General features: G+C 37.7%; 2 protein-coding genes and 1 long non-coding RNA gene across 5 annotated transcripts; 1 reads left to right on the top strand and 2 right to left on the bottom strand.

Moving 5' to 3' along the window:
• Positions 1–27,967: 27,967 nt before the first annotated feature.
• On the bottom strand, positions 27,968–47,802 carry LOC121878322 (zinc finger protein 768-like). 2 transcript variants are annotated; one of them, XM_042384445.1, is made up of 5 exons: positions 47,354–47,802; positions 43,220–43,306; positions 36,220–36,549; positions 33,574–33,636; positions 27,968–32,561 (listed from the first exon to the last, which is right to left on the bottom strand). In XM_042384445.1, exons 1-5 carry the CDS (start codon positions 47,744–47,746, stop codon positions 32,175–32,177), a joined length of 1,260 nt encoding a protein of 419 aa, XP_042240379.1. In that variant the 5' UTR covers positions 47,747–47,802; the 3' UTR covers positions 27,968–32,174. The 2 variants fall into 2 exon arrangements, with proteins under 2 accessions (XP_042240379.1, XP_042240380.1); XM_042384446.1 differs by lacking the exon at positions 43,220–43,306.
• Positions 47,803–51,359: 3,557 nt separating this feature from the next.
• On the top strand, positions 51,360–51,730 carry LOC121878313. Its single transcript, XR_006091124.1, has 3 exons — positions 51,360–51,448; positions 51,496–51,638; positions 51,673–51,730. It is a non-coding gene; the product is annotated as an uncharacterized LOC121878313 (long non-coding RNA).
• A 752-nt stretch (positions 51,731–52,482) lies between these two features.
• On the bottom strand, positions 52,483–69,588 carry LOC121878312 (transcription factor GAGA-like). 2 transcript variants are annotated; one of them, XM_042384417.1, is made up of 6 exons: positions 69,341–69,588; positions 62,481–62,601; positions 62,074–62,159; positions 59,855–60,781; positions 59,202–59,285; positions 52,483–57,705 (listed from the first exon to the last, which is right to left on the bottom strand). In XM_042384417.1, exons 2-6 carry the CDS (start codon positions 62,539–62,541, stop codon positions 57,313–57,315), a joined length of 1,551 nt encoding a protein of 516 aa, XP_042240351.1. In that variant the 5' UTR covers positions 62,542–62,601; positions 69,341–69,588; the 3' UTR covers positions 52,483–57,312. The 2 variants fall into 2 exon arrangements, with proteins under 2 accessions (XP_042240351.1, XP_042240352.1); XM_042384418.1 differs by lacking the exon at positions 62,481–62,601.
• Positions 69,589–72,089: the final 2,501 nt, after the last annotated feature.

The following is a 72,089-nucleotide window of genomic DNA, read 5'->3' as shown; positions in this document are numbered from 1 at the left end:
CAGAGAAGCTGCGCAGACTGTTACAGTTCCAGGCTTCTCCGAGACCACCAACGACGACATCCTGGAGGTGATCAGAGATCCTGAAGTGACTGCCGACGAGATGTTGGAAGAAGAACACGTCAGTGAAGAGGAGGAAGAAGGTGCGTCAGTCTCCGAAGAACACAATTTAAGTCATAGTGATATTAAGGGTGCCATGGAGTGTGCAGAGAAGATGAAGTCCTTCCTTTCCCGCGACAATGACGATGACCGCTATGAAGTCTTCCATATCCGGCTGGTGCAGGCTATGGAGCCGTACATCAAGGTGTATCACGACAACATCAACGCCAGCCGTCAGCAAAGCATAACAGATTTCTTCGCCCGCAACCCACCACAGCCAGCCCAAGCCAGTGATAGTGATAGTGAAGTTGACTTTGAGGGATTTGTCAGGGAAGCCCTGACAACTGTAAGTGACAGTGATGGTGATTCACCTGAGGGCCAGTAATCTGCCCTCTGCCTCGGAACCAGCCTCCATCCCCGTATGCCGACCCATCTCTTCTACTACCGTAAGTGTTACACCTAATTTTTAGTTTTCTAACCTTACCTTTATTTTTCCTATGTTAACCTTTATCTTTCCTAACCTAACCTCTTCTATATTACTTGTTTTTTCATACCATCATAAAGTTAAGATAAAATTTTTATTACAACATAGTTGTGTGTCGTCAAAAAGTGGAGTTTGGGGATCGGCCCGGACTCCATTTCAATTAATCCCATATGTTATGTTATTCACTTTACGCGTTCCTCACTTTCCGCGGTACCCTCCGGGTTACATTAACCGCGTAAAGTGAGGGTTAACTGTATGCATTAGCACATATTGCAAGTACAGTATGGCATTACACTATTACTAAACATTTTATATTATAGAATACTGTATATATTTAGCCTCTGATTCAGTTACTAGCAATCTGTTGAATCTGTGATGGATTTGTAATTCCAGTCTGTGATTTTAATACATATATGCAAATTTTTTATTTACTTTGTTTTTATAGTGTAGAAAGTTAGTACAACATATGAATGGTGCTGATAGTTGTAGATTGTGTTGGGAATTAAGACAGTACAGTATTGTAATTGGTTAACCATCTAATGGATCGTTATTCTGAGAATTAAACATATAAACATATTGCCCATGTATGTAATCTTCTGTTGTGTTAAAAATGGGTTTAAGCTGCTTACTAATGAACAATCCCAGAGTATTGATATTTGTTTACTCCATTTAAAGGATTTAGGAATACAAAATGTATTTCTATCACTTTAAATTTAGGGAGGTGATATGAAGAATTTTATAGATTTCCCAGTTGAATAGTGACAAGTGATATTTCAGGCACCAATCAACTGTCTCTCTCTCTCTACACCTTTGTAGCTAAATTTCCTAACATACTATATTTCTAGTTAAAGTCTGCTTCAACTTCTTTTGTAGATATTTTAACAATGGATATCTCTGGTGAGGAAGTGCCACATATAGTATCTGGTCCATTTTGAAATACACCTGTAATTTACAGCCAGCCAGCCATCCTACATAAGGAAGCAAAAGAATAATTGTGTACACTAACATTAGCAGCCAAGACTAGTCTAAACATTTATCTATCTCCCCAGTTGAAACTATGGCTCTAGCACAGATATTGGGAGTAAAGCTTTTCCCTTTTGAACAATATAGGGAAAAATCTAAGTGAGCATCTGATATTGAGAGGTGGTGGTGGTTTGAATAAAATCAATGCCAAGGGGTACATCAGATTCTCAAGTTGAATCAACAGGTCACCCCTTGGTTCAACCTTCAGCTTTGGAAGGTCAACGTTGAGGAAATTGATCTACAAATATGACTTAAGTTCAAAAGCTCAAGAAAAAACAAGTGAAAGGAATGGCTGACACCAGACACTTTCTTGTATAACTCTAAAGACCCACAGTTAGAAATGTTACCACCAGCTATTCTCAGGGTATGAACCATGACTGCAAAGTCTGGGGCTACGCTTGGAGGAACTCCATCACTTTTACCAAGGGGTCCTTCAAACAATATTAGCAGATCTCTACCTCATAGGAATAGAATGAATGAACCTGGATTCTTTCCTACACAGATTCCAGAAAATTTTCTTGCCAGACATTATCCTTGGATGTAGAGGCCTACTACTTTGCTGTTGCTCTATGGTGACTAGAGAGGCCGATTCGGGACCGGCAGGGTCATCCATAGTTGTTGCAGGTGTGGAGCGCTACATCTAGTGCCGGAGGGGCGGCGGCAGTGTCTTTCCGGCATTATCTCCCAGGTGAAGGGGTCGATTTGGCACCTTTTCAGGTTTGTCTTGAGACTATACCTTTTCAGTTGCCTGCCAGCACTACCTTTACTATTTGTTGGGTGACTGTAAAGTACAGTAGACTCTCAACTTATGTGTATTTTTCTTACGTGGTTTCAACTATACGTGGATTACCCCAGCAGCTTAAGAAGCAACATGTTCTTAAGAAAACCTCTGCATCAACATCGTCAGCAGATCAGCCAATGCCCTCAACTTCTCGCAGTGATCTTGAGCTGCCCACATCCTCCCCTGCATTGTTATTGGAGCTTGACTATCCCTCCACTGTGACATGGGAAGGGGATGAATAATCTCAAAACAACACACGTCTGCCTACATAATGTCTGTGTTCAATTTCAATTGTTTATTCCTTGATAGAGGAAGCGGGATCCTAGTGCTGTCACTAGGTACCCCTGTACAATGAGACCAGAATCATCTGGCAAGTGTGACAAGTATATACAGTATAAATATTATAAAGGGGCTTACTAAAGCCTAAGGAAGGAAGGGTATTCCTTTAACACATAATCAATGTTATTTACAAAATATCTGGCCAGTATGGGAAGGATCATCGTGTCTCCGTCAGGGGGTCGTGGAGTGGTGGTCCAGCAGGCGTCACGGAAGCATTGTGTGTGGGGACATCTTAGGAGGTAGTGGATAAGGGTGCTGCTGTCGCGTCTTCTGCATAATGCACAAGAGCGTTGCTCAGGGGATGCGGGGATACCAATCTCCCAAGCAAAGTCATACCCAATGATGATACGGGCAGCAATCACGTCCCCTTTCCGCGACCCTTTCCCATAGACGTACGAGAGGTATGTCTGTGTTCTATTAATGCTGTTATGCACTTGTTACAGTTATTGATATTACATATATATATATATATATATATATATATATATATATATATATATATATATATATCGATTTAAGGGCAATTTAGGCGAGTTTTTCTGACTTTACGAGGTTTTTGGCTTTACGCTGGGTCCCAGGAACGTAACCCCCGCGTAAGTTGCGAGTCTACTGTAGCCTTTTGGCAGTCTACTGTCGTCCATGCGGGTAACATGGCCAGTCCAACATAGTTGTTCATGGATAATGGTAGCCTTGATGCTCCTACAATTGGTGTCAGCGAGAATACTGCCATTTGTTCTCGTCTTCCAGGCGAATTCGGAGGATGGAACGTAGACTACTTAGATGAAAGTTTTAAAGTGCCTTGAGGTGCCTCCTGTATGTAACCCATGTCTCACTGCCATATAGCAGGGTGGGGAGGACTACTGCTTGATATACATGCAACTTTGTAGATAATTTTAACTGCCTACAGCTGAAGACATGGATACATAGTCTGCCAAAGGCTTGAGATGCACATCTGATCGGATGTTGAATCTCTTCATCGATGTCCGTGGTGGTGGACAGGTGGGAGCCGAGATACTGAAAGTGGGTAACATTAGAGAGGGTAGTACCATTAAGCTGGATGGATGGTGGGGGTGTGGCTGAACCAGGGGCAGGTTGAAAGAGAAGGAGTCTAACATACATTCACCTCAGGGCCAAAGTGTGTATACGCATTTGCGTAGGTGTTCAGGATCTCCTGTAGGACGTGTTCAGTGTGCCTGACAAGGGTGAGGTCATCTGCATACTGAAGCTCAGTAATGGAAGCTGCCGACACCTGTGTTCCTGCCTTCAGTCGTGGAGTTGTCTCTCAATGGTGATGAATTTTGGTGGGCAACCAAAACGGCTGAGGGTCCGCCAGAGGACTTCCCTGTTGATCGAGTCAAAGACCTTGGTTAGGTTGATAAAGGCCATGTATATCACGATGCTGTTCTTTGTGTTCTCTGCACTTTTCCTGTATCTGGTGGGCAGCAAAGATCATGTCAGTGATGAAAAGGCATGACACGAGTGATTCAGTGGGACTGTGAGCGTCATGAGGTGCTCGTTGATCTCAACGCATTTCAGTTAGCGTGTGTAGGATGCATTGGCGGAGGGCAAAGTCAACTCCATGAATGTGGTTTCTTTCCGCAGCAGGCTTACCCTTCCAGAAGAAGGTATAGCCAGACCCCCGTCCTGTGAGTCGACCCTTGTCTGGGAGCCGGGATTTACTAATGGCTGCTATGTCCATGTTATACCTTGCCAGTTCTTTTGCCACAAGGGCGGTTCTTCTTTCAGGACGCTCATTTGTGCCAGTATCCACAAGGGTCCTGACATTCCATGCAGTGACCATAAGGGGTTATATAGTTTGTTTTTGTTTTGATCTGTAATTATGATCGTGTTTTTGACCACATAAGAATGACCTTACTAGCCAGGTTGGTTATTTAGGCAGGCTTTGTTTAGCCCCCTCCCCATTTGGGGTGAGCAGAGTGGCTCCTCAAAAAGGCTGCTCAGTCACACAGACAGGACTGGATTGCACTGCTGCCAAGATCCCAGTGCATAAATAACCATCTATGCCATCCATGTGCAGAGTTGTTACTAGAGACTCCCAGCAGTCATCTCTGCCTGTCCCCGTCAAGGATCTAGAAGCCAGGCACATAAGGTTGCACATCACTGGGTCCCCATCCACCATGTGTTTGATCTATTGTACTGGACAGTACTCAGAAATAACCCTCCATATACTACCAAAATGCGTTACTAATACTGTCATGGCTTTTGGAAGGGAACGTCATCCCTTTCAACATATTTCCACATCCTAATGCCATAAGCCACTTTTCCCATTGCAATACCTGCAGGAAAGAAAGAGTTCAAGCCTTAACCTTCAAAGCACCATCTGCCTCTACAAATTTGATCCACCTGTTTGAAAACTGAGGGGGAGATATTGGGATCAGAAACCAATGTTGGGTTAGTACCATCTCCATGACCCAAGTCCAACCTAGAAGTAAATGCCAGGAAAGACCCAGAGGCAGAGTCCCCACCCTTTCCCAGGTAGTACAGTACTAGCTAGACCCAGAGTCGTCAAATCTAAAAGAATCTCACTTTAACCGTCAATTAGGCGATTGTGGGATAATGAGACCCATCACGTTGAACGCAATTGTTCTTTATTCGGTCAAACCTGCAGAGTACAAAATTAATGTACATATGAGTCGATTAAATCACTTGCAAGTTTCACAGGAAAGTGCCAGATACATTGTTAACAGCTACATGGGGTATCCATTAGTGTAGAGCAGGGTGCGAACATAATATAATACTAATGTTCAGCAAACGGACTTACGTGTTACAGGTCTAAGGTAGACTTGTTCCCCGTACGGCTGAGAGTGTATTCTGAACCCCATAACGGAGAGAGGTAGCACCCCCCCCCCTCTCTCTCTTTCTTTTATCCTACTGTGGCAGTAACACTCACCATTGGAAACATTACATTAATCAAGAGTATTTGGTAACTAGTATATGCTTCAGGTCCTGGTAAAGTAAGATGACCATTGTCTTAAACTGGGAATCATTGTCATAAGTACAGTGACTTGGAAAGAGAGACTGCAAATAACAGGCGAAACAATGGACTTGGGCCCAATTTGTATGATAACATGAAGCATCCTGACAAAAGTTGAACATTCTAATGCACAGCTAACATTATGAACCCTTTTGAAGGTATAGTACAGGATTCACATTGAATACCAGTATTGCAGATATAAGAATATGTGCAGAGTATTCAAACTAATCTTGGTTCTTTCTTGTTACTTTCTACAATTGTCTTGCACCCCTTTCCCTACTAGTTGAGGTTTCTGTACTTGTTGATCCACCTCGCACAAAAGTGGAAGAGAAATAGTGAGAAGTAGTAGACACAGATTTTCATATCCCCCAGATTTCATAATATATACTGTACATATATAGTAACTAGCTACAGTACTCAAAAGGTGCATTAAAAGTTTCTAATTTAAATAATATAGAATTTTAATAAAATAATTGTTACCAATTTGTTTTTATAAAATAATGTATTTGATATTTACCATGATAGTGCCTTGTTCTTGGAAGTTAATCGAGTTCCAAGAATCCCAAACATTTTCATTTGAAACGTACAGTAGCCTAATGCTACCAGATTTGCCATACTGACCGCTCACTTATTTTTTACATTAATGGCTCAAATTCACTGTTACCAAGGAAATCATCTCTCTTCAATTTTATTACTGGTATATGATTAATTATCTTGTCCTTTTTACCATGAGCTGAGCTATCAGTACTGTACTGTATACGGTAGGTATTTATTCACTATAATGGGGCTCTTACCTAAGCTTGTAGCTTCATTGTTCTGAAACGATAACAAAAACCAATTTGTATTCAAGAAATTGTTGGGGGATGCTGGCAATAATGAGATTTATATCAAGGAACAGCCCCTAGGCCTAGTGGGACCATATGATGATGCCAGACAGACACAGAGTATGAATGACCTAAAGTAACTTTTCAACTCGAGTGGTAATTTATGGCGGACACCAAAGTTCCAAACCATATATGTTAATACAGTACTGGTACAATATGGCTGTATGTTTACCATGGCCTGGCTTTGTGGTATAGCAGAATGCAGTTTTGGGAGTGCTATATATATTCCATGGATTTGGTTTGAACTGTAGTGAAGAATTGATTCATCTACCGGATAATCTGCCTGGAGCTTGTACCCGTTAAGTCTAAAATTGACATGGAATATCTATATGCCACTCATTCAGTTTAGGACTTCTGAAATTTTTTTTTTTTTTACTTGGAACACAGTTAAATCACCTTTGATTTTATATAAAACTACTAGCTATTAGAATATTTTACTGAATGTTTCAAGTTTATATCCAATGCAAGAAAGTTATTGAATTTGCTCTTATAATTGTATCTCTAAAGTATATACTGTACACTAGCTAATGTAATTTATATATTGTGTGCATTACCATATATTTCTAATTTGTAAAGACTGTGTAGTTTGGGGAAAAAGACATTGATTTTTCTCTCTATCTCCTTAATATCTTTCAGGCAGTAAGGATATTACTTTGTGTTTGAGTTAATGCTAAGTATAATTTGTTATATTGACATATACTGTACTGTAATTCGAGTCTTAAGTAAATGAGATAAGGAATTATGCATATTAAACAGAGTACAGTACAGTACTTGAATGTTTTCTCACCCTTTAGTTTGGTTTTGAAAATTAAGACATGAATTCTTCACCATGTATGAGAACCAAATTAAAGTACAATAAATCCCGCCCAGCATAAGGATTTTTAATTTACAACTCGCCTCTGCAGTTCATTGTATTATAAAAATGTACATAATGCACAGAATCCTGCACCTCCACAGAATTAAATCATAAAATACCTTGGAATAAATTACACTATAAAGTAATTAAAAGTATTTTTTATGAAGAAATTAGAAAGGTATCGAAGCTTTGAATATAATTTGGACTGTTTATTGTTTAAAATATAGACTACAGTGCTTTATAATCAGATACTAGTTTAAAACAACTCTTATAATTTGCTGCCAAGGTTCAGGATTGGTCAAGCAAATCCTCAAGATAAGAAGCTGGGGTTTTACCTGAAGCTTAACCTATTTCCCTGCATCAACCCTGGACCTATAAAAGCTGGGACCCTGACCAACAGTGGCAATGCTGGGGGGGGGGGGAGAGCAAGAGGAGTTGGGGGCCTCCCTTTAAACGTATCCCTCCCCTTCCTCACCCCCTATAAAATAAAAGGTGGCTCTCATATTAAAAGTACTTCATTTAGTTAATTTGCATATAAGGGATGTATAATGAATTGCTTGGTATATTATAGTACAGTATAGTCTGGATTTACATGGTTTTTGTTTACGTGTTGCTTTGCCAGAATGAAAATGCTTAAATTATGCGGAGAGCGGCTGGAGAGGTCCAGACCGCCACGCCATTTTTTACCCACGCGGTTCATTCTTGACCATACGCGGGAAGCGGCGCGGTGAGTGGTGCGCATTAGGCCGCTCTTACGTTATCGCTGACATCATATGACGTATCGGACTGTGATTGGGCCACGCATCCTTACCACCCACGCATTCCCTCCGCCGCTAGCTGTGATTGGTCTAACGTAACATTACGTGCCCTGCCACCAGAGGGTAAAAGTCGCTGACCTAGTCGGGCCAGTCTCATTGTTCTCAGTCCGCATATACAGTTCTCTCTTGTGCCCGCTATTCCCCTCACAATGGCTTCCGCGGGACCCCCACCACCCAAGAAAAACCTTGAATTACCTGGACCAAGCCATGAGTGTGTGAAGGAAATCATCGAGTTGGGGGAGAGAATTAAGCTCATCCTTGACAACGACCCAGACAAGCATTGGTATGAAGTGCCTAATAACCATCTGACGAAAGTTATGGAGCCGTATATCCAGATCTATCTCGACAACATCAATGCTAGTCGTCAACGTAGTATTAAGGACTTCTTCGCCCGCAACCCACCACAACCACAGCCAGCCCAAGTCAGTAATAGTGAGGATATGGACTTTGAGGGGTTTGTCTGGGAGGCCCTGCAAACCTCTGCGAGTAGTGAAAGTGATTCACCGGAGGGCAACTAATCTGCCCTCTGCCTCGGAACCAACCGCCATCCACGTGTGCTGACCCAGCTTTTCTACTAATGTAAGTGTTAAAAAACCTAATATTATTGATATTTCTCTTAATTATTAATTGTGTGTGCATACCATCATAAAATTAAGATGTTATTTTTACTACAAGGTACGTATTGTGTCGGAAAAAGTGGAGTTTGTGGGTCAGCCCAGTCTCTATTTCAATTAATCCCGTATGTTCTGTTATTTCATTTATGCATTTCTTGTTTTACGCGGGCCTCCACGGGTTCAATTGACCGCGTAAATGCAGACTATACTGTATGTCAACTTTTCACAACAAAAACGTCAGAATCTGAACACAGTACTGTTACCTCAACGACTTGTGCTACTGTACATTTACACTAACTGAACAACATGTAAGTTGTGAGGAAGTAGACATCAGTGATTCAAACTTTACATAACCCTTCCTCACAGGATACAGAATATACAAGTACGTACTGTACAGTAAACCCTCAATAACTCGGCATTTCATATAACTCGTCATGGATCAGGTCTCGGAATGTATTAGTATACCGGTAACTTGGGAAATGCCAAAATATATAAAATTATCTGGAAAAATCTTGGAAGACTCTACATAAGAATATGAAAGCAACACTTATTTACTGTTCATATATATTTTAATTAATGTTTCTGAATTAAAAAAAAAAAAAAATTCTACCCACCAGTGGTGGTAAAGTTGAAGACATAAGGACAGCCAATGTTGTTGTGTGTGTGTTTTTACTTGGATGATGAAATTGTATTTAAATTTGGAAGATTTTAATTTTGTGGGGGTTTTACAGTCTAAATGGGTATCCAAATATGAGAGCCTACTGTAAATAGGTGTCCAAATATGAGAGCCTACACATAAAGAAACAAACATTCCTGCGCTTTGAGACCAGCAGACAACCTTTAGCAATTCCTCACTAGATGGCACTGCCGCACCACTGCCATTAGTAAACAAACCACACAGCAGCAAGGTTTTTTTTTTTTTTTTTGCAATATATCAACAATATTAGTCAAATCAATAGTTTTATAGTACCGTACGTATAGAGAATACAGTACTTGTAATTGTTAAGTACTGTAATGAGGTAACAGTTTTTCTAAGGGGCTGATTTCAGTTGACCCTAAGAAAACCTCTGCTATCAGCTGGCATCCTGGAAGATGCATGGTAATTTTCAAGGTACAGTGACCCCTCGGTTAACGAACTCAATCCGTTCCAGAAGGTCGTTCGTTAACCGAAAAGTTCGTTAACCGAAACCATTGTTTCAATGGGTTTATGGGTAATTGGTTCCAGCTCACCGAAAATTTCCTAAATTCAACAAAAATGGTAGAAAAGTTCACTTACTTTGAGGTGTGTATGTAGAAGGCTCCTGGATGATGATGATGATGATGATGATGGGATTTAGAATGGGGGTGGAGGAGAAGGAAGAAGAGAAGGCATTGGGGTGGAAGAGAAGTCACCCCTTGGCGCCATTTCACCCATAAAACTTTAGCTCTCTTGGTGTAATTCAAGATTATTTTCTTTAAATCAACACTGCACTGCATTATATATTGTCAATATGTAAAATATATTTCAAAATGACCAATAATTTGCTTGGAAACACAGAAAATAAGCGTTTAGTTGAAGAGAGTCTCAAGCAAGATGTTACCTCCAGTGAAAACAGAGAGAGACTAACGCCTGTTTGCTGTGTTAAGTGGCTGGATGCCGCACATTGAACTAGTCACTTTACCTTCAATTATGTTCAATAATTGTTAAAATGACTAAAAAATTTAATATTAAACTTTTAAAATTATTGAATAGTATAAACTTCTTGATATTTACTAAAATAGTAAGGAATTTAAGCCCTAGAACCGATTAATGTATTGGCGGACTGATACTAAAGCTGGTTGCCCGGTCAGTGCAAGCGAAAACATGTTGAGGTCGGTTCGTATGAAATTCGTTAACCGAATTTTTGTTCGTTAACCGAATTGAAGATCCTTATGGAAAGCAGTTCGTTAACCGAAATTTCGTTAACCGAGGCGTTCGTTAAACGAGGGGTCACTGTATATTTTTGTCATAAAAAAAGCGTCTTTTAAGCCGAAAAATATGGTACCTTCCTCAACATCTCAATGGTGAAGCTGTTTGCTGAGCATTCCAAGTGTGATATGGACAACATAGAAGTTGAAAATTGACGCAGTTTGTATGAAGACAATCAGCTCAAGAAAATTGGCACCATTAGAGTTTGTAAGTCTGCTATACATTCACCAGATTATATTTTACAAGATTTACAAATTAAGCACCTAACCTGTCCATCCAGTGCAAGTGCAGAGTGCACTTTTCCATGTACAGTACTGTATAAAGAATTCAAAAACATAGTACCTATGAAGCTAAATGATCAATGACGATCTGATTTAGGAGAGACATGGACCCAGTTTGCTGGAAATAAAAAAAAGACCGATTCAGCTGATTTGAAGCCAAACACAAAGCTATTAATATTTGTTACTTTAGTTTAAATTTGAATAATTTTGTTAACATAGTTTAGGAAATACTATACAGTACTGTATTAGAGTGGAAAAGTAAGTTCCAATTTTTGTTCAGTCTCACAGCTTACAACATTAACTGTGAAAAACTGGGAAACACTTTTACGGATCTTTTTTCATTAATGATGTCTCATTGGTTTCCTTTCCCATTTCCACAATCAAACTTTGCCTTCCAATCCTACCTTCCTACCACATCTTTGCCTCCCCACTTTCAGAATACTGGAGTCGCTACTGCTGACTAAGACAAAGTTCTCAGCCTCTGCTTTACCTATTCACACTTTGCTGACCTAATCATAAGTCAGGCTTGCAGTACCATTCTGGCAAGAGTGGGTTATATGGAGATGTAACTCACTACAGTATCACCAGCAATACTGTACAAAGAAGGGTTCGGGGCGGTTCAGTCAAACCCTCCCTTTTCGCAAGAGATTCATCTGACTAAATCGTGTCAGGTCAAATGTTAACTTGTACCAAGACCAACTCATACATTCCTGGTTAGTGGTACTGTATAAAACTTAAACTGGATTAGAGACATATGTGAGAAGCTGGTAATTCACCTCTACATTAACACCCACTTCTGGTCAGTGTCATAAGAACATAAGCATATAAGGAGTCTGCAATAGGCCGGTTGGCCTGTGCATGGCAGCTCCTGTCGAGAGTTACTACCACTCTCTATCATCCATGAATCTATCTAGCCTCCTTTTGAAACTTTCCAGAGTTCCCGCACTTACTACAAAATTGCTGAGCTTGTTCCACTCGTCCACCACCCTATTTGTGAACCAGTTTCTTCCTATCTCTCTCCTAAACCTAAACTTATCCAACTTGAATCCGTTGCTCTGAGTCCTATCCTGCTCGGATATTATAAGAACTTTATCTATATCCCCTTTATTGATTCCTTTCACCCACTTAAATACTTCTATCATATCTCCCCGCACTCTTCATCTTTCTAGAGAATGCAAGTTAAGTTTCTTTAACCTGTCCTGATATGGAAGGTTTCTAAGTCCCGGAATCATTTTTGTCATTCTTCGCTGCACCGACTCTAGTGAATTTATATCCATTCTATAATAAGGGCACCAGAACTGAACCGCATAATCGAGGTGCGGCCTGACTAGCGCAAGATATAATTGCAATAAGACCTCTGCACTCTTGTTACTTACACTTCTAGATATAAAACCCAATACTCTGTTTGCCTTATTTCGAACATTAACGCACTGTTTTCTAGGCCGTAGGTCCGGGCTTACAAGTACCCCTAGGTCTCTTTCACAGTCAGTAGTTATGACCTCGCATGACAAGGGTTACCACCACTGACCAGATTATGGGGGGAGAGGGGATGGAAATTTGGGTAGGTGATTACATGTGCTGGCTTTGATGCAGATTCATGCACAGAATCTTGGACAAGTTTACCATCAAACAACCCAGATGTATTCTGATATACTGTATATAAAGTTGCATTTATTTAAGGGTTACTGTGCAAGATTTTTATTTTCCATATTTATCTAGCCCATCCACATTTTTCCTAGATTCAACTTTTAGGGCAAGATAGTATTTCTTAACCCGCTTGTGTACGGGTCCCCCTTGGAGCTTAATAAAATCGTTTGGTGTTAAGCAAACAAAATATTAAATGTCTTGCACCATCAACACAAGGGTACATAACTACAAGTTTGCCAAGTTATCGTGCAGAAGGAACATAAGAAACACTTCTTCACACAGTGGGTGGTAAACGTACAGAACAATCTTCCAGCTCAAGCTGTGCAATCACAAAAAATTCTAGGCTTCAAAATAGCCCTGACAGAATTATTAAGAACAATGGAGGGATCCCATACACAGGACACAGGCCTCCTTCCCATTAGTTGAAGGTCAAATTTTGGTTGACGTGGGTTGGAAGTTTTTTTTTTTTTATTTAAGTTGAGATTTTTAGGGCTGGTTATTCAGTAAAGTGTAATTTCTAAAAGATGCATCAGCAATAACAGAAATATGACATTTGTATAAAGTTTTGATACTTAAGTGTTCCTCACAGCAGTCAGTTACTGACCTGACAGGCACCCGAGTGACTTTGATCGTCACTCAATGACCCGGGGAGGGGAGGGAAGGCCCTCACTTTGCAACTGAAGTGCAGTAAGCCGGTACCTTTAATAATTCTTCTTGCGTGAGAATTACAATGTCATTGGTAAGGTGATTGATGGCCGAGCCTGGCTGGCCAAGACTGTCGTGATGTGGAGATGACGGAAGAACCTGGTACACCTAAGTGCGAGGTCATTATGAGATTACAGTGTATATCCGTAAATATCATTTACGGATACCACCACGTAAACTATTGACCGTAATAAGTGTGGTTTAAAATATACAATGGGTTCATGTATACCAAGCATGCCACTCGCAAAGTTAAGTTGTGGTGAAAAACCCAGTGGTTGCTGTCGGGGTAATACGGTGAATAACTTTCATTACTTTATGTTAATAAAGGTATTTAATAAGATTTATTTTAATATACCTATAATGCCATGCTATTGTATAAAGTACTGTACAGTATTGTGTTATCAATCGAAGAAAAAAAGTTGGACTAGCCATTGTGCCATGGCACATACTGTAGGCCCCCCACAGGCAATCATGATGGGTGCCCCTTTCCTCCCCTTAAAGAATCTTCAAAAGAAATTCAGATACTATCCTGATTTTGAAATTCTAACTAGTACTCTGAACCAACGACACCTGCACAAGGGATAGGATGGGGATGTTAGTGCAACAGTCTCTTTCTCTTTAACTAAAGGTATCATGATGGATGACAATTAACATACCAGGAAACGATCAGATGAGTGAATGCTCCTTAAAAAGATATAAACATGGTGACAAATGTATAGGTCATTGATGACTATCAGTACAAGTGGGGTAGAATGGGCCCTAACTATCATTGCTAGTGGGACGGAATGGTCAGAATCGTACGAAACCGCCAAATACATCTGATAAAAAATCTAATTTTCATACCAAAGTTTTAAAAACGCAGAGCCATACAATTGTCTCCCATTAAAATACCGTATACAAAACATTATTTTCTTAATTTTTTCCACAATACCACACGCTTGTCTCTTACGACAGTGTTGTGGAAATTTCCCCTACAACTACAACTGCCGTTTGTCGCTGACTAGCCGACCCCTTTTCGAATTCCTCGGCCAACGCCTCGTGGTCTAAGGTCGGCTACTAGCGCCGCCTAACATAGCAGAGGTCAACTATCAAGCCACGCCTACCACCACTATATAAGACCTAACCTCGCCATGACCTGCCCTTCTTCTACCTACAGCCACGCAGCAAGCAACACCTCCTCTGCACACGCTCCCGAACCAGCTCTCTCTACTCCACACTTGTAACCACACTGCCACTTCCCAGCACCAAACAATACAATATGTATACAGAGAGTGCATTGTGAGTTTCCTTTCTCCAACCCATACTGAGTGTGAACCAACATCACGAAACCCCACAACAGTACCCCGACACTAGTGACACGCTCCTCGACAAGAGAGCGGAGTTTGTTGTAGAACTGTTGTACAAAAACAGGAGAATCAAACTGGAAGAATTTGAGTTCATTATAGACGGATATGATTTATTTACAAACCTTTCCCAATAAACTTACAAGAGGGGTGTGGTTATCTATGCATAGCAAGACCTTAGAGCAGGCCAGGTGAGGGGAGAGGAAGTTTTCAAAGAAACAAAGTGGTGTAAAATTTAACTGAAGGAAAGAGACTTCCTCATTGTTGGATGTACCTACAGATCCCCAAACTGTAGTGTATTAAACCAGAGAAACTTAGAACATTAATTGACAATGTAACGGTGAAGAACCCTAGCCACCTTGTCATGGGGACGTTAATTATAGCAAAATCGACTGAAGAAATGAATCCATGCCAAACGACCTACTAATCCAACCACTGTTTTCGTAGCAACTCGGAGTCAATTTTCTATTCCAACAAGTTCAAGATCTGACTCACTACAGAGGGGAGCAAACACCCAAACCTATGGACCTCATCATAACTAACGAGGAGGGTATTGTGGCCAATCTGGAACACCTAGCCCCAGTTGGCACCAGTCACCACATCACGTTGTCCTTCAGATTTAACTGTTACTTGGTTCATGACAAAAGCAGGTCCAAGTTAAAATATTACAAAGGAAATTACGATTGTTTAAGGGAGGAGATGAGTATACACTGGCCTGACTTACTCAGGAATAAGAACGCAGATGCTACAATGAATATCATAGCCAGTAAAGTAAACCATCCAATAGATAAATATATACTGTAGACCAAATCCAGTGCCTCCAGGAATACAAGGAGACTGCTACACATGAACCATGCAGCGGTCGGCAAAGTTAAGAAAACTAGGGATTTTGAGATGTGGGTTAGGACAGGAGGATGTATGCCAGGTCCAGGAACCAAGCAAATCCAGAGTGTAGAAGGGCTGAAAAAGAGTTCCAGAGGCAGATTGCTGGTGAGGTCTAGTCAAACTCAAAGATTTTTTACCGCAACACAAAGTCTAAATAATAAATGCTAGTAGGCATAGCAGACCTGAGGTTGAAGATGATAGGTAGTTAAGCAGACTGACCAGGATAAGCCGGAGGCGTTGAACAAATTTTTTTCACCGGTGTTCACATGGGGGGACGAGTGTTAAGAGAACTGTGTAACGAGCTTGCGGAGCCTGGAGAAGCAAAAGGTCCCCGACGACTGGAAGATGGTTATGCGAGTCCTATATTCAAGAAGGGCGATAGTCACTCCACGAATAATTATAGACCAGTGAGCCTCACCAGCATAGTGTGTAAAGTACTAGAGAGCATCGTAAGAGATGCCATGATGGAACATTACTACGAAACAACCTTATAAAGGACTGCCAACACTGTTTTATGCCGGGAAGATCCTGCTTAACACAATTACTCAAGGTACTAGAACAAGACAGAAATATTGACAATATATACCTTGATTTTGCAAAGGCTTTCGACAGTGTACCCCATGAAAGGCTGAGAATTAAACTGAAATGGTACGGAATTCAGGGAAGTGTCCTAGTGTAGATCAGAGACTTTCTGCATGACCGCAAACAGTGGGTGGTGATAAATGGTATAGAATCTTCATGTGTACCTGTGACTAGCGGGGTACACTATTGGGCCCATAGTTGTTTGTCTGTTTCATTAATGACATGCCAGAAGCTATCACTCCTCCATACAAATGTTTGAGGACGATGCCAAGTTATTTAGGAAAATTAAGAACGTAAAAGACTGAAGAGCTGCAGAAAGATCTCTATGAACTTCAAGAATCGTCAAGGAAATGGCTGCTAAAATTCAACGTCACTGATTGCAAAAGGATGCACCTGGGTCGTACCAATACTAAGAAGACACATCACATGAAGAGACTGCATTAATCGAGACCGAATGTGAAAAGGACCTGTGTGTGTGTGTGTGTTCACAATGAACTTAAGTTCTCGGGCCTACGAAACTAGTAGGTCTTATAAGAAGGTCGTTTTTAAATCTGGATGGTCTGTCACTCGTCACGATCTTCAAGAGTGAGGTGCTTTCTCATCTGGAGTATTGTCACCCTGCCTGGTCCCCGAGGTACGCTAGAGACTGTCAGATGATTGAAAATGTCTAAAGGAAGGCCACCAGACTGGTGCCTGCTCTACGGAACCTCAGTCACCCAAAGAGATTGTAGCGCCTGCAACTACCTAGCTTATACTACAGATGGACGAGGGGCGACCTAATCTAAGTGTATGAACATCTCAGGGGGCACTACTTGGTTGAATGTACCAAGGTAGGTAGATACCTACCTTGGAATGTACAGTCAACCAAAGATGCACTGGGTCTCGTACTCGCAATGGTAAATTTGCATTTCCACCTCCCACTCTGTTAGAAAGTCAAAAATATATTTTTCTAGTGTATTTGTGTGTGTTTAGACAGAATATGACCTTCATTTCCGTCGGAAATTGACCGCTTTTTTTTTATCGAATTTTTTTCGTGGAACGTTTTTTAAAAAAAAAAATAATGGCTAAGCAAATAAAAACTACACCAAAACACACTAGAAAAACAAAAACCAAACCTAACCTAACTGACTCTCACCATAAGATGGAATCACCTATTTCTTACCTTATTGGCCTGGTTCTTGTTCGTGTTGGAGTCTGAGTCTTACACACCACCACATGTGGTGTTCCATGCAATAATTACACTCAGTCTTGCACTTAACACACTTTACTGTGGTTGGAAGAACACCATGCGATCGAAAAAAAATGCTACAGTTTCTTCGTTTTTCCCCAAAACTCTCAATCAGCTCCATGTAATAGTGACACCCATCACAGACTTCCATGGTCGGAAATGAAGTTGAAATTTGAAATATGAGAAACCCAAAATTAAAATCGATTTTCATTGGGCCAAAAATACCGCGAATTAAACCCCAAATCATTTTAATTGGTCAAAAAAACCGCTTTTGATTGGTCGCGTGATGATTAATGAAGGAGACGCAGTGTGAGAGGTGAGGCAGGTGATAATGGCGGAAGATTAATGCAAGAAAACAGAGAAAATTTGGATATGCTATCTCCGTTATTATACATTTGCGACGGTAATGTAATAGATGAAAATGATCTTATAATTAGACGTCTTATTAGAATAATAGATTAGTGGTAAGAATGTGGAATGTTTAAACGCAAAAATACCCGCAATTTTGTCTGGTAATACTTGGTAAAGTAAAGTTGTATGTAAAGGTGATTGTGATTGGTGGATCTATTTTCGGCTTTATCATTGACATGTTAAACAAACTACAGGTATATTTTTTATAATAAACTATTCATCATTTTTCTAGACCATTAGAAGTTTTCAAATGTTCGTATATTTGCTTAAATAATGAATTGGCAACTCAACTACAACCACAGGCTGCCACAAGATTCTCACATCAAATTTTCTTAATTATTTAAGCAACTATACGAACTTTTGAAAACTTATAATGGTCTAGAAAAATGATGAATAGTTTATTATAAAAAATATACCTGTAGTTTGTTTAACATGTCAATGATAAAGCCGAAAATAGATCCACCAATCACAATCACCTTTACATACAACTAACCAAGTATTGCCGGGTAAAACTGCGAGCCCGAGACCCAGGGTGGAGTCGATGGTTGACTGTACAGTACATACCTGGAGCTGGCGGAGTGATAATTGTGAACTCTTGGAGCTAAACAAGGCCAGAATTGACCAACACTGGAGTAGGTTCCGATATATTCAGGAGCCAGTGCCTGCCCAGTGTGTATCATAGACGTGACCGACCGCATGCGGCTTATGAGCCGATCAGTGGCAAAGATGATCAAAGTAAAAGTGTACTAGCTCCTCCTCAGTCTCTACTCACTCCTTTAGATGTGAAACACACGAGACTGGGAACTTTGTGTTACCTTTTTTCTATGTGGTTATCACTTATCAGTGTAAGTAAAACTTCAGCAATGGTCTTGTTACGTGGAAAGCGTAGTTTCATAATGAAGAGGAGAACCAGGGAAAACACAAACATCTTGACTAAATTGGGTTTCTTTAATCACTAACGTTTCGGAAAATCATTTTCCATCATCAGAGCCTAGTAAACAAAAAAATGACAGGTGATATACAATAAAAACGTAACAGTATACCAAAATTTACCGATAAAAATGACGATAGACATACGTTCTAACTAAAATCAACAGGGGTATTACCTTAATTTAGACGAGCCTTGTGTGAAAAACACAATTCACAGGAAGCCATATCACAAATGGAAGGCTTTACTTTATAGGCCTACTGATCCAAGGCTTCCATAATGAGGTCCGTCTCACAGTCGCTCCTGCCAACAACTGAGAAAACGGGTGGTCATGTTGACGGGCGAGGTGACGGATAGCTGAATGAGGTGGTTGTGTGACTAACTGGCCTGTTCGGACGACCCAAGTGCTCATGGATGCGAGTTATCAAATGTCTTTTTGTTTTACATATATATACTGCCCTACAGCTAGCACACCTGAGGATTGCAGGTGTGTGGGTGTGGTGTCTAATTTTAAAGATTTTTTTAAATTGAACTGGGCATTGAAGACTAGTCTAAGAGAAATTTGTGGATAGAATTCATTGAAAAGCTTCTTAAGTTTGTTTCTAAGGGTGAAACTGAGTGGGCCTGTGTACGAGATGGTGAAATAGATAGAATATTTAGGAACGGTGTGGATTTGAGGCTGTGTGGGACTAAAATTCCTATTAATGGTTTTGCCAATATAAGTGTCTGTAAATCTCTTAGGGAAACCATTGTTAAAGAGTAGTTCCTTTATGTATTTTAGTTCTATGTCCAAGTGGAAATAGCTTGAACATTTATTAAAGGCTCTGTTGGTAAGAGTACGCACGAGATTTCGTTTGTAATTAAGAGAAATGAAAGATGACAATTTTGAACTCAAACGAGTGAATGTTGGTTTTCTGTATAAGGCTGTCTCGAAACTACGGTAAAACCTCGATTAACCGATCACATATGGGGGGGGGGAAGGCGCCGACGGATAATCCAAAAGGTCGGTTAATAGTACATAAAGTCTACGGAAATAAAACATACATTTTCAAAGTACCTTTCCCTAACCTACCCCATTTAGTTCCCTCTATTCATTTTTGTTCATTTGCCATTCATATTTCAATAGAATTTGCTTTAAAACATTAACCACTTTAGTAAATAAATATGAACCAGCACAGAAACCGTGAATAAAAAATGGAAAACTCAAAGAACATATGTCATCACAAAAATTGTGACCAAGTCCCAGGTTGCTCATCTGACTTTCTGCCTCATTTACATACAATTGCAGGGTCTCAATTGTTTCTCTTACTATTGACAACACAACATACATACAGGTACATTGTTTCTCACTCTTGATTTTTTTCTCATTTTTGCATTTCTTTATGGCTCTTTATTACTATTATTATTATTATCATTATCATTATTAATATTATTACATTATCGCCCCCAAGGCCCCAATGTGGGTCAGTGACCTGTGCCCGGGTGGGCTAATCCCCGTAAAAAAAAAATATATATTAGGGGTTCGGGATTGACGGTTAATCCGAAAGTCGGTTAATCGAGGTTTTACTGTATTATGAAGACGGTGGATATTAACATTAAGGAATGGTAGAATACTGTCCTTTTCCAATACACAAGTAAATTTTATGTTGCCATGTTTCGAATTTAAATAATTTAGGAACATAGGGACGTGATCAAGTGATATGAAAATAAAAAATGTGTCATCAACATACTGACGACAGAAAGAAGGCTTAAATTGGGCGGGACATTCGGTTAGCCAAAGCTTCTCGTGGTGACAGAGGAAAGCGTTGGCCAACGTGGGACCTAAGGGCGTAAAGGACACTCATATATATATATATATAGTATATATATATATATATATATATATATATATATATATATATATATATATATATATATATATATATATATATATATATATATATATATGCAAGTAAATCACTGTGGGTGCACGTGATCCAGGTATATGCTGTAATTCACATCTTCAGGGGTGAGTACAGACTAAGGAGAAGTACAAAACAAGGTACAGTATATATACTACAGAGGAGGGTGAGAAAAATTAGGTCAAATAAGAATGAGCCAAGGTGGATGACCAGAAAACTTAAACATGACATAGGAATAAAGAAAGGAATATATAAGAAATTAAAAGGAGGGGAGGAGCAGCTCAGAAATAGGTATAATGAACTATCTAGGAATGTTAAGAAAAATGTAAGGAAAGCAAAGAGAGACTATGAAATCAAAATAGCAAGAGAATCCAAGGCGAATCCCAAGGGATTTTTCCAGGTATATAGGACAAAGGTCAAAGACAAAGTTGGGCCTTTAAAGTCAGGGAGGGGAGAAGTGATAAATGGCAGTGAACAGATAAGCAAAGCATTGAACAGCTACTTATCAGTTTTCACAGAAGAAATTTGCGATGAAATTCCAGAGGTGAAACTGATATTTAAGGGAAAGGAAGAAGAGAAATTAAAGAATATCACTATCAGAAAAGAGGATGATCTTAAGAAGATAAATAAACTAAAGAAAACAAAATCCCCAGGGCCGGATGAAATTTTCCCTCGAGTCTTGAAAGAGTGTAGGGAACAGATTAGCGGACCCCTCGTAAACTTATTTATAAAATCATTAGACACCGGAGTTGTGCCAGACTTGCGGAAACAGGCAAATGTAGTACCCATATTCAAAAAGGGAGACAGAGCATCAGCGTCAAATTACCGGCCGATCAGTTTGACGTCAGTAGTGGGGAAATTTCTTGAATCAATTATAGCAGATAGCATCCGATCGCATCTAGAGAAAAGCAAATTAATCTACGACTCTCAACATGGGTTTACAAAGGAAAAATCTTGTCTAACAAATCTGCTGACGTTTTTTAGGAAAGTCTTCGAGGTAGTAGATAATGACGAAAATTACGATGTTATTTACTTAGACTTTAGCAAAGCATTTGACAGAGTACCGCATCAGAGGCTTCTGAGAAAAATTAAGGCTCATGGTATCGAGGGGAAAGTTTTAAATTGGATAAAATCATGGCTCACCGATAGAACGCAGAGGGTCAGCGTAGATGGTGTTAAATCTTAGTGGGGCTGTGTAACCAGTGGGGTTCCCCAGGGGTCAGTACTAGGCCCACTCTTGTCCATAATCTACATAAACGATCTAGATACTGGGATCAGCAGTGACATAAGCAAGTTTGCGGATGACACCAAAATGGGGCGGCAGATTAATTCAGGGCAGGATGCAAATGCATTACAGGAGGATCTAAATAAAGTGCAGGGATGGTCTGAAAAATGGCAAATGAAATTCAACACCAGCAAGTGCAGCGTACTTTATATTGGAAGAACAAATACTGATAATGTATACAGCCTTAACAACATCAACCTAGAGAAGTCGACTTGTGAAAGAGACCTAGGGGTACTTGTAAGCCCGGACCTACGGCCTAGAAAACAGTGCGTTAATGTTCGAAATAAGGCAAACAGAGTACCCTATTGGGTTTTATATCTAGAAGTGTAAGTAACAAGAGTGCAGAGGTCTTATTGCAACTATATCTTGCGCTAGTCAGGCCGCACCTCGATTATGCGGTTCAGTTCTGGTGCCCCTATTATAGAATGGATATAAATTCACTAGAGTCGGTGCAGAAGAATGACAAAAATGATTCCGGGACTTAGAAACCTTCCATATCAGGATAGGTTAAAGAAACTTAACTTGCATTCCCTAGAAAGACGAAGAGCGGGGAGATATGATAGAAGTATTTAAGTGGGTGAAAGGAATCAATAAAGGGGATATAGATAAAGTTCTTATAATATCGAGCAGGATAGGAATCGGAGCAACGGATTCAAGTTGGATAAGTTTAGGTTTAGGAGGGAGATAGGAAGAAACTGGTTCACAAATAGGGTGGTGGACGAGTGGAACAAGCTTAGCAACTTTGTAGTAAGTGCGGGAACTCTGGAAAGTTTCAAAAGGAGGCTAGATAGATTCATGGATGATAGAGAGTGGTAGTAGCTCTCGACAGGAGCTGCCATGCACAGGCCAACTGGCCTATTGCAGACTCCTTATTTTCTTATGTTCTTATGTTCTTAAGTCCACAATGGTCAAGTATTAGGTAATGACCCTACTAATCTTCAAAAAGCACTGCAGGTAGTCAGGTCAGAGAGTAAGCTGACCCAACCTTCTCACCTGGTTACAAATCTTCTTAATTACAAAATTATCCAGTTTGTACATACCATTACTCAAATTCATGTCTCCTTAGTCTGTACTCACCCCTGAAGATGTGAATTACACGAAAGCGATTGGGAACTTCGTGTTTTCTTCTTTCCTTGTGGTTATCAGCATATACCTAGATCACGCGCACCTACAGTGATTTACTTGCATATATATATATATATATATATATATATATATATATATATATATATATATATATATATATATATATATATATATATATATATATATATATATATATATATATATATATATATAAAATACTGGAAAGCCTCTAAAGTACAGCACACAATAGGAATTGCAGACACCCGGTATGTACATATGTATCAAGCGTGTATATAAAGGAAGTGTTACAGGACCCAACCAGCTGGGCACTGGGATTAGTTATGTATTACATAACATGGTGATACTAATAGCACTAGTTAGCTGTAATAATAATTAGCTTTATTCAAAATTTACAATGGTCACAAGACTAATGCGATATGCAATGTACATGAACTGGGTATAAAATCAATAATAAAATATAAGATAAGGATAGTTGGCTTTACAAAAAAACTCTACAAATAGGCTCTATTATAGAAAAAATAACCTAAAAATATCCAGCAGCTCGTATTATGTCTAAACTTGTCAATCTGCTGTATATTCTTCACTCTATTAAAAACAATATAATAATCCAGTGCAAAATGATGATGGGGAGTCATCATGATGCTTCTGCATTTACAAAGTCCATTTTAGAAAATTAATAGTAACAGAATAGTATTGCTTGCAACTGAATCTATTTCCAGTTAGCAATAGTTGCAACTGATTCTATTTCCAGTTGGCAATAGTTGCATCTGAATCTATTTCCAGTTAACAATACTTGTACTTGCAACTGATTCTATATCCAGTGGGAAATACTTGTAATGGAATCTATTTCCAATTAACAACACTTGCAACAGAATCTATTTCCAGTTAGCAATAGCTACAACTGAATATATTTCCAGTTAGCAATAGCTACAACTGAATCTATTTCCAGTTAGCAATAGCTGCAACTGAATCTATTTCCAGTTAGCAATAGCTGCAACTGAATCTATTTCCAGTTAGCAATAGCTGCAACTGAATCTATTTCCAGTTAGCAATAGCTGCAACTGAATCTATTTCCAGTGTTACATATCCAGCAATAATACACTTTACACAGTAAAGACAAGATTGCTGCACAGTACAGACACTAATAACCATCTTCGGGTCCTTCCTTCTCATCACATACCATTACAGGCTGTACAGCACACTATACGATCAATGGCTCATGTGTTAAACAAAAATCTTACTACATAATCTATAGCTATTCTTCCATTATGAAGAAGTTCACTAAGCATCTATTTATAAAAATATGTTTACAATACTAAACTTATAAACTCCAACACATATCTTTAGTTCCACTTTTAGAAGTACAGGTATATTCAATATGTCCTGAACAAACCAAATGGCATTATCAAATGTATGTAATGGAAAAAAAGGAGTCAAAGAATATAACTACACTGATTCTTTCAGAACTATCTGATTGGGGTCAAGTTAGTGAAGATACAAGCGACCATGCCAACAGTAAGTACAGTTTTTGGTCAAAATCTGCGTGTAAGAAACATCCATCTGTATTCCTTTCTCAGACTGCTCAAATATTCCCACCAAAAACATTGAAATTTGGATTCTTCATTAACTTCAAAATGAGAAATTTATCCTGAAATCCAATTTTATGACCAAGTATAGATCGGGCAACTCACTCATACTCTAAATGTCTATGGCTCCCAGACACCCAATATGAATGACTGGAACTATTACTGTACAGTATATATAAAATCTTTCCCTATACAGTACAGCCATTTCCCCTTTAAAACTTGGGATCTAGGAGGAATCAAATGTCATTCTGGCTGAAAGTCTTTGCTGTCCTCTGCAACTTTCATTTTCTGGTTAGAAAATAGATAACATGATCAACCCCTAGTTTCTGCACACCTCAGCATCCCCAAGAGTAGGAGGAGGGTTTTGAGTTCCCCAACTTACACTTGTTTATAAAGTGAAAATAGAAGGTTGATTGTTATCCGTCTGCTAACTAACCTGTGTTAATCAAGGAGTGAATGCATGTTAGTGTTGCACAGAAGACTCTCAGCTCACAGCCAGTGACAACTGACTCCTCCCAGGCTCCACCCTTCTTTGGACCAGGTGTTGTCCTGGGAAAAACTATACAGTACATGAATTTCATTACTGCAATTTAGTCCCACTCTTGCATATCAAGAGTCCAGGTACCCTAGTTGTTAAACCACAGACTGGTTACCTGAACATGAATGGGTCCATGTATGCAAAAGTTGTCAAACACAACCTTTGAGATCTGCATGCAATAAAACTAATCCATGTACAATGTTCTTCAAACACTTTTAGCTCGTACAGTTTTTAAAATGTATCTGTTAGAAATTCTAATAATTCACAATATGATATTTGACAAGTTTCAAAGGCTGAAAACTGCCTGACATCAAACTCATTCCAAAATGTTTAACAACATTTGGTCATGAGCATCACATGGGCATTTTGAGCCAAATAAAAAGAAATCCAAAACTTATGAAAAGTTTAAGATAACTCTCCCAGGATATCTTGAGACAAAGAAAATTAGCAAGCCCTGATGTTCTCTAAAACAGAAAACATATGGTGAACATAAGAGGAAGCCTAAGGACACAGTGCTATGGAGAAGGATCTTAGTGATGGACCTACCCAGGCACAACACCAATGATGAGGATGATATTAAATACTGTATTGAGTAAAGTCTCTTTAAAAGATACACTCTCTAATCTTAACGTACGGTACAATCAATGGCCTGAGGGCTGGATGTGGTACCAGTTTGTTTTCTGAGACCTGCCAAATGGTATGTAACAGAACTATCTCTGTATCTTGCATAAAATTGGATAGTTGTGACCAGGTTCTGCCACCAACACACATTAAGATTTATCAATTGGCCATCAGCTGAAAAAGACTACATATCCCTGTCCAGACCCAAGGTCTATGAAGCTTTCACATCAGTCTTGTCCACAACCACACTGTTTTATAATGATATGTATGGCAAACAATATGTTATAATATGATGATGGCATTAGTGCTCTTGAGGCAGGTACACCAAGAGTCAAGAGTAAAAATATAGTTTAAAGGACTTGACATGCTGGAGTGCATCATATAAAGTAGTACCCAGAAGAAAAAAAATGGAAGTATTTGGCAAATGATGTCCAAAGGCACAATGAGAAAATTATTGAGTAAACCTTCAAACAAAATATATTTTGAAACTGAGCAAACAACAGTGCAAGATAAACCTAAGTTTTACACTGTTGGATAATATACTGTAGTGTGTGAATGGCACAAGCAGGAAAGGGCATTAAGTGTATACCAATTAGTAACCATAAAATGACATCCAGTACAGTAATGTGCATTCAAATGTACAGGTACTGGACTTCAACGTAACTGAGGTTTAGCCAGCAATTTCAGGCAATGTTTTGAGAATGTGAACAAAATAATATTTAGTGAAATTTCAATTACAGATATAGCACTGATACCGTATAAATGTTGTGAATTACAGCACTGATGCTGTTTAAATGTTGTAAATTATAGCACTGATGCTGTATAAATGTTGTAAATTATAGCACTGATGCTGTATAAATGTTGTGAATTACAGCACTGATGCTGTATAAATGTTGTAAATTATAGCACTGATGCTGTATAAATGTTGTGAATTACAGCACTGATGCTGTATAAATGTTGTAAATTATAGCACTGATGCTGTATAAATGTTGTAAATTATAGTGCTGATGCTGTATAAATGTTGTGAATTACAGCACTGATGCTGTATAAATGTTGTGAATTACAGCACTGATGCTGTATAAATGTTGTAAATTATAGTGCTGATACTGTATAAATGTTGTGAATTACAGCACTGATGCTGTATAAATGTTGTAAATTATAGTGCTGATGCTGTATAAATGTTGTAAATTCATTGACCATCATCATTACTTCTCTACAAGTGTGTGCAGTATAACCATACTGTACTGTTTTTCAGCAAAAAATACATAGACTAATTTGGAGACCAAGTTTTCTGAAAGGAGTCCCCAAAATATCCCTACTTACTAGTATTTTATACACTGTAGTTCTAAAAATAAGCAAATTCAGTGAAAGGTTGTACAGTATTTGTTTCCAATAACAAACTGTGGTAGATTTTTGGTTGAACATTCAGCCCCCTGATCACCTGTCCTGAGTGACTTACAGATAAAGCACAGCAAGCCCACGGCATTTTTGGGGGTTGGGGGGCTTTTTTTTTGGGGGGGGGAGGCTGTAAGCCCCAGATTTTTTATTTATTTTAATCTGACCATTATCATGGTCATTTTGAGGCCATTTTGAAGCCATGTGCACTGGATAATAGAGATATTCTGAAGTCAATAGTAATTACATTTTACTATACAAAAATGCCCGAGTACAATACTGCATTTAAGAAAAAGTACTGGAATTTTCTGGTGAAAAGGGGAGTCCAGACACCCCCCGCTTCCCCCTGGATCTGCCCCTGAGATTTCTCTGAATGAGGTTTTTCCCTGCTTCTTTCTGCCTAGTACAGTAGATCCTGGTTCATGCAGTACTGTTGGGTAAAACTGGGCACTCACATGCACAGAGCTCCCGACCTCCTATGCTCTTATGGTTTTCTTCTGGCCCATGCAACTAACACCATGCAGTCCATGACCAATTTGTTGGTCAGACTTGTTTCAATTACTTTGGGACCACATGAAACTTGAATTGATATATAAAAGCTATATCCATGAAATTTGTTTGTCACTGTTATATACAGTAAAGAAACATATGGCAAGTTTTATGTAGGTTACTGAAGGAGTCATAAATTTTGAGTTCAGGAGTTAAACTATAATTTGACATCTGGAGAGAATGACGAAGATAGAATGAGGACGTATACACAATGTTTTATGAGTAGTCACATTTGATTTGCATAACAAAAGAAATGTACAATAAGTTCTAACAATAGTCTAAAAACAATATAAAACACAGACATTCATTTTAAACTTGGTGACCCCTTCACACTTGTGCAGGTCTTCTTAATTTAACGTAAATGTACTCTAGAAATTCAACAAAAGTTTCTATCAAATATACAAAATGTAATGAATACAGTAATCTTTGTTCCCCCTTTCACTTTCTACCTCATGAAACTGATCATTCTATATAAAAACATGATTAAGACTTTATAACATTATATGAGGATTTGCAGGTATCCATAAGAACTTTCGTGTAAATATATTAGTTTAAAAGTCTATCCATGACACTGTTGTGTTCAAATAAAATTTTCATGAGCTACTATACTCTTGATAAACTAAATGAGCAATTGATACTGAAATTCCCTTTTATAACCTTATCTGTATTAGATGTTGAAGCTCCAGGGTTCCCAGAAGCAACACATGACTGGAACTAATCCAAAGATCAGTTTATATTTTTCAGTCATATTTGAGTTTCTAACTGAGACCTCATCAAAACTGTAAAAACATTACTGTAATTGAAAAGTTTTGAGAAATATGTAGCGATGCTGACAAGTCTCAAAGTCGTCGGCCAAACGCTGTGACATGTGGTACTGCAGGATATTAACATTTCCTCGCAAAGTGCCCAAGATAACTGCTCAGATGCTTGTTGCAAAAAGTAGTTGTCTCGCTAACCCCTTCATGCAGAGCTGTACAGAAGTAAATGAAGTTTGTTCCCCACAGTGTGCATGTTGTTCATGAACTTATTCTCCGAGACAAAGATCAGCCGGTGAACTCCTTGTTCCAAAATTTCACAGTATAAAAAGGGATCAAGTTTTATACTGAACCTTCTTTATCAAGATAAATGTACAGTTCAACATGTCTGACTACATGCACTGACAGAACATGAGGATACAGGTTATGGAGAATTTCCAAGTACATACTGTAATCTTAGATGGACTATTGCATGATCAGAAAATTGATGTATGTATGCCCTTTCCACAAGACATGTTGTCTGATAATATTTTTTGACAATCCTGTGAACTTCAAACAGTACATTAATGAGATTCTCCAGTAATTTTTCAATAAACTTACTGAAGCGAACCATGATGGAGGGTTCAACGAGTGTGCCTGTACACAACACATACGAGCCGCCAATACAATGTTTGAAGACCACATCATTACTTGTGGTTCATAACTACCTCATTCTCCCAACTCAGCCTCTTCAGACTTTTATCTGTGGGGGACAGCTCAAAAACATTGTCAATGTAAACAATTCCCAAACAATAGAACTGAAGGCTAACATTTCTGAGGCTACCCATGACATCCAGGCTGAAGAGTTGCTGCAGGTATTTCAAAAGTTGTGCAGACACAACCAAATTTGCCTACAAATGAATGGGTCACACTTTCAAAAATTGCTATGACTTTCCTGAAACTATTAAAGAATTTTCAAAATAACATTTTTGTTACCTCTAAGATGTCTTTATTGTGTACTATAACAATAAAAAATTTCTCTGAAAGACTGATCTTTTAGCACACAATGTGTGCAATGAAGCAAATAATTATCAACCAAATGGGATACCAAGAGTGTGGACCACCTACTCACAACCTGGGGCCACCCAGTCTTACTTAGCTTAATTCATCTGAAATAAATACTGTAGTCATATTCTTCACAGAAAATCCTAAATCATGAGCTCAGGAAAAAGAAGAGATATGCAAATCTCTAAATATAAGTTAAACTGCAAGAAAACTCAAGCAATGAACTTGTTTTAATGCAAAAGTAAACACTTCTGCAACACATTAAAAATGCACCTATCATTATTCTAATACTGAGGATTGTATGGCAACAGTCAAATCAAATTGCAAGTCAAATACCCTAAAATTCTGTGGGAAGGCACCTGACTTCCAACAGAGTACTAGTCTGGTGATGTCTATACAGCTCACTTCAATGACTGGAAAAAAAGCAGTGGACTCTGAAATGGTAGTTCACCATCAAGAAAATACAATACAGTATACTGGTGCAAAGGCAATACTGTAGATATGACAGGAGAGAGTAAATCGATATTCAGATGAGTTCTAGTCATGTGTCTCGGTTGTGAGAGGTATCAATCCATTGACTCGGTGACAATAAGTTGCCCAAGCAACTAATAAGGTTATAAAAGTGACATCATAACAAAGGCCCACCAACTGCTGAAATTTGGCAGTGATCAAACTCTCATAAATTTTGTATGCATCATCTTTAGGTGATTGTATAAAGCATACCAATTTCCAATGCAATATCTTTATTGGATTCAAAGTTATAGAGCAAACATGAAATTGTTGATACACAGACAGGGTGATTATTGTAGGGTTCCCACATCTTGGATGCTGGGTCCTGATGATGGCCTTAGTAATGATGTCAGTGGAAACAACATTCTCATGTTCAACCTCAGTGATATATATTGGAGTTTCTGTACACATAAAAGACAAATTATTACGAATAATTCTTGGCTGCTAGGTTTATAAAGTTCTCATTACCACAGAGAGACATAATGTCCAACAATGGTGACATAATGGAAGACTGTCAAGTCCTGCTGGATACGCTGCTCCTCAGTTTGTCAGTAACATATGCATTATTGCATAATAATAATAATACAGTACCTGGAGAGATGTAGACCTGGGATCACTTGTTAACTTACAACTGTAATAGCTTCCCTCCTTCTAGCTTTCCTTCCCTTTCTTAGATAATCAGTTATTTGTGGCAGACAATAGACAGCCTCTAGCTTACACTAAGATAAAGACACACAGTAACATCTGAATAAATTATTACATCCCTTAAGAAAAAAAATAAATAAATAAATAAAAAACAGGATTCTGAATAAACCTAAATTCTGGTCAGCTTGGATTTCACTTACATTGTAATTTGGAGATTCTATTAAAATTTACACATAAGTTGTCCCCCACAGCTTTTCTCCTGTTTGTTCCTAAAAACCTAAACAAATAAACTCAACATAAACCCCAGTCACTGGTTCTCATTGGTGCACAGGGATCACCCTTTTGTACTTTAATAGGCCCCTTCTAATATGAAGGGACTTATTTAGCATCCAGGTCTGCACACATTCACTAAACCCAAGCCAAAGTGTGCAGATGGCTGCCTCCTGCACCCACATTTTCCGGTTCAAAATGTCAGCAGCTAACTGATGGCCTCCTTCAGTGTGAGGGTTGAGGCTACTGATTTAGCCAGGCAGTGCTGAACATTTTTTGCAATCACTTGGAGAAATTTAGAACAAAAATATAGTGAAGAATAACTTTCAACCGTCTACATTTCTTTACTAAACTAATACAAATAAATAGAATTAAAAAAAAGCAATTATATAAATTTTCAAAACCTATACACTATGTTGAATGAGGAGAAGACGTATTTTTTTAACCTACTTCGTTTAAAAAAAAATATATCTAAATAAAAACATAATCTGGAGCAACATAAGAGCTAAAGAAATCAGACCAATCACACTTTTTTAACCATATCTTTCTATAACCTTTTCCCAGTGGTATTATTAACCCTATACAGTATTTGTCTTCAAATTCTTCAGACAAGTTGATGCTACCAATGTGCAATTTGATCATAATCTTCTACCTGTACTACAGTACTGTATTCAGATTATGTTTGAAGATTTTCCTCATTTAGCTAAAGAGTTTCCTCCCCCAGCACTCCTGTCATCCTGGGGAGATTTTAAGATCTTTTTATTTTTGGGGGGGATAAAATAGACTTTTTTCTGGTATTTTAAAAGCAAAACATTCTAATTTAAACCATGGTAAATCATCAGGTACCTCCTTTAGTATCATACAAATAAATCTAATCTTTCGTTTACAAGGAAGTGCCTGTACAGTACCACACGATGTGTGACTCGAAGATTCTCTATTTGTTTTATAAGGTGAAAACTTTATCCTTGTCATTATTATTACTTGTGTGATTTAATGATCTGTCCTCATTCTGTACAAAATCCAATAATCCTTCCTTCACCATCCCCAAAAATCTCCATTATTCACAGTCTACATCATACAGATATTCTTTGTGATTTTTTACTTTAAAAAGTTGTACCTTTTATCTGACAATTCCATCTGTTCTGAGATCTTTGTTATGAACATTTTCGATGTGTTTTTTCAGTGAATGAGGTCGCTTTGCACTAAAATCGCAGTGCGGACACTTATGGGGTCGCTCGCCCGTGTGCCGCAACATGTGCCGCCGAACATTGTCCGAACGCTTGCTGGTGAAATCACAATGTGGACATTTATGGATCTTGCCAACATTGTCTTTTTTGTGGGCAATGACAATCTTATGGGTTTTACAGGTACAGTTACAATGTTTCCCAGAGCAGGGTTTAGGGGGGTTATTTGACTCATCGTTCTGGCCTTCTTGTTTGATACACTTGCAGTCACCGTAATGACATTCCATTGCTTCCTTCAGAGCAGGTGTTGGCGTGGCTTGACCCTGCAAAGAATGAATTTGAAGTGCATAGTTGATCTAAGTAACCCTGGAAGTAGACACAGGTCCAATATATCTTTGTACTGTACAGTGTTTCATATATATCTCCCGTATGATTACAACGCAATATTTGAATATCAAAGCATATTATAATAAAACTGTTAAAATTCCATTCTGAAGAATCTCTATTTACCAAAATTCATTTAAACCCTAGGTCAGCACCGTGTGTAACTCCCTACCACAAAATGTTTTTCCTGTCATAACCTCAATCAATGCAAATCATCTGGCTTTCAATTTCTTTAGTCTGCGGGAAGGGGATGTTGTTCTGAGCTGATCTTACGATGACTTGTGTCAGATTTTTTCCAGCAATTTTTTTTTATACAGCACAGTATACAGTACAGTACTGTATATATAAAATATAACTGTAGTTTTCCTAATGAAGAAACAATGAGTTCACGGGAGTGCTAAAAGTAGTCTTTTAAGTCACAAGGAACCAGATTCTGTGATAAAATATGAAGAACTGATGAAATTTTAGGTGGAAATTTTGGAGAAGAAGCATTTAAACAAGTGGCGTTAAAAGAGAAGTGGTTCGCTATTACCACTGACAAATACTGTATGATGATGATACAGTTTTGCAGTACTGTAACAAAACTGCTTCACAACACACTCTGACAACTGGAACTTACTGATACAGTATGTGGTAAATCCTGAAGTTTGTAATGTTTTCTTCTTTTATACAGATACAGTACAGTAAATCTCAGGTCTTGAGGGCTCAGTTTGGCAGCATATTTGTTCTACAGAGTTTGGTAAACACTATTCTGGTAAGCTAAAACTATTAAAGTATGTTTAATACTATCTAAGTGTTAAAACCTATTTTAGAGTTAAATACTACAGTATTTTGTAATGTTGAACACTATTAAAAGTTATAAACACTATCATGTTGTGCTGACCACTTGTTTCTGTAGAAAGTACACAAGTCATGGGCTGTGCCACCAGCTACTGTACAGTACTAAGTTACCTGTGCTGATGCTGAAGCCCCAGAGAAGTTTCCTGTGAAGTTATACAGGGCATCACCAGCTTCCTACAAAGATAATTTAAACAAGTTAATACTAAAAATTTAACTAAGCATGCAATAGCATATATCAATTATAATTCAATGTTTTAATACCAACTGCTTATTTACCTAATAATAAATTATGAGAGGTCATGTATAGACTTCCTTTAAGCATAAACTTCCAGTACTGAAAACACAGTTTGGTTGTTTAACACAAAAAGTTATGAAAGACCGAGAAATTATCACTAGACACAGTCACAGGCTCGACTCCCAATCAGAGTGAAAGATTGGGTTCCCTCCTTGTATAGTACACTAGCCCTCGTGCACAGCAATAAATGAGTACAGTATTGGGTGCGCTTGCCGATGGTGGGACAACCCTTTGGTGGACTGTCATCTTGCTTTTAGGGGCTGAGTTAACCCACTAGCTGCTGAATGCTAAGCATCAGGAGATCAGCATCTGTCCAGCCACCCAACATCATAGCAGGATGAGGCTTATATGAATAAAAAAAAATCAATAAATAAAGAGTGTAGTACAGGATCGAGAGTGAGGAATATTCAAGTGTGGATGACACTAAATAACATCAAAATGATCACTGCATTATAAGTACTGTAGTGGTGAGCTAATTTGTCATGTGAAGAACAATACATCTGAGTATTATTCACAGCAGCCAATGCAGTACAGTACAGTACAGTACTGGTGTTCCTGGCCACCAGCAGCCATAGTGGCCTTCACCTTGGCTACTGTAATGCAAGTTTTTATCATCCAATATTTTATAAAAAGAGTGTTCATCTTAAACAAAACACCCAAGTGTACATATTCAATTAGCTACCATATAATAATATCATCAGGTCCAGTATAGTACAATGGTGTGCCAAGAAAAGTGTATAATTAAGGCTTTTAATTTGGATCAAATGCGTTAGCAATGCACTTAGTTGTTTTTCTTCTTGGATATGGTCTCTGTGGCCATGATGTTGTGCTCATATTGGCCTTGTTGCTCTACAAAACTTTTGGTGTTTAGGTCAAAGTGGTTGTGGGACAATATTGTAAATGAATTTCTGGGCCTGGAAAGATGAACATGCAAAATTAACATAAGCAAAATTGTTATGTTAGTGTAAGTTAGTTTGCCTTAGATATGTGACCAGATAGAAAAAGGTGATACAAAATATACATACAGTATATAAAATACTGTATGCAGATATAAATTAGGTGGTTAATATAAGTGAAGGTAAAATAAAATACCAAGGTAAGACAATATGGAAGAGATCGAGGGCATTACAAAATGAAAAAAGATAATAATAAAACAGAAAACAATAGAGAGAGGGATGGTAAAAAAGAAAGAGACGGTACAGTAATATGAAAAGGATGGTGAGAGCAAAGCTGTGGTGTCAGAGGTAAAAAAAGAAGCAAATTGTAATAAATGTAAACAAGCAAAATAAGAGAACACATGGTCCCTCTGGAGGAATCAGATTGCTCATATAGAGGAATCTGTTTTCTCATGTGAGGGAAACTCGGGATACATTCATGAATATAATAATTAAGGCCGCCATGCCAGAAAACTTGTGTATGTTACATTTTGCCTCTAAAATTCATCAATTAATTGAGGTACAAAAAATGCTCAATTTCAATGGATCCATGGGTCCACATTTTCAAAGATTTGTCAGCTAAATTTCTTTCCTCTAGCTGGGAATAAGAGAATGCATCTAGTTACAGTAGAGTCTCAGTGCCAACTCTCTCTCTCTAATAATATATATACGTATATATATATATACTCATTTGGAGGTAATTTTTGTGTTGTATCATAAGTGAACAGATTAGATACATTCTGGGGATATATTTCCAACTATCTGGAAAAACTTAAGTACAAACCTTTGATAATCCAGGCCCTGGCTGCCATATTTTTAAAGAACAATCTTCGTTACACAAACCTGAGTCACCCCCCTCCCCATCGATCACATATGCCAACTTTCCCGTCAATCAGTTCAACGGCTCCAGAAGAGAATTCAGTAATAGAGCTTTACATCACGTTATTATGAAGAGCAAATGTGGATATTTAAGAAACCATTTACCAAAGAAAATCTTGGTCGATGTGATGAGAATCAACTTTAATTTTCTTTTATTACTAAACGTTGTAAGGATACCTAGCCTATACTTTTGGAAATGTTAATTATTGGTAATGAAACTGTCACCTCATCTCTTTATTTTTGGTTATATTTAAAAAAGAAATAATAAAAAAAAAGAAGAACAATTGAACTACAAAATTGCTCCACTCAGCTGCACATCTGAGTACCTCTACTACTGTGTTGAGAACTCCATCCCAGATATACAATAACTAATTAATTTAGGAATATAAAATGCATTCAGATTTTTTCAATAGTACATTGTCCTGGATTTATTACTTGTATTACAGAATACTGTGCTTATTATAAATGTATCATCTGACATTTAGCACTTAATATAATGACAATGTCTCAGTATACAACAGGCTCAGACAGTGAAAAACAACAATTTCACTCAGACATAAACCACCAGTAGCTCTAGCTAGTTTTCACCTTCAGGGTTTTGCCACAATTAAGTTTTAGAACAAGAGGCAAACATAATTATACACTAGCCTGTGTTTGAGTTGCCTCCATCTCCTGGCCTGTGATTGGATCAATTAGTGGCCTCATTAGGTGTAGGGCATCGCCTGCATGTGCCTCAATCTCTTGCTGCTTGGGAGCTGCAGAGTCCATTTTCAACTTAACTTCATGAATAATTTTGTGTTCCATTGGAGTGAATCCCGGGATGTGTTCCTTGCTGGTCTGTTGCTGTGCGTTGGCTGTGAGTTGTTGTCCTGAGTGATGGCCTTGGTTTCCATAGTCTTGAAAGATGTGAGTCGTTCTTGGGCTGGGCAGTGTAGCGCCCTGGAGGGTAACTGCAGTCTGCTGTTGTTGCTGCCAGTGCTGCATGTAGAGGGGAGGGATCAAATATAACTTGGGCTTTGCAATAAATATTTCTAAGAGTACATCTACTAAGAGTACATCTAATGTTTGTGAAAAAAATATTTCAATTTAACTTGAGCTGCACAATAGACATTTCTTAGAAAGAGTACATATGTTTGCAAAAGGAATTTCAACAGCTATAACTTGAGTTTTGCAACAAACACGTCTTAAAATGAATACTTTATATACAGTATACATATATCTGAGAAAAAAATATTTCAATATCTGACACAAATACAGTGTAGCTACAGTAAATGCAACTGGGAATAATTACTATACTATCCCCAATACAATCGCACATATGTATTGTAGCTATAATAGGTATAGCTTCCATGTTTATTCTCTTTTCTATTTCATTCCATTAACATTTTTTTTTTCAAAAGTAACATAACATATTTCAGTATTTCATCAACATCTGGTGAACTGATCATAGTTTCTTTGGACCTATTTATGAAGTCTTTTTACATTGTTTTATATATAGTATAGTATATACCGTACTTGTTTTCAGACTGTACTGTACTGATGGTGATGGATGCTTTCACTATACAGTATGTGCAGCATACACGCAAGCATGCATGCACACAAACACACACACACACATGATCTTATTTTTTCTGGCATCCCATCTGCAAATTTTCATAGCTCTTGCACCAATTTTGAAGTTATGGTAAATTTATCCAAATTCACTCTTGTATCATGTTGTCCCCTACTGCCTATTGTTGTTAAAACTGTCAACACCTTTATATGACTTAAGAGTAATGGAACTAATGAACTACTAAATACAAGTATCTTCTCCCCACTGGAATATAGTTTTGAGTATTATTTGTTTTGTACTGGTGATTCATGTCTTCACTAAGGGTGCCAATTGCTTGGTCTTCACTTTAATCCACAGCGATTAAACAGTTTCCAATATTTAATAACTCTAAGAATAATGAAGCCACAGGCAAGTATACACTGTAGTAGCTTTGTGACAAATGTTAAGGACTTGGGGTAAAGGTACAGTACAGTATAGTAATGTATACAGATAACTGAAAGTGGAAATCTGCAAACTTTGTTTAACTAAGGAAATTAAAGACTATGCCTTTTTTCTCAACCTCCAACAGACAAATGTTGTCCTGTGGGACTTCTACCAGAGAAGTGGCCACTTTGTTTTGAATGAGCAACCAAAAAAGTCGAAAATGCGAAGATAATACATAGAAAATCTAAAATGGGTGTCTCTTTTTCTTTTCAGCATCACAAAACTCTCACTTTTAAGCATGCCAGCCATATTAAAGGGAATTACAAACGAAAATATCGTCATTACACAGCGCAATCACTAACGTCGGGACTCAAAAATACGTAATTTGAAATTTTTTTTGGTACGACTGGGGCGGTCGTACGTCAGGGCGGTCGTAAGTCGAGTCGGTCGTAAGTCGAGGAGTAGCTGTGTACTATATAAATGTTGTGGTGGCTGTATACATCTTGTTTTATTTTCACTGTCAACATTTCTACTTCAAACTGCAGCAAGAATTCATCAAGTGTAAAATAGGTCAAGTTTCTCCTGATGGATTGTACAGCAGAGGTTCAGCTTAGGGGTGCCACTACAGCAAAGGTTCAGGTTAGGGGTGCGACTTTATTGCTGTAGTTTTTGAGCCAAAATTTCACATGGGAGACAGCACTGTCAGTAAACACATCATGTGCTTTAATACACAATGGGAGACAAAACAAACATAATGGCCAGTGTAAAATGAACAGGCAGTGCCAAAAAAATAAAAGGGACAAAATGAAGCAAAGGGAAGGGAAGGAAGATGAGACCATGGAGCAGAATGAGGCATAGGAGTAAAACATGTCAAGGGGAGCAGAATGAGGAAAAGTTGCAGTAGGCGACATGGGGGCTGCAAACATTCTGTAGTTACACAGAGTTGTTAACAGACACCATGAAATGGCCAAATATCACCTTATGTAACATCTGTTTCTTCCCTGTTTACTTTCCACAGTAGGGAACCCATGAGTCCTTGAAAACTATCAAATTCCTTAATACATATGAAAAATTTTCTTTTCGAAATGAAAATTGTAAAATAATTTTTTTTTTGAGAAGCATCAACAACTGTGGGTTTGTGTAGACTGAGCACAAGGTAATACATTGTTACTCTATGTTGTTACATACATGACAGGAAAAACATTTCAACAACCTTTAATAAAAAGAAATTGTTCTTGTGATGGTAAATACCCACATGCCAAATCCCTTCATGTAGTAGCCTCCTCCCCAAGGTGTGCACTACTAGTAGGACTGGAAAGTAAACTACTGCTAAAGGCTACTTGACTATGCAAAATGTGTGCCATGGGTGGTGCAGTAGATGTCCCTCTCCAGACAGAGGCCTTCCATGCAGGTTAGTGGGTGGGTTCATGATTTTCTGAGCTTGAGAAAACTTTTTCTCCATTTTCAACAGTACAGTATATATTTAAATGAATACTCACTTCATCATCTCTTTACAACGAAAATTTAACTAATTTCAAAAAATTTTTCACAGATCTTCAGATAGCAATACCCATTGAAAAGGAAAAATCAATGGGACTTTATACAACACCTTACCCCCCCCCCCCATTTCCACCACTTAATCTCCAAGCAAAAAAACAAAACAAAAAAGAGAAGGCAGTTTTTGTAGTCGTGTTCTTCATATGGAAATAAGAGCAACGCCTTACATGCTGTACACCAGTCTATAAGGTGAACCTTCTGTCATCACTCTGACTCACTTGGCATCATCATGTGAGCATTTTTTAGTTACTTAACATCAATATGAGCACCTGTGAGTCATCTGGGGTTATGATCACCTTTGAGTCACTTAACAACTTTATGAGTTCCTTCAAGTTCCCAGAGATCATTATGAGTACCTACAGAAAGTTTTGCACCATTATGAATACTTATGTGATGCCTGAAGTCATTTAAACACCCATAAGGCCCTTGATATAATTTTGAGCACATACAACAAACTTGTCATCATTTTGAGTCCATTCATCAAACCTGGCATTATTTTGAGCATTCAGTATACAACAAACATGGCATCATTCTGAGCACAAACAACAAACATGGCATTATCAAAGAGCACCTGAGAAGCACATGGCATAGCTAACAAACACTACTGTCACACACTGAGGATCACTGTGAATATTTTGTGAGACACCTGACATCACCATTAGCAGCTGTGAGACATTTGCGATCATTAGAAGTAGGTTACCTGTGTGTCACCGAGTGTTACAACAAGCACCTGGGGTCATAGGGAGTATCTCTTTGACATATACTGGTATAACACCAATATGGGTTGGTAGGTACTGTACTTGTAAGGCTTTGGTTGTACAGAACTGTAGTATTCATAAAATCAGCTAGGCACCTGTTGTCCAGTGGGTTTCCTGGAGTCATTAGGAGGATTTGTGAGACATCTTAGGTCACTAAGAGCCATGATCATACAGTAATGATACAGATGGCATTACTGTATTCATAAGACCATGGCCCAGATTCACTAACACTGCTGAGAAAAGAAGTTAGTAAGTTCCGGGAGGTCTGAAATCCATACAAACTCCTGCAAATGCGATTCACTAAAGGTTCATAACTGAGCTGTGGAGGTTGTACGAACTCTATAAATAGTTCTTAAGATGCCGACAGGTGGTGGTGGTGTGTCTCCGCTTGGCCAATCACTGGGACTGATACATAAGTGAATAGGAGATGTAAGCCAATCATGTCATAACAAAATTTGACCCCGCAGGGTGCACTTGTGATAATCTTGACATCAAACCTTATCTGAACAACGAAAACTACATCAACACAGTAAAAGCCAAAAACAAGAAGAAGAATAAGGTAAGTCATTCACAGTTTTAGGGTTTTTAGAAGTTAGGTAAGGTTTTTAAAGGTTTCTTGTGCTCTTTATAGTATTTTACCCCATATTTTCCCTTCTTCAAGCCCTGCCCACTTAGAACAACCAATATTGTTGGTTATTGGAAGTAACAAAACATTATCTGCTGTACTCTACTAAAACATTGATCAAATATCCCTTATGTTGTATCGCATTACACTGCTAGGGTTATAAATACTTGTTTCTTAGCATTTTCTAAAGTCATTACTGTAAGCAAATCAGGAAATCTCATGGTTACCAAACCTAACCTACTGTATTATACCATAAAAGCCTTAGATGAGCAAGAACTTAGGTTGTTAGATAAAGGTAACTACTCCTGATTAGATATAACATAAAGGTTACTCTCATATCTGTGGTTTAAACCTTGGCAGCCTTTCCTAACCTTACCTTGGCTTTCAATCATCTTAGTTTACAAGGCTGTCATGACAGTCTTGATACACTTTGTAACTTTAATCATGTATATATAGGTAACAGTGCTTTGTGATAACACATATACTCAGATTAACAATTGTTTACTATTGGTATACTTTACCAAATAATATATTAAAATCTGTTTTTACTTGTTAGGAGGACCAAGCTGTGTACCACCCCTGACTGCAACAGAAGAAGCAATGACTGGTTAAATTAGTGATGTTGCTATTCAGGGATGTTTATTTTAGAAGCGTAATTTATTTTCCAATTGTAGCCTCGGAGATGGAAGGTTAGGTCAGCTAGTTGAGTGCGAAGAAATCGACGCATTGGTACAACTGCACCGGGAAGAATTACCATATAAATTCAATGTTAATTTAGGTTAGGGTAGATTCTGTGCAGGATGTAGCAGTAACTGCCTTACAAGAACTTGATACATCAGTAGGGCATGGGGAGCTGAGTAGATGCCCTCGGCATAGGTTTGTTTTATCTCCTTGTACTACATACAATTTAAATATGTAGCAATTATTGTCTACCTGTATTTTGAGGATTTTTATACGTACTGTATTTTCTTGTGCACACCTTGCAACTGTTATTTTAGTCATGTAGTACAGTAATGAGAATCTCAGGGTAGTTACAGTATTTCCTTTATCAATTATCTGCTAATGTAAACTGCATATTTTTTTATGTTGTAATTCCTTAACATGAACATAAGTATAGTAGGAGGGGAAGAAGGAAAAAAAAAAAAAATTATTACATTATTTTCTTGTATAGTACCTACTTATTGAAACAAAAGTCTCTCTCTGTGTGTGTGTGTGTGTGTGTGTGTGTGTGTGTGTGTGTGTAATTGTTTTGGTCACAGGTTAACCACCGTCCTCAAATTCAATCAAAATTCTATCTGTAATGATGTGTGAAGTACGTCTAGCAGCTGTGTGTGTTTGGTGAATCACCACCACAGGAATTTATGAACTTTTAAAGCACTTACGATGTTCGTAAACCGTTAGTGAATCTGGGCCCACAGCTAATAGAAGGATGAAAGTTAACAAGCAGCCTCAATATCCATCAACTGTGGCCAGACAAGTCATCACCACTGACAACACTGCTGATACAAATTGCATCGATACCATGAGTATTTGTGGAAGCAGAGGAGATGCTGAAGGAGGTCCTGGTGCATCAAGCAGCTGGACAAGTTACAGCAGTGTTTAGGAGGCTGATAAGCACAACTTACAAACACAACAAGAAGATCCCTGAATTAATTTTATATAATAGATATTATTCTAATAATAGTAAGGACCAAATATCTAGTACAGTATCTAAAATTTTAATAAAAAAAAAATTGCATGCAAGTTCTGATGATAATGATTATGTCTACAAGGTTTCAAATCACCCAATCAAACACTACGGGAAGAGTTGTGTTTACAAGAAAAGTTTATAGTCTAACAGATAAACAATTCAAAACAAGAAGTACATATGCTCCTAGACCCTCAAATGTTCTTTGAAGACATGAAGACTCATAAAATGACTATCCTATATTTCTACAACCAACACCCAGCAGTTACTGGTATATTCTGTCAAACCCCCAACAGGAATCTTCACACACCTTATGTTATGTTTCTTCAAGCAGTCAATAAGCTCAACTGTCAAGGTTAACCCAGAGCAAAACACACCTTTTATACACTGTACTTGGGTGGCACTGTAATATTTTTCCGAGTACAATACACCTCTTATTTTTCCCAATCCGGTGACTCTCTAAGTGGAATTCTTTGTTCTCCACTCCTATTATGGTTCAACTGAATGCCATCTGTCACAATCCTTCAACCTCGATCTAATCCAGAGGCTGGTGCTCTACCAGGGGTTAAATTAACAGGACACAACCGATCAATGTGAGGAAACATAAAATACACAGGCAAACACTGTCATGTAACCACAGCCCCTCTTTCATCCCCACATTCAATCTTCAAATGTTTGGATATTTTCACTGAGTATATAATCATGTGCATGGCATTATGATACATACAGCATTGGTGAAACATTTTGAAGGTATTTGTGGAGCATATTACAGCGACATAATACCTTTAAAACTCATTACTGTATTTGCCATTTTAGAAGCCTATGTATGACTTAACACAGTTTGTATAATTTTCTCATTAATGTTGATACAGTATTCAACACTAACGTACTGTATCATCCATGTTGCATATGCAATTAATATTCAATGATGTTAGTTTCAGCCACTGATGTAAAGAATCAACAATATAATACAGGTTGAACCACCCCAATCCGGTACTCTATTGTCCGGCAAAATTTTAGTTTGCCGGACAGCCGCTAGTACCCACCGGAGCTAGCATCTGTTGTTCGGCATAGCCTTCGTTTACATCTGGTCCTCGTAGAGTTTGGTGCGTTCCTCGGTATTTCAAGTGTTTCTGTAATATTTCACTTGTTATTTAACCTTAATATGCCTCCTAAGCGACCAGCAGGTGATACTGGTGCAGGAAATGCTTCCAAACGCCACAAACACGTAGTATCTATATCAATACAACAGAAGATGGAACTGTTGAAGAAACTGAACAGTGGCGTATTGGTCGGTGAGTTATGTGAAATGTACAGTGTTGGAACATCTACAGTACAGTGTATGATGTCAAGAAACAAAAACTTCAAATCCTTAAGTTTTACAGTGAATCTGACACTAAGAAGTATATGGATATGCGTAAAACACTGAAGGAGGGGAAAAACAGTGATTTAGTTGAAATACATTACCTGTATCGGTATTTCATTTTCATATTTCTTTATCCCTTTGCATGCATATTTACTTATATCATTTACATTAAAACTGTGTGACAACAATAGTACTATGTATTTTACAAAGACCACCTGTGGTTCGGAAAATTCTATAGTCCGGCACCGGTCAGGTCCAAAGGGTGCCGGATTAGGGAGGTTCAACCTGTACTGTACAGCAGTTGGCTTTCATAGAAATACAGAAATGAGAATCTATTGATCAGGCATTTGTAAAGGTGACCTGAGACTTATGTGAGCCTTGATATACTGTAGTACAGTATAGTATCCAGGAGTGGTTCGTGTTTTAGACTAAAGGGCAAAAAAGAATGATATCATGTGTGATGGTCACTCTGTAGAAGCTTTGACACTGAAGATAAGAAAGTTGGCTATACCATACTCTTTCCCTACTGTGTATTGGTAAATGAGAATATATATAGCTATATTATTATTAGCTATTAACATTAGCAAAGAGGTACATACTTAGATAAAAAGGTCCCGTCTTTTACAAAGTTATACGTACCACTATTTATGTAGAGTGAAGGAAAATTTCAGAAATATCTCCAAAGATGTTATGATTGACTTTGTTACTACAGTGATCAAATTGACTGCAACTGCTTCCAGGTGGTCAAGATGGCTCTCAGTAGTCTATAATGTCAGAAATATTGATAAAAAACTCCACTTGAAAAACTGAAGCCAGTTTCATTGGCAGGCATGTACCGTAATTCCAATGATGTCCCACCACTATATTTATATACCTGTATAGTATTCTAAAACTCAACTTCTCTTTGTTCTCATGTTTCACTTTCAAAACTTCAACTCAAAATTCAAAAAATAAATTGGCACCCCTAAATTTAATCTTAACAAATTACATTACACAAGCAAATCAGCAATTTAAAATCTGGAGCTTACATTCAACTATGACTTTGCATAGTGATAGTTACATCTCAACCAATCAGTCAGTTTCTCTTATGAAGCAGTACCGGTATCAATAATTTTCTTCTAAACAATTATACTTATACTCTACATCAGTTACTACTCAGACCAGTTAATGGACAGTTATGGTATCAAACACTTGAAGATTTAATTTAACTCCATAAGCCTGTCTTGTTACTTCTTGACACAGTAACCACTCGTGTTTGTTTTAATGGATAGAAAGTAATTCTGGCTGGAGATAAAGAAATAATACAGTAATTCAACAAACACTTATGAAGACGACCACAAGCACCAACTAAACTTAACCCATAAGAGTAAGGTTGCTTAGGTTCAGCTGGTTCTTGTGAATATTTTAAAAGTGGTTTTCAAACTCATCATTACCTTGCTTCCCTACTTGATATAGTATATGCTTTCCATGCATTAAAACAAAGATAGTGGTAAAGATTCCATGGAAAAATAAAAGGAAGTTAGACCATGGAGCTAAACTGAACCTATTGGCTCGGCCAATTTAATAAAATACTGTACAGTGCAGTACACATAAATAAGAGTGCTTATTACAAAATTCTCTTTCAGTTGATAGCTGGTTCATGGCAAAACATCTAGCTAAGTACTTCTTTCCAAAGACAGAAAATGAACATGAGCATAAAAATTCACAAATATATTGTTATACATACTGCACATGTTTTATGAATCTTATCATCAGCACTGTGTGTGACTTGACCAGTTCTGACTTATTCTTGGCTTGTAATTTCACAGCTGCCATGACCATCATCACCCTCTCATTGGACAAGATACTGTACAGCTAAACCTATTCATTACCAATCTGCCAGTACCATACCACTTATGTTCTGGTTATAGTGGCCTTTTCATACACAAGTGTAGCCTACTGGAGTTGTACCATAGGGAAAAGCCTCAGAGTTCAACTTGATAGTGAGCTTGTCAAGGATCATTGCCACTCCACACAAAAGGTTACTCTGGCATATACGTGACTTAAGACAAATTTATAGTCTATCAGTGAGTCAAATTTGAGCGTGAAAATTTTATTACATGTAATACCGTACTGCAGAAAGGAGGACAAACACTTTATAGCTAATTTCAATTTTGACAGGAAATATTCCAGGAAAACTTTAGTGTTTTTAATCAAAATCCGGTGGCAAACAGATGACAGTGGAATTTACAAGTTGTTTAGATTTAAGCTAAACATACATGCAAATATGAGTATCACCAATGCTTACAATCACTACGGTTTTAAACCATTGATGAAAGTTCAGTTAAATCAAACTAAATTAACTTAGGCACTTAGGCTGGTTCAGGTAAACTGTTGTCCCAGCACTCCTTATTTGCACAGGAGGAGGTATAAGCCAGTATGATAAGATGAAAAAAAAATTATAGAGCATCAAGCTATATTTTAATTGGGTAATATTTAATCTTTCTTGTATACCTAAATGAGTTAACTTAAGAGGTTTCTTTGCAGCAAATAGTTATTTCTAACCTCAAGAATTGGCTATGCTGTATAAATATCAGGAATGTATTTCATTTTCTTTTTTGTTAATGACAATTACCGGTACCTGTATAAATCCATCCATCGCTACCATTAAACTTGTTGTTCAAGCAGTGTTGCCAATAATCACCATCTACCTTAATCTTCAAAATAATTATTTAAGTGAATAGACAGTTAATTTATTTTCCATATTCTGCACTAAATATATATTTCAACATAATGGAAGCCCCTCGAAATTGAGGATGGCCGGCCCAAGGGCCTCCTAGGCGTGAATTTGTTAAGGTGTAGAAGCTGTCGCCAACACAACAACCACACCCTAAGTTAACGAGCTGCATGACACAGTGTCACGGAATAGTCCGAAGACTGGACAGCTTGCCAACTGCATTGGCTAACCATTACCCGAATACGATCTGCAAATCGATTAACATCCAGGTTCCCAATTACTGCTGGGTAGACAGAGGCAAATGGCGAAAGAAACTCCATAGTTTCAACCCTGCCCGATTGAACCGGGACCACTCGCTTGGAGGCGAGGATGCTGACCATTACACCACAGGTCGCTATAGCTATATAGTAACAACAGTAGTTATCCAATCATAAAATAAACAGTCATCTGCTTAAATTCATTAGTATGAGTTGCTTTTATTCAAACAGACTCAATTAGGTGGTCAGACAGTGGTGTTAAGATCTGAACCAACCTAACCTAACTTTAAGTTACCTAACCTGACCCAACAAATTTTAGATTGCATTTTAGCTAAGTTAAATTAGGTTAAGTAAGTAATACTGGTTTTGAATGGCATCTTTACCTGTTATAAAATGTTAAATACAAATTTCTCTGCAAGAAAACAATGAAAAACAGAAATATGTAAATTACAATTCCTGATGTTGGTACAAGCCAATCTCAAGATAAGAATCATCTTACTCCTACATAATAAAAGTCTTTAAATTACTAGATTTAATTATGCAAGAATGGTAAAATACAGTATATATTATGACCACTTTTCTTCCATAGAAAAATTCATTACATTCATAATTATATGCCACAAGTTTCCTTACACTATCATAAAAATCCTCAAACTATTAGTTATGATGTGCACCAAACTACATAATTACGTCAAGACTTAACGAGGAGTTTGCGTACCACACATGGGTCACCTTGTAAGCTTGGATTCAATTCATTTATTATAATCACCTTGCTGTTCTGGCCTTGATTCATAAAACATGTGTTATAAGCCACAACCGAATAAAATAATCACTATAATACCTTATTAAACTCCACTTCTTGACTCTTCTGTCTGTTCTCAATATCCTGGATTTTGGTCACTAGATACTCAAGAACTTGGCCTAGTTTACCGAGCTTCTCCCTGACATAAGACTCAAACTCAGGGTCTCTTCCTACTTCAGGTCGTTCCCTACAGTCCTTACACGACCACACACACTTAAGGCCCAGGGTCCTGTTGTCGTCCTTGTCCTGGATGACGCGGTACTTGGTCTCTGGGATCTTGGCACATTTAGTGTGATACCATCTTTTACACGCGCCGTCACACATTACAACACTGTCCATGTATGTGAAGAACTTTTTGCATTGTGCACATAGTAGCGTGGCACTACTATTTGTTGGCATAGTGGGAAAAATACCATAAGGATTCGCCATCATTGCATTGATTAACTAACGCGTTTGTTGCGTCGCTTACACTACCAGACGGTGACGACATGTTCTCCCAGCAACACACCTTCAACTAACATTATTCTTCCTATTACACTCAAACAAAACAAATATAGTTAATAAAAATATATCAATAAATATTTAATAATAATTATCTTACTATATTGTTATAGTTTATGGTGAAAATATTCCTATTAATGAATCTAATCTATTACTATTAAGAGTGTGTAGTTTAGTTTGCTTTATTTACGAAGAATGCCAAATAGCTTTGTCCGATTGATGATTCTAAATGTGTTAGTCTTCCTAATATATATTTATATTAATATCCTGGCTATATAAAATACATCTAAAATAATAATATTCATAAATATAGTCGTTAGTAATCGTTAAACTAATTTTGGGGAAAAGACAAAGGAAGCTAACGCACAAGTCAACGCCAAGCATCCTGACATAAAAGGAATATAGACTCACTTAGGAATTATGTACACAAAATTAATTTAATAAGATCTCCATCATTATTAAATATTATAAAAAAAAGTTGTTAAATGATATGCAGTCGCTCTTACTACTAATACAGTAATACTATATGGCAAACAAAATCATCCACTTTGTATGAACTCTATCGGCCTTAAGGGTAAAATACATTAGTTGAGATAGTTTATTAACCTTTAGAGTATGAATGGCTCTCTGTCCTCAATAAAATCATCTGCCGTTAACCAAATTAAATATTATATGTGATGGCCCGTTGTGAAGAGGTTATAGTAGCTACTGTGCCAAAGCCACCGTCATTTATTAAAATATATGTACCCTTGTGTGTAATATTATGTCAATTTACATATAAAAATTTAGTTTGTTGTCTTTAGTTTGATTCTATTCGATGTCATTCTTAATTATATTTCCAATATTGGTTAAATCATCGGTGGAAATAAGCTAGATAAATCCTGCTAAAGGGGGAGAACAGTAAGGGATTTGCAATTTGGAATTCAAGAAATTAGTAAAGTAAAATTTAAGAGATAAGTGGGTTCAAATTTAAGGGATTAGTGAGGTGAAATGTAAGAGATTATTAAGATAATATGTAATGTCTGTATAATAAATATGGTGAACAGCTGAGGATTAGCAAAAGAGAAATTTAAGAAATTAACAAGTAAATTGTGAGATTAGCCAATTAATGTTTTTGGGATTAGGAAGGTGAAATGTAGTAAACAATAGGGATGAACCATAGGGGATTAGTAATTTGAAGATGTGTGCCATCATGAGCACCATTAATTTTAGGATAAGTACAGTTAGGTATACTGTACAGTACAGTCTTACCCTCATATTGACCATTATCTTCATATCATAGTTTATGGACCAATTAGATACACACTCCCAGTTAACTCCTTGTGTACAGGGTCTCCTGTGCTGAATAAAGTCGTCTGTCATTAGCCAAATAAGATTAAAAGTGGTGACCCGTAAACTATAAATAAAGTCTCTGGGAACTTGTTGCACTAAATCACATGGAAGAAATGACATCTGAGGCTCTGTATCAATGCCTCTTTATATGAAATGCAATGTTGGCCACATAAAGTTAGTACAAAAATAGTTGGATCACTTGAATATGAGCACTCCCAGCTTACTTCACCTTTAGGTTGACCGCTCTGTGTTTAACCTATGATAACCTAACCCTAACTCCAACTCCCCTTCTCAAGGTAGGATTAGGGTGTTTAATCTTCAAGTGAAATAAGCTGGGGGTTAATCTTCAAGTGATGGAAATAGTTGCTCAAATACTTTATTGGAGGAAATGTATTTTATTTAAAGCACACAATTCTGTGCTTGCAATCTTTGTTTCCCACTATTATGCAAGACACCCAGAATCATGTACCGAGGGCTCCCGACTTATGAACGTCCGACTTACAAATGCCCGCTGATAAGAGTGAGGTTAAACTTTAAATTTACAGTATTTTATTTACCTGATGACTTATTTTTTACTTTCATTAAATTAAGTGATTTTCGATGTATATAAGGACTTAGGCTATGATATAGAGGAATTTTAAACATTGCTCTATAAGTATGGTATGCACATAGCATGTGTTTCGACTTATGAACGTCCTCGGGAATGGAAGCCGTTCTTGACCTGGGGACCCCCCTGTACTGTGCTACAAACAATAACTCTCCCTCAATTTGTTCTCTTTAACCCTGATGGAAATAATGTGTTAATAAAGCAACACCATATCCACTACGTATTAATATTTATTACACTGAAAAAAAAAAGTTTCACACAATCCCCTATCAAATCGTTTAAACTCAAAACTAATAGACTGCACAATTCTATAATGAACGCAAATATGAAATGCAGAAACAGTCAGTACCTCAACAAAATTGACACACTGAATGTAAGGAAACAATATACAGACAATGCTATACCTGTACTGACCATTCAATGCACTTCAATAAAACGTAATAATGCACTTTCGTAATCTGTGATAAATGCTAATTTATATTTGAGACAAATTTGTAAACTATCTTGAGTACCAAAGGAAACTTATTTCCCTTCTCAATTTTTTTCCATATTAAGTACAAACAAAGACGGTTTTCTGTACTCAAGCAAACTTTTAATCTGTTTGGAGAACAAACACAAAATATATTTCCACATTCAAGAAATTTTTTAACAATCTTAAGTAAAAAAGTTGTGTTTTCAGTGCATTGCTTGACAGTACAGTACCCCACTGAATATATGTACGGCTCAACTCCAGCATTTTCTCTATGAGGCAAAATTTTATGAATATATTGGTTATTAGTAGACTATACAGCTCATGGAGTGAACAATGAAATGAATGCCAAACAATGCAGTGATAATAATAAATGAACATTCCTGTAAAAAGCATCTTATGTCCTAACTTAAAATCTACTGTTCTTTACCAAGTGCATTACAACAGAAAACCAAAGAATATTCATGTGACAATGAAACACTACGGCTCCTACTTCCAAAGAGAAATTTTAGGAAAATATTCCTAAATACAAGATTGACTCCTCAGAAAGAGGATACAGAACATCACTCGGCACTTGACTGTACATAACTGTACATAGACAAAACAGAAAGTAAAATAATATAAATTGAATAGAATATGAATGAAATAATTTCATACATTAATATACACAGTTTAAGTATAAATTTCTATATAACCCTCTGTATATTTGTCGTGTCTCCACCACTGTTGAGTAAACTTAAGGTGCAGCTCTGCTAGAAGGCCACACAACACACTGTTGGGAACACTTCAGGTGCAGCTCTGCTAGAAGGCCACACAACACACTGTTGGGAACACTTCAGGTGCAGCTCTGCTAGAAGGCCACACAACACACTGTTGGGAACACTTCAGGTGCAGCTCTGCTAGAAGGCCACACAACACACTGTTGGGAACACTTCAGGTGCAGCTCTGCTAGAAGGCCACACAACACACTGTTGGGAACACTTCAGGTGCAGCTCTGCTAGAAGGCCACAACACACTGTTGGGAACACTTCAGGTGCAGCTCTGCTAGAAGGCCACACAACACACTGTTGGGGAACACTTCAGGTGCAGCTCTGCTAGAAGGCCACACAACACACTGTTGGGAACACTTGGTGCAGCTCTGCTAGAAGGCCACACAACACACTGTTGGGAACACTTCAGGTGCAGCTCTGCTAGATGGCCACACAAACTGTTGGGAACACTTCAGGTGCAGCTCTGCTGAAGGCCACACAACACTGTTGGGGAACACTTCAGGTGCAGCTCTGCTAGAAGGCCACACAACACACTGTTGGGAACACTTCAGGTGCAGCTCTGCTAGAGGCCACACAAACTGTTGGGAACACTTCAGGTGCAGCTCTGCTAGAAGGCCACACAACACACTGTTGGGAACACTTCAGGTGCAGCTCTGCTGCACTGTTGGGAACACTTCAGGTGCAGCTCTGCTAGAAGGCCACACAACACACTGTTGGGAACACTTCAGCAGCTCTGCCACACACAAACTGTTGGGAACACTTCAGGTGCAGCTCTGCTAGAAGGCCACACACAAACTGTTGGGAACACTTCAGGTGCAGCTCTGCTACACAAACTGTTGGGAACACTTCAGGTGCAGCTCTGCTAGAAGGCCACACAACACACTGTTGGGAACACTTGCAGCTCTGCTAGAAGGCCACAGAAACTGTTGGGAACACTTCAGGTGCAGCTCTGCTAGAAGGCCACACAACACACTGTTGGGAACACTTCAGGTGCAGCTCTGCTAGAAGGCCACACAACACACTGTTGGGAACACTTCAAGTGCAGCTCTACTAGAAGGCCACACAAACTGTTGGGAACACTTCAGGTGCAGCTCTGCTAGAAGGCCACACAACACACTGTTGGGAACACTTCAGGTGCAGCTCTGCTAGAAGGCCACACAACACAATGTTGGGAACACTTCAGGTGCAGCTCTGCTAGATGGCCACACAACACACAGAAGTTATAGACATTAAAGAGAAAATAATAAAGAAACTCTTGGTTGATTAATGTGCTATTTGCTGTAGATTAAAAGGCCTAGAAAATATAGATATATAGATAAACAGATATAAATGTTTTCAAACAATGAAGTAACAAATAATTATTCCCTCTTACAACTAAAAATTTTTTGGAATAAAAATGAAGCTACAAAAATAACAACAAAAAGCATTTAAAGGAACTTTACTACTGAACTGGGTCCAAGTATCCATAGTGAAAATTCAAACTCAGTCACAACCAAAGTAATATCGTGTTTTATTGTCTTTCATAACTGCTGTATCTTTTAATACAACTACTGACCATTAATATACTTATGAAACTACAACCTAATCCTAAGTGATGTATTTCAAACTGCCCTGAGAGCAGAATTTTCCCAATGTTTTTCTCATTATTGTTAAACTGATTATTTTCACATATAAAAGCAAATAAGAACACGAATCACTATGTATAAGTTGGTGAATACACATAAGTTTATACAGATAAGTTTTGTACATTGAGACAAATTCTCAAACTCTTAATACAGCACAGAAAGAAAGTCAGACCTTACACAGGAATCACCATGAAGGGCTGAAGTGTGTGAGCCAGCCACACTTGAATTTTTAGCACCACGGTAAAAAGCTTTGTCCGCCATGCTTTACAGTTCAAAACAATTTTGAAAATTTTTTGTCTCAGTATTTTGCAGATTCATTGGTGATTACAAATGATGCTTAATTTTACATACACCAGTGTTTCCCCAGTACAGTTTCAATGGCTATGCTGGATTACCAAGTAATAAACAGGGGAATGAATGTGAAATTATATTTACACAATCACAATACACTTTATCAGATGCTGCCACTTGTAAATGGTTTTCTCTGGTGATCCCTGTTATATAGTATGAGGAAAAATTTTAATCCTTCTTTAAGTATAAGTGCTTCTATATTGCTTAGTTACCTGTCATGGAAAAATTGTGTTAAAAAATAGAAAGGAAATATCACATTACTATTACAATTCTCATAATCAAAAAATAAATGTATTTAACAAATATGTTACTCAGTCAATAAAACAAAGTTGGTGAACCAATATCTGTTGCTTCACTAACAGTAGCTTACAAACATGTAAATGGTGCATCTCATATGAAGTGCTACTTAAGAAAAAATTAAGAAAATAATCTTATTTTTCAAATAAAATTTCAGATAACAAACTAAATAATAGGATACATTTATATAACAAGTAATAGTACTGATCTTCAGCATAAAAGATCTACCTCTCTTTTTAGGACCCATTTTACTTAAATCTTGATTACAGGAGATAACAGAATTGCATTACCTCTAACTAAACTGACTAATGGTCACAGGCATAACAAGATGACCATAAATGATAAAATATACCCACAGCAGTTTTGACTGTTGACCTATTAATCAAGAGGTCTCTATGCACCCCTATAGGCAACCCCTGAGTACTGTACTGTATAGTTTGTCCAAGGTAAAATGTGTAGAACAAATGTTGATCAGAAACCAAATTAAGAAAAAGAAAGACAGTACAGAATCATACTTTTACACACTCCAAAATGCAGACATATGAAAAGAGCAATCTTGTGAAGGCCAAGAGTTGAGTGGCTTGGGAGTATGGTGACAGCATCCAAGAGTACAGGTATTATACAGTATTGTGAGTTAAGGAAAATCACATTTGTCAGCAGTGTACCAGTTCGCCTCATTCATCCAGGGAAAGTACATTTATTTTCCATATGTATTCCTTTATAAAAGATCTGCCTCACAATCACAACTTTTATATCAAAATAAATTTTTGTTTCCATATTTGATGATTTCCTCAACTGCTTATTCAATGCTTTTCTCTGGGAAATTTGGAAATACTATATTCTAAGGATTTTAGTCTAGCAATCTTAATCACATATTTCAATTCCTATAAATGCAAACTGCCATATAATCCTCAGTCAATTACCCGTACTGTACATAGGGTGTACTGTATAATGAAGCATTACTCAGGGGAATACTCTTAGTTATTCTCTTCTAATCATGTTGCAGTTCCTTACTCTTATTAGTTACTGTTTCTTTTGATTTATAGATATTATTGTTTCTATCCATTTTTTTTTTCATTTCACTTATAAAGAGAAACTAATTAGATTATCAGGAATTCATGGTAAGGACCCAAATACTGTAGTGTACGGTCTTCACTAAAGGTACTAAAGACATTTCTTAAAATGAGACTTTATGTCTATTGAGTCATACTACAGTAGGTAAGAGGAACAAGGTTATCAGGAAAAAAAGAGAAAACAAAGAATATTTGTCAGATGGACAGGAGAGAATGACCACAACAAACACAAAAAGATGTACAACAGAAAAACATAAAATGGAGAGGATTCACAGTAGAGGATACAAGAGACAGGCTACTTAGAGGAGAAAAATGAAAGCCTGAGTCACCAACAACTACGGAAAGGAAAAAGGTGATGAAAACAGAAATGGAAGGATCAAAACGTTAAAGTATGCTGTGGAAGATTACCAACTGGTGCTGTAGTAGTGGACTGTTAGTGGTGAGGTAGCAATCCTCAACTCCAATACTGGGTTGATAATTCATAAGCAAATGATAATAACTTTATGAATCAACATTACATTTAAGTTTATATTACATGGTCTCCAAGTAAAGAATGTAACACAGAAGAGTCATCTAACTTAAGGAACTCTCTATAATCAAGACTACAATAAACGGAATCTTAAGATCTGAGGCGTTGGTGTAATAATGTACAGTACCTGAATATGCATGGATGGCACCAAAGATAAATACACGAGGAGTTCATTTCCCTGAATATCAAACAACATTAGTGATGCTTATATTCTATCTTGAAAGACTCCCAGTAAAGGTGCTATGCAACTGCATTCAATATGCTCAATACTCGTGTTTAGACTGAAAACCAAAACTCTAGCATCATCTCCGCAATTTAATTGGTCAATATTTCCGAATTATTTATTTTTTGTTTAATGAGCACTAAACACATTAAATCACCTTTGGCAGCATTTGGGTTAATATATAGTACTTTAAATTCTAATTCAGTTAAAGAGATGAAAGGAAAATATATACTTACGTACAGTAGCTAAAACAACTATTTGTGCATACTTTGCGGGAAACAATATGAGACCATGGACAATAAATTTTGGTATATGAGGGCTGTCACTAGTCACACAAAATTTCGGAGCATATCGACCCCCACCTGCACAGATGGTTGTTTTAGCTACTGTACCTACACAAATAAAAAATACTGCCTACGCAAAAAGTATTAATTTCTGTAGGCATTCAAACAAGATCCCATCAGTGACACAAGGAAGAAACACAAGACCTCTCATCCACACACGATCCTTATACTTTTCACAATAATATATTGTATATATATATATCAAAGTATCAACAATGTCCTTTTAAAACCCTGCTGCTGACACTTGGAGGCAAATAAACATGGGGCAAAATACTCCTGGAAATTTATAGCACAATCTGCAGTGTGCACTAACAAAGGAACTGTTTACTGTAACTTTATATTTGCTCCCCAATCTGGGAATTATTCATTGTAAAACACAATACTCTACAGTACAGGACTGGTTATTTGGCCCCAGGGTAAGCCATGAAAATTATGAGGATCGTGATGGATAATAACAAAGGTGGGCAGTACAGGCAGGTGCTTTTTACAATCACATATTAGTCTGCTTGGCAGTATTGCTTCACTCACTTCTAACTGAATATGATAAAAAAATAGTATTCCTTGCAATCCTGGCTCTGATTTTTTGATCTGTAAACTTATAAAATGGATCAATAAAAAAAGGATAATTATGAATAACCCTTATGAATAACCCATGTCATTTAGCTCTACTGGCTGAGTTATTGCCACAGCCCTGTCTTATCTATATTGTTGTTGCTGTTAATTTTAAAAGTTCTCCAACAACCAATAAGATCAACTTGATATATACCTGGTGGGGATACAATTTGGGGTACAGTACAGTAGTAATATTTGTATGAAAATCCATTTTTTCCCAATAAAAAATCTTTAGTCAGCTGAGCACATGGCTGCCAATATTTGTTCATTTTCATCTATAACAACTACCTAAAAATGGCCTTTGTACTCTCTTGTGCTTTACTATAGCCTAATCACTTTGGTCTTACACATCATGAACTCAGAATCTACTAATGAAATTTCCAACTATCAAAAAATGGTACAACTGTTGCCATTATTCTAACTCCATCAAATTTAGCACCTCTGTAATAAGAGGAAATACACAACTGACCATGTTACTTATTAACACTGATTCCTTTATTACCCAGTACAGTATAATGGCTCGCAAGGTCATCATACATGCTTAGTAACTTGGTTTAACATAAATGAAATTAAATATTTAATACATGCCATGAATCAACTGAATAAATATGTTATGACTCAGTCTAACACACACTCAACAGTCATCCACAAATTAACAAAACAAAATAAGTTCACTTTGAAAACTATAATACCCAAATTCCTACTGCATGTCTCTCAGCACAGTATTGAGAATGTAAGAGCCTTGCTTCTGAATACACAAAACACTGTACAGGAAATATTCATACCTGTTTGTATCTTCCTCACTTAAATACACTTTTGACTCACTGCAGTTCTAATTCTAGCAGTAATGAGTTATTTAAATTCCTGTAGATTGTATTGTACTAAAGGAGAAAAATTTTAACAAAAAATAATAGTAAAACCTGCAATTCATTGATAACAAACAGCAATGTAATTTTACCTTTGCTTTGCACTGAGGGAATCTTCTGTCACAATAAGTAATTGATGTGACAGCTCTTGGTTATCTTGTCCCTAGTACAATATACAAAGACTAAAGTCTTTATTAAGAAAATATGGTGAGTGAACTTGCAAATGACATCTGTCACCCTTAATGACTATCAGTGTCAATAAGTGTCTAGGCAGTTGTATGATATAAGTTCTTCACTGTTGTTTGAAGATTCAAACTAAAGTGAGGATTGGGTACAAGAACAGTTCACAGAACCTACTCCTAATAATCCCAATCCTTCTCCATATCCACAAAAATGGACTTACTTCTTTTTGTGAATATTTTTAATATGTTTATGAAGGTACTGGTGGCGTTTTGCCCTGAAATCACAATGCGGACATTTGTGGGGCTTCTCGCCGGTGTGACCCAACATGTGGCGCTTGACGTTGTCATGGCGTTGGCTGGTAAAGGTACAGAAAGAACATTTGTGAATCTTTGTGTGCTCAACTTTCTTGTGATCAAGAAAAGATTTGTAGCTATTGCTGGTGAAGTCACACTCAGAACAGACATAGGGCTCCTTGGTGTGGGTACGCATGTGTCGATTTAAGTTTTCTTTCTTCTGGCAAACCTTACTACAGTAGTGGCACTTATAGGGGCCTTCATCCCCAGTGGACGCTCGTTCAATTTTCACAAGAGAGCTGGTGTTGGCTTGGCCCTGCAAAGAAATATAAGATATAGACTTGATGGGTACAGTACTGTACAGTACAGTAAGTCCGCGCTTAACGTTGTTTTGGTACTACGTTGCTAAACTTTAGAGACCAAAAATTCGTTTAACGTCCCGGTGATTCGATACTAGGTTGTTTTGCGTCGTCAAGGACTACATTTTACAGTGCTTTGCATCACCTCTCTCTTCTGGCCGTGCTATGCTCTCTCGGCTTGGCGCAGAGTCTCAGTGACTCACCACACTCCTCCTCCCCTCCGCCTCCTCTGCTTCACCACCCACCACACATTTGCTCTACCACCTCCGCCCATCGGTGAGTACCAATACAAACTAAGTAGTTGTATATGTATTCACTATTTTCTATAGAAATGGCAATGATTTTCTGTAAATGTAATGTATTTCATGGGTCAAAGGGAGGCTCAGCAACGCAACTCCCGTATTTTATCTATTTCTTATGGGGAAAATTGATCCGCTTAACTTTGTTTCGTATAATGTTGCATTTTTAAGAACGTAACCCCGACGTTAAGCGAGGACTTACTGTACTGTATTTGAGGCTCCTGGAATGATGACTAGCTATGACTATGTTGTTACTAATAACAATAGAGTAGATACTTTGCATTTACAAACTCATTTATGCACAATTTTATGAGTACAGTCAGTTCTGATATAACGCGATAGTTGTGTTCTTGTAAAACATCGTGTTATAGAAATTCGCGTAATAGAAATAACAGGACTTATGGAGAAAATAGGGTTAGGTGCAGATTACTACTCGAAATCGAAAAAAATTTAGTAGTTAGCCTAACACAAAGGATAGCACAGTCTAAATAAATGTTACATTCATATCTAATAATGAAATCATACAGTAAATGTAACACTTTACCTTGAAAAAATATGAATATAACTTGATGGGGGAGAAGGGTCATTTTGAGGTTGATAACATCGAGCTTCTCTTCAAGGGTTATAACCTTTCTTTTACGATCATCACCGGGAATGCGATCACCAGAACGCTTCTTGGAGATATTCTTCTTCACCATATTCACAGTTAATACCACAAAATTGGAGAAATAGTGAGCAAAAATCGCGTTACAGCAAACAAGCGTTCGCGTTATACAAATATCGTTCCTCTATTCATAAATCGCGTTAGAGCCAATTCGCGTTGTCAAAACACGCGTTATAGCAGAACTCACTGTATAAGATATAGTCAGGCTTAGTTTTAAAGTGCACACAAAGATTCAAGAATGGCATACTGCATCATATTAGTCCTCACAAATAGTATGATGACTCTTCAGTATATCTACTATTCATCACTAGTCATTAGCATACAATAAATAAAACAATTTACCCAAAAAGTTGTGAAAAAGAATCTTGATAGATAAGTCACATACTGATTATATGTTACAAAATGATGATAAAAAATATAGCAAGTACTGATCGACATCACACCATTCTTTCTCTTCTCTTCCCATACAACTGGCATTATTACTACTAACCCTCTGAAACTGAACTTCTGAATGTGAAGAAGCAGAAGTCTCAGGAAATTCTTCAGTAAAGTCATACAGGTTGTCATTTGCTTCCTGAAAGGGATAAGAAATTTCTCATAAAAGTTTGCACAATATTTCATTCTTCATACCATAAAGAGTTAAAGACTTAACAATACCATATTTGTGAGTCTGGCTTTTATTATTCAAGATGATCATGAGTACAGTGTGGTATCCAGCCACATGTACCACAGAGACATGTAAAGAGAATGAGGGTTGTCTCAGTAACTACCTGAATACACACACAAGAACACAGAAGGGAAGCAAGAAAAATAAGTCACAGTAAAGAATAATTAAAATGACTGAGATTTAAATTGTGTAGCCAACCCTGAAGTAGTGATACCAAATGAATGCTACTAAGAAAATAATAACCGAGAGTAATGCCTCAGTAGCTGTACTGTAAGTGAATGCCAAGAGTAGTCATAAATTTTTGAGGAAATGGAGTAAATTTACGTTACTTCAAATCATCAACCCTCTGCACCCCAATAGTGTCCACAACTTTTGTGAAATGGGCAAAGTCCCTCTGGATTAAATATTTATTTGATAGACTCCAAACAACTTTCAATTAGTCCTAAACCAACAACCAAAATGTATGATAAAATTACCGCTGAGTGAAATGTTGCAATCTCCTCTCCTTGTGCTGCCTTGGCATCATATAGTGGCCGGATGTCAACAAAGCTGTCCAACAATTCAGGTATTCCCACTGCTCCATCCCCAGCTTGTGATTCAAGTGCATGTTCCAGTTTTACTGCCTGAATAACTTTCTCAATTGGAGTCAGAGACTGAGATAGAGTCACTTCTTGAGCCTGTCCGTGAGTTGAGAGATCTGTCGGACTGGTGGGATGAGGAGGATGTAGAAGTTGTGTGGGAGAAGTCTGGTCTTGGTGATTTTGTGTCACACTCATATGGCCATGTTGTGGGGTGTGAGGTGGCTGGGGGAGTGTGCTGTTCTGAATGGGAGAAGTATGCTGCTGCAGCTGTATTTGTTGGAGCTGAGGCTTATGTTGGGTAAGAGATACATGTTCACGAGATTCAGTAATTGGTGGCAAATTTGGCTCGGTGGATAACTGTGGTGCTGATGCTGGAGGCTGAGGGCGCTGCACGTGAGATGTTGAATGTGGAGGAGGGTTCATGGGAGGCGGAAGATGTATTTTGGAGGTAGTTGCGACACTCTTCCTAACATCTTGGCGTCTCTTCTTTTTGGCTGGCCCATCATCTGAAGGAGCCCTGGCTGATAACTGGGTTTTGAAGCCCTCGTCGTCAACCATTGTGAGTCCTCGGATCCTCAGACACTCTGCTGCGTGCATAACCCCTGGAATTTGTGTTTCCCGCACATTGACTTCTCCAATGTACATAAAATCTAGAAGGGCCTCAAGTTCTTTGCATGAGATATTGTTCAGAACAACTACAGGATTCACACAGGGGGTCCATTCAAAAATGGCATTAAAATATTCACTGCAGGTGGACAACACAAATTTATGCACTGGAAAGAAACGTCCTTCACATGCCAAAGTTGCATCTGTATAAGCAGCCTGTAAAAGAAACAATATACAATACTGTAGTTTACTTTACAAAATGGAATAATTTCAACATAATGCAAAAACTTTCACATACACATATACTGTACTATTGTACAAACAAAACTCATATGCATAAGACACAAATTTGTACACATACACACATGAAAAAATGAATACAGTAATCCACTCTGGTGACTAATACAGCCAGAAGACTTGACATGTTCTACCAGCAGACTACAATGTCTTGAGACTCCTGACAGATTAATGTAAATTGTTGCAAAGCAGCTCCTCACACGTTGTACTGTACTTTAAAACCCCAGCTCAGTAGTTGCTTTGAGGGCCTGTAAGGCTTTAGGCTGTGTCCTTCAAACATTTCTAGTCCTAACAGTTCTCAGAGGTGCAGAACTCCATCAAAGGAGGAACAAAAAACATTTATCATTTCTAACCTAAAATATTATGACAAATATGATAATCTTGATAGCTTGATGCAATGGCAAATTAGACTTAATGGCACAGTCCAGGTCCCATTAAATTTAGGTTCAACCTGTAATAATATATAGTACACTAAATAAATGTATTTAACTCACAACAAATGATGTTGAGTGGTGCACGAGGTAAGGTGGTGCAATGGGAATTATTGGGAGACATACCAAGCCCCATTGTTTTTCTCCCACACCAAACTCCATAAAACATCAAGTTTTACATTCAATACAATTCCTTTATGGGCTCTTATAACATTACTACTTGCACTTGGTGGCCTCTTTCCACTCACCTTGAATAAGGGTAATACACTGGACAGTCTTAAATAAGTGTTAAAGTCATGAGCCAGAGTTGAGAGATCAAACCAAGTCCAGCAGCTATGTACCCACGCTGTGTGGTAGCAAACACCAAAAAATCCACACCAAATAGTTTTTGTTCTACATACAGTATATCGTGATATCTGTGTTGGAAATTTTGAAAATTTACCCCATTTTCATAAGGGTGAATTTACGGGCTGCATCGCAAATTTACATATTCTGTATGGGTGAATTTCTTCAAGCTGAGTTTCCATAACTTGGGGGATACATGTACTGATAAGGGATCCTATGAAGCAGAAGTCATCAATTAAAACAAAAAGCAACAGTAATGATGTCACACCAGCATGTACAGTACAGTACAGTACAGTACATGCTCTACTTATCTACACTGCAGTAGCCTAAGCTATTATTATGATGATGATGTATATTGGTTTACAGTAAATGAAAATAATTGAAAGTTAAACATATTAATACAAAGTTTAATTCTTCAAGTTGTAAAGAGCTTACCTTGCCTCGCAGGCCTCCGATGGCCTGGCTGAAAATTCGTGAGTGCTCCATCCACTGTAGCGCCAGCAGCTCACTGTCCATCCTGCCTGTAACATGAACCACTGCTATAAAAGTCATGAAATACTCAGAGGTGATCATATAAGCCTTCTTACTTCCATTTCACCATTTTTTTTGCAAAAAAAAACAACAAACAAAGCACGACTGCTTAACTGTGGAAAAAAAATGTTGTGCAAAAGTTTTCCTTTGCCAGTGCTCAAGCAACGCAAAGCTCCATTCTTACTATGTCAAAGGCAATACATGTACAAACATTCACATTCACAGCACACAAGCTTGGCAAGCTCCTTCTTCAAACACCCAGCTTGGAAGCTCTGATCTTTTCCAGATATACAAAAATCATCTGGAATTACCAGGACGAGTTCCTAGAGGCTTCTTGCCCTTTCCCTTGTAGGATCCTTGCCTGGGGTCCATCTCATACCTGGATTTCGTTGCAGTACATCAACCACACACTCTTACATGGCCACACTACAACTGAGAAAGGAACAGGAATCATTTTTGAAGACCCTAACATTATGGTAATGTATGTTGTATGTAATTACACACTTTACAAATACTGTACCTGCAACCCTCATCCTTAGGATACACAAAGTCAATGCTAAATAGAAAAACAACACAGGTACAGCCTGTACTGTATTACAGCAATGTAATGAGCACCATCTGTACAATTACAATTAAACAGGAAACTTCAACTTAAGTTACACTTGTAGATAAGAGCTTAAGTCATACATCTGTCAATTTCCTGAATGCAATAAAAAATACTAGACTCACAATAAAACAGCTACATTTCCACTTCAATAAGAAATCATCATTAGCCCTCTTTAGGTTGTAAATCAAGATCCAACAATTACAAGGTAACTTTTAAGAATTCTTCATGGACATTGTCCAATTTTTAAACAAACAACAGATACAACACAGAGCTCACTGTTGTCCAGTTGTTATAAAGTTTAGCCCAAAGTTGCAAGACAAATGTTTTCCTCCGGATAAGCAGTTTTCATCAAAAGTCTTTACTGCAAGTGTTCAGAAATCACTATACTGTACAGTACTGTATTAACAAAATCTTAAGACTTTATTCTCAGCCAGGAGCAGGTGCAGCAAATAAAATAATGTCACCACATATGTGAAGTATCTCTGGAACACTACTGCCTAACCCCAAACCTGTCCCACAGACCATGAAAACCATACCGATAATTGCGTCTCTTCTTACAAACGAATCCCGTCCCTGAGGCTTGTTCATAAGTCCAACTTTACTTGTGTAGATACTGAACAAATTGTAAAAAAAAAAATAAATAAATAAAGGATGTACAGTACAGCTATATACCCAATAATAGACAAAGCACATTACTCTACAGTAGTGCTTCTTAAACTGGTGAATGGTTCAACCTAGGGTGAATGAAACTAGAGAGGTGAATGAATTAATCTTGATTGAATTATCAAGATTTGTATGATTAAAGAGCTTCCAATTAATTGCCAGCCACTCACAAAATTATAAATGAGAAAGTTTATGCTTATAATATGACAGAAAATGGGCTTGCTTTATACTGCAAGAGAAAATTTATTTACATGTTGACAATCCCTTATCCGAAATCCTTGGGGCCAGAGGCATTTCGGATTTCGGAAATTTTCGGTTTTCAGAATGGTTAATTTATTTATTTTTTTTATTTATTTTTTGGATTAGCCTACCCAGGCACAAGTCGCTGACCCACATTGGGGCCTGGGTGGCAAAAATATAATAAAAATTATAATAATAATAATTCATAGGTCTAGGTCGTGTTTCTCACTTTTGATCTTTTTTTTTCATTCTTGTATTTCTTTATTATTATCATTATTATTATTATTATTATTTTATCATTACAGTATTACTGTTATTATTATTATATTTTATTATTATTATTATTATTATCATTATTATTTTATTTTCGTGTATGTGGGTCAGTGATCTATGCCCGGGTGGGCTAATCCCTGTTTTAAAAAAAAAAAAGTTTCGCCCACAAAATAAACTTTTGGTTTTTAGAGCTTTCCGGTTTTTGGAATTTCGGATAAAGGGTTGTCAACCTGTATTTACATGATTGATCAGATGTTCCAACTCGTCATTTGCCTCCTGCTGGTAAGTGCTTGCTTCTCTTTTAAACCTTGAAGATATGGCATGAATGACTCATAGTTCTTCATCCCAATGTTTAATAACTAGGAAGGATAAAATCTCAGTAAGGTTAATAGTTGTAGAGAATAATGTACTTTGACAGGAAGGCCATAGAATATCCATGGGATTATGTAATGTTACAGTGTAAAATTTTCATGAAATTTGCACTTTATGTTGGTAAACATATCAGTAATTATGTAGAAAAAGCTGGGAAATGATTTTATTAATGAGATTATTATGTTTTCCCATGTAGGTTTTCGTCCAAAACACAGTGGTAATAGTTAAAATTGGGGAAATGTACAGTTACGGAGGTTAAGTCGAGGATGAATGAGACTTTGTTATAATGACCTGAGGGTGAATGGCATTAATAAAGTTTAAGAAGCACTGCTCTACAGTACAGTATATCATAACAGTATCTAATAGAATTTTAATGTATAAATAGCTTAAATTAATTTTGTAGGCTCTAACAGTCAATTGGACATATGGACAGATTGGTTCGTATCTCTGAACATCAGGTCAGAGAGCTTTTGATTCTATTGTTTTCATTATTTTCAGTTGTTTTTGGCTGGCTGCTTAGTAATGGAAGTTTGTTCCCACAACAGGATTCTCTCAAGAGAGTATAAGTCTCCACTGACACCATTATGATGTAAAAATATTATATCACAGTTAAAACAGTGTTAGAAGATACAGTGCAGTCGTCCACAGCAACTGTCCTCCTTGGTGCTCGCGCCAGTTTGGACGGCCAGCTTTTGGTCCCTGTTGGGAAGTTTTCAAGGTTGGATTAGGATAAGATTAATTAGGTTAGTTCATGTTACCTGTTTGCCAACTTTCTACAATGAAGGTGTTCCAAGCAAGAAAAGTCAGTTAAATGGAAGGGTTATAAGTTCTGAACTTGTAATTATCCCTTTTTCAAGGCAATTAATGCTTTTGAGGAGATTGACTGGTCATTAAGATTAACCATGGCTACCACTGTCAAGACCTCTTGGGTCTTAGACTGACACTGTAGGAACCAACATACTGTAGTTCTGAACTCAACCATAAAATGGGAATTCAGGATCAATTCTTTATTTTTTCTTTGTTCATCAGCCTGACTTGTACAGTACTGTACTTTATATAAAGAAGTTATCCAAATACATCTTGGTCTACATGAGAGATCTCACCAAAACAGCTAAATTGCTCACTTAACAAACACTGTCCAGTAATGTAAAGTTTTTCATACTCGTCTAATCTTAAGATTCTCCAATGATCAACAGATTCCATTTGCCCAACAGGAGACTCCAAGGTTATACAAAACCCAAGAACATGCAATAAGAAGAAGAAAAAAATATAAATAAAAAAATCATACAAAAATCATTTAGTTAAGAAACCAAATGAGTAAAGCAATTATTAATCTTAATGCTGCCACATCATCATTCCTAATTTCACCTTATCCATTGAAAAAAGTAACTGAAATCATCAAGTTCATTAAGTACACTTGTACAAAAGCAAAAAGTGAACCTTCATCATTATAGTAAACACAACCATAAGACAGTACAGTATAGTCTGGATTTACGCAGTTTTTGTTTACGCGTTTGGTCATTTACGCGGCGCCTTGCCAGAATGAAATGTTTTAATTACGCGGTAAATTTGGTCATTTACGCGGCGAGGTCCAGACCGCCGCGCCATTTTTTACCCACGCGGTTCATTCTTGACCATACACGGGAAGCGGCGCGGTGAGGGGTGCGCATTTGGCCGCTCTTACGTTATCGTTGACATCATATGACGTATCGGACTGTGATTGGGCCACGCATTCTTACCACCCACGCATTCCCTCCACCGCTAGCTGTGATTGGTCTAATGTAACATGACGTGCCCTGCCACCAGAGGGTAGAAGTCGCTGACCTAGTCGGGCCAGTCTCATTGTTCTCAGTCCGCGTATACAGTTCTCTCTTGTGCCCGCTATTCCCCTCACAATGGCTTCCGCTGGACCCCCACCACCCGAGAAAAACCTTGAATTACCTGGACCAAGCCATGAGTGTGTGAAGGAAATCATCGAGTTGGGGGGAGAAAATTAAGCTCATCCTTGACAACGACCCAGACAAGCATCGGTATGAAGTGCCTAATAACCATCTGACGAAAGTTATGGAGCCGTATATCCAGATCTATCTCGACAACATCAATGCTTGTCGTCAACGTAGTATTAAGGACTTCTTCGCCCGCAACCCACCACAACCACAGCCAGCCCAAGTCAGTGATAGTGACAGTGAGGATATGGACTTTGAGGGGTTTGTCTGGGAGGCCCTGCAAACCTCTGCGAGTAGTGAAAGTGATTCACCGGAGGGCAACTAATCTGCCCTCTGCCTCGGAACCAGCCGCCATCCACGTGTGCCGACCAATCTTTTCTACTAACGTAAGTGTTAAAAAACCTAATATTATTGATATTTCTCTTAAATATTAATTGTGTGTGCATACCATCATAAAATTAAGATGTTATTTTTACTACAAGGTATGTATTGTGTCGGAAAAAGAGGAGTTTGGGGGTCGGCCCAGTCTCTATTTCAATTAATCCCATATGTTCTGTTATTTCGTTTACGCATTTCTCTTTTTACGCGGACCTCCACGGGTTCAATTGACCGTGTAAATGCAGACTATACTGTATATATAAATGCACTATAAAACAGTTTGCTACAGCATAAATGCTTCTTCATTATTGAACTGTACAGTACAGGTATACCTGGATTTATGACGGCTGCATTACTGAATACCCCATCATAATTTAAATCTTTATCTATTATCATTATAAATTGGAAGATACATTCCAAAAAAATAAAAAAATAAATAAAAAGAACTTCAACATTTAATAAAATGATAGTTTGCAACACAACTTAAATATTTACATGCATACACAATTGAGAAGTCAGTCTGTATACAGTACACATTAGCAGTAATAAGTGAAAAACAAAAATATAATTTGTTTTAACCCTTTGGGTGCGGGATAAAATCATCTGGCGGTAGCCAAAATAAAATGGCAAGTGCGGGAAACACAGAGAAAGGGTTAATAATTGCCACTAAAGACTTGCAATAGTTGTATAACTCTACTAGTTATATTACACCTGGAACAAGTTATTTTCTTAGAAATTACACAGCAAGACTCAAAAAAGTTATTTGAGTGCTTGATTTCTTTGTAAGGACTCGAGTGACTTATCATCCTCGTCTAAATAGTTTTGAATCATTTTGACTTCACTGACAGAACAAACTTCACAAGCAGAGAAAAGAGGAGTGGATGCACACACAAAAGGGAAAGAACCACAAGAAATCTAATTTAAGTTTGCAAGAAAGGCACTGAATGAAGAACAAATGAAAACTCAATAGTTGTTGGCTGAAAAAAAAAGGGCTTTCCATGATGTTATGAAATTATGAGCCAATACTAGGCCAAAACTTCAGCTGCCGATTGGTGGAAAAGGCACATGACAGATGTATAGCAACTGATACCAACTCTTAATGTCACCATTACCAGAAAAAAATAAATTCTGAAAACAGCACTACTACCAGAAGGAGTTGTTCGATTCCGTTCATTTTTTTCCCAGACGTTTTTATCATTATAGTTTGTACTATTTTAAAAAAGGCAACAACTATTTATTTTAATTATGAATACTGTATATATTTTTTAGTTTTTTCTATCTATGAACATAGATCACCTGTAGTGGGCAGGGCATGAAGGACGAAGGAAATTGCGGGTAAAAACACGGTGAAAAACTTTTTTGACACTGAAATAATGTTTCTACATGCTTTGTAAGCAAAAAAATGAATTATTTACCTTAAACATTCCTCCGAAAAATCTGCCATTGTCGGCGAGTATTGATGTCTCTAAGTTTGTTTACACCGACCTGCTCGGTCCAAATTTATGCTCAGATCCACAAAAAATCATAAAATTACACCATGACACTTTAAGAAAGTTGCTTTCATTTGGTACCAGATATTAAAATGTGTGCTTTCTGTTTATTATGGTACGGGGTCTGGGAGGGAGAGCCACCAGGCTAGATAAGTTTCTTTGGTTGGTTAGGTCAGATTATATTAAGTTCTAATAAATGTCGCCTCTTTTAAAATACTTATGATAATGGTAAGAACATATGTGGAAAAAATCAACAAATTTGAACAACTCTTTCTGGTGGTACAGTAGTGTTCTCGTACATTACCAAAAAAGGAAAAAAAATGTGAAAACCTGATTTTCCAAAGAATTATATAAGGTAAATATTATCACCACACTCAACATAAAAACTGCACTTGAAAATTATCGTTGTAGTTACATGCTCGTCTAAGCCCAAGAGACGTATGTTTGAAAGACGTTAATGCTTCCGTCCCATACGGACGAAAAACATACAGTAACATCTGAACATTTTTGTATAAATTATTTAAAAAATTTGTTGCATTTATAATAAAAGTACCAACAAATATGAAGGATTATCAGCAATCTTGTATTATTAATTTGTAAATTTTGCCTTGGCAGCATTTCATGCCTGCAGAGAATATAAGGAATATGTTTTTAGCGACTAATAATTTATTGTAGATAAGCTATCTAAACCTACCTGCCCTAGGATGGAAGCACCTTACTTTAAATTACATTAGGTAGGTTAGTTGGTTAGGTTAGGTTAGGTTAGGTTAGGTTAGGTTAGGTTAGGTTAAGGTTAGGTTAGGTTAATTTACAATAGATTAGGTTGGTGAGGTCAGATAACTAAATACAGGGATGACCTAAACTAATATTTTACCTGACTGTATTTATTTTTAACATAAACAATAGAACAAAACAAAACTAAAAAAAAGTTACAATTCCTTCCAGTCTTTGTTTAATATATTAGATAAAAAAAGGACCCATAAAAAAACCATAATACTGTTCTTTCCCTTGAATATATGATATAGAATATAACCAATAACTTAACAAACTAATAAACTAAGAACAATACACCAACACGTGAACACACACACACCAGTTATTGATGAACATTATATATAAAGCAGATTATTCACAGCTATTAGATACATTCCACAACAAACAACTACTCATAATACTAATAGAGTGAGTTAGTAGTTAATTACCTCGAGAGATATACCAAAAACATCCGTTAACAAGGACTGGCTGTAGTCGAGGCTGAGCTACAAAATGGTGAAAAAAAACTTATTTCCTTCAACATACAACCGTAATTTATATCCCGTCTTGATCTTCAGACCTCTGGGGTATTGTATAGTTAATTGTACACCGGATATGAACTAAATGAAGGTGAAACAAGACCTATGAATCATGTCTTGAGGTAAAGATGCTTTATGACTTCATTTGTTTGTAAACAATCTGGCTACATCTGTTGGCCGGGTCCTTAACTATGTCTCTACCGCGTTATTTAAACAACTTTATTGTATTACAGTTTAATTTATTTAGTAAAGATTTATACAGCAAACATTAATTCATAAATAACGCTTCTGCCCTTCACCTTGCACAGGATGTAAAGGGTGCCCAATAAACTAGCCCCCTGAATACTGCCAATAGATATATTAACAAAAGGTATAAATATATATATAAAAGAATATATTTTGTAATTTTCAAGGGCTAAGGAAAAAAAGACGATTGTTAAATAAATATATATTAAAAGTTTTCACGTGAATTCTTATACGTTAAAAATTTCTTTCTAAATTTCACCAATTTATATGAATATTGAAAATCTTAAATTCTGCTGATGTGGAAAATCTTTCTTTAACAACTTAAACAGATGTGCATAAAAGAGAAAAGGATCTTTTCGGTTTGTTGAACTGCATTTATTAATCTGACATAGTTTTACAGTCTAATTTATCTACAAAGTTATTGGGTGTACTGTAGGCCCCTATATTATATTAAGCAGGCAACATTTATTGTTACCTATACGAGTATAACTAATAATAAAATATGGTGACGCTACTTTTATCTTATTTCTCCATCAAACGCTAATTAATCTACTTCCTGTTGTGACACTTTTATATCAATTGTGTCGCTCATATGTCACTCATGCTCCCATCATGTCCTCCACTGTAAGGATCAAGCCCAGGTTCCATGCAGTAGACCCTATGATAAGACCATTATCACAGAGGGTGATAAAGCATTCTCTTATGAACCATATTATTCCTCACATCCATGCTTGGTTTCATGATTATCTAATTGCCTCTCTCCTGCAACGCTGCTGACAATCGGGCTCCACCACTCCCAAACGGGTATGCAAGGCACTGTTCACCTTGCACGGCATCTCCGATCTCTGGGAAATAACTACTGTTCGCCTAGCTGTAATCTTAGCACTTGCATGCTTCACAGTCCTCAGCGGTACCCACTTTCCCTTTATTCTCAAATGCATCGAGCCAAGGTCCAGTTGACACCTGCGAGGTAGGTGGTAGTCCAGACCCAGGAAGCAAGGGTCTGCTATATCCGCTACATAAACCCGCAGAGCTTCTTTTTCCCCTCCCAGCTTGATGCTAATATCCACTGGTCCATTTAGTAATGCGCAGTGTCCAGTTATCCCGCATAGCTGCTGCGACGTCTCAGGTAGTTTTCGATGACTAACCACGTCCAGCCTCACAAAAGTCTGCTCCGAGGCTGTGTCGATCTCCAGCGGACACCTTACGCCATCGATCTCACCTTCAACCTGGACACTGCGTACAGTGACTTGGTGGCCTTTTGTCAACAGTGGGGCTCTGTTGAGACAGGCTGGTCGTTGCCCCTTAGCACCAGCCATCTCTAGTTTCCACGTCTTAGTGAGCTGCTCTTCTTTCCCTCTCTTGGAATTCTGTGGGCAAATAGTCTTGAAGTGTTCATCTTCTCCACACGTCCAACATCTTCTCTTTTCCACGTTATTCTCTGTATTGCCCTTCTCTTGCTCTCATTTCCGCTTGAAAGTCCTCCTGTTTGTGCCAAATCTTCCCACATTACCAGTAGGTTCCTTTAAATCTCCCTGTCTCTTGTACTTTGCCCTTTCTTGCTTTAAACCCAGAGCTTGACTCCGTCCCGAAGGTTGGTAAGCTTGACCTCTCGTAAGATTCAAACGCCATGGCTCTCGCCAAAGATTCCTGTAGAGTTACAGGTTGGAACTTCTTCACCTAAATCTTGAGCTGTGTGCTGTTCAATGTGTTCACAAACTGGTCCTTCAACAACATGGCTAACAGATCAGGTGATGCTCCAGGGTACGCCCTATGAGCCATACTTTCCAGGTCTTGAGCAAGCTGTTGCAGTGTTTCACCTCAATTACGGGTAAGAGGACGGCATCTGTCTTTGCAAACCTCATTTTGGTGCTTGGTTCCATACCTTCGTTCCAAGATCTTTACCAGTAACATGTAACTGCTACGCTCTTCTGTCAACTGGCTGAGAACCTCCACAGCCGCGCCGTTAAGACTCGTGGCTAATTGTACTGCACACTGCTTGTCGTCCCACCCGTTTGGTTCAGCCAGTAACTCAAACTGTGCTTGTTATGCTTCCCATGAGACCTTGCCATCGAATTCCTGTGGTTTTTCTTCGCTGGCTCTCTTGGATAGTTCATCGCTTTACCTGACGTAGCTCGGGGTCTGAACTCAAGTGCTCTGTAATTCAACCCAACACTTCCCTTTTCCACACGCTCATCATATGTTCCATAATTTTCAACACTATGCATTCCACTCGGAGCGTGCACAAACGATGTTTCACGCACACCATCACAATAATACGGGTCACCAGATCTTGGCTGGTACCCCGCTGTTAATCAATTCTCCAGAACTTCCATCCTGCTACTGACTTTCAGTAGCTCACTGTACACCACTGTTAGCTCCTCTCGTACCTCTGTCATCTAACCACTCACTT

Source organism: Homarus americanus, unplaced genomic scaffold (assembly GCF_018991925.1).
Source record: "Homarus americanus isolate GMGI-L3 unplaced genomic scaffold, GMGI_Hamer_2.0 scaffold41027, whole genome shotgun sequence".
Lineage (NCBI taxonomy): Eukaryota > Metazoa > Arthropoda > Malacostraca > Decapoda > Nephropidae > Homarus > Homarus americanus.
This window is presented reverse-complemented; position numbering and strand designations above follow the sequence as displayed.

What these genes read in the sequence shown, in the direction of transcription:
- LOC121878322 (XM_042384445.1), bottom strand. Translation starts at nt 47,746, where the DNA reads ATGATGGCGAATCCTTATGGTATTTTTCCCACTATGCCAACAAATAGT. An exon ending in AACAACAGATGCTAGCTCCG is followed by an intron (nt 36,550 to 43,219) that starts GTGGGTACTAGC and finishes CTCTACATGCAG; the next exon opens with CACTGGCAGCAACAACAGCA. An exon ending in GGGCTTCAGCATCAGCACAG is followed by an intron (nt 32,562 to 33,573) that starts GTAACTTAGTAC and finishes CATTCTTTGCAG; the next exon opens with GGTCAAGCCACGCCAACACC.
- LOC121878312 (XM_042384417.1), bottom strand. Translation starts at nt 62,541, where the DNA reads ATGGACCCCAGGCAAGGATCCTACAAGGGAAAGGGCAAGAAGCCTCTA. An exon ending in TCGGAGGCCTGCGAGGCAAG is followed by an intron (nt 60,782 to 62,073) that starts GTAAGCTCTTTA and finishes TTTCTTTTACAG; the next exon opens with GCTGCTTATACAGATGCAAC. An exon ending in CAGAAGTTCAGTTTCAGAGG is followed by an intron (nt 57,706 to 59,201) that starts GTTAGTAGTAAT and finishes ATTTCTTTGCAG; the next exon opens with GGCCAAGCCAACACCAGCTC.